General features: G+C 37.9%; 1 protein-coding gene across 2 annotated transcripts; it reads left to right on the forward strand.

The window, feature by feature from the left end:
• Positions 1 to 5,993: 5,993 nt before the first annotated feature.
• Tsp97E (Tetraspanin 97E) lies at positions 5,994 to 47,141 on the forward strand. 2 transcript variants are annotated; one of them, XM_068366339.1, is made up of 7 exons: positions 5,994 to 6,149; positions 20,816 to 20,968; positions 21,201 to 21,314; positions 24,046 to 24,150; positions 24,338 to 24,508; positions 34,234 to 34,355; positions 41,069 to 47,141. In XM_068366339.1, the coding sequence occupies exons 1-6, from the start codon at positions 6,090 to 6,092 to the stop codon at positions 34,306 to 34,308; spliced, it is 678 nt and encodes a 225-aa protein (XP_068222440.1). In that variant the 5' UTR covers positions 5,994 to 6,089; the 3' UTR covers positions 34,309 to 34,355; positions 41,069 to 47,141. The 2 variants fall into 2 exon arrangements, with proteins under 2 accessions (XP_068222440.1, XP_068222439.1); XM_068366338.1 differs by lacking the exon at positions 34,234 to 34,355.
• The last annotated feature ends 4,200 nt before the right edge of the window (positions 47,142 to 51,341 follow it).

Here is a 51,341-nt window from a genome sequence, read left to right on the forward strand (position 1 = left end):
AGTATACTTGTAAATGAGTATTTAACTGATTTAAGACGTTACATATTATCCCTTGGTACATTATCTGAATGAGACTATACAATTTACTTTTGTAATCTGATTCGATATGCTTTCGTAAACAAGTTAATAAGTATTTTCTATGTATGTAAAAGGTCATAGAAAAGTCCGGAGAAAAGCCTATTAAAACGAGCTACGGTCTATTTTATGCAATGTTGCACCAGAAGATTTTAATATCATCACAAAGACGATATCCATCATAGGATAGTACTATAGTGCTTAAGCCTATATCGACAATTGTGAGTTTGGCACCAGCCACCCGTTGAGATACTACCGCTAGAGAGTTACGGGGTCCTTTGACTGGCCAGACAGTACTACATTGCATCCTTCTTTCTGGTTACGGTTCACTTTCCCTTTGTTCACACATGCACCGAATAGTCTGGCATATTCTTTACAGATTCTCCTCTGTCCTCATACACTTGACAACACTGAGATTACCTAACAATTCTTCTTCACCAAAGGGGTTAACTACAGCACTATAATTGTTCAGTGGCTACTTTCCTCTTGGTAAGGGTAGAAGAGACTCTTTAGCTATGGTAAGCAGCTCTTCTACGAGAAACACTCCAAAATCAAACCATTGTTCTCTAGTCTTGGGTAGTGCCATCGCCTCTGCACCAAGGTCTTCCACTGTCTTGAGTTAGAGTTCTCTTGCAAGGGCCCCAACAGAGAAAACTAAGCCAGGGAGAAAAGCAAATAAGTAAATTATATGAGAAGTAATGAATACTGAATATAAAATACCTAAAGATCAATATCAACGTTGAAATAGATGTCATATATAAACTATGAAGAGAGACTTATGTCAGCCTGGTAAACATATTGTAAGGACAGTGAGATAAGCGTCACCAAGATCAACTGATACTGTATTCAAATGTGCACTGTCTGTCTGTCTGTATAGATTGCCTTACCTTGTGTAAGACCCGGGCTCTTGCCTTTGGGCAGCCCGGAAAAGAATGTAATTTGAATTGTAAAGCGTTATATGTGTATAAAAGAACTTGTAACTTGAATAGGGTAAGAGTAATTAATGTTAGAGAAAAGGGATTCAATTAAAAAGTGATTTTATTACTATAAAGTTTAATGGTTTAATCTACGTTAGATTTAGATAGCCGAAGCTAATTGATGTAAGGCCAAAAAGTAGTAGTAGTTTCGACTGAACTGCTTATCCTCATTCAGCAGCCTAGGATTTTGGTTGTTCCTAGGTGGGGGCAAAGGCTATTCACCCAGCATCCCACGGGCTGGAAACTGCAAGCAGATTCCAAGTTAAGGCCCGTATAACTGAATGAGGGACAGGTCCCTCTAGCTACTACTAATCAAAGTAACAAGGGAAAAAGGGAGAGATTGACAGGCATGACAACAGAGAAAAGAAACCTGGTAGGGAGGCTCCTTTTTAGGTCCACGAAAAGGAAAATTAGTGATAGACAGAGTCTATCAAGTGAGAGAGAAAGTGTTAAAGCAGAAAGTCCCAGGGAAGCAATAGGTCGTGGGAAGGAGAGAAAAGTAATGTAGTCAGAGGCAGAAAGATACTTTATTCAAATGTGCACGAAAGTATATTACAAGGTGCGGACGGAAAGGTAGGATGGCGCTGGCGCTAAATCAGATTGAAGTGCCCGCCAAAATATATGTGTTTTCTTACACAAAATGAATTATGGGTTGACAGAAACATGATATGAAATGATACATACATCAAAATGTAGCTCTGGTAGAGCGGAATATATATACATGGGAAACCACAGTGTGGCGAAAAGAGAATTCAAATAAATAAGTCGTTTGTCGATTTTCTGGACGACGAAGGGATCGGTGTCCTTACAATATAATCATTTACAGCAAGTTTGTACTTCTGAACAGACATGGGTGCAAAACCTACTCGTTTCTCAGACACGCTTTTTCCAGTAAACCAGTAAATCTCTTGCATAAATATTCTAATATTTGTAAATGTTCTAAAGAGTCTGTGATCTATACCTAAATTTCTTAACATAGGTTCTCTATCAATTATCATCATCATCATCATTTCCTCCTACGTCTATTGACACAAAGGGCCTCAGTTAGATTTCGCCAGTCGTCTCTATCTTGAGCTTTTAATACTTCTTCATTCATCATCAATTATATCACATGATTTTCCAAGGGTTATGTATACCACATGCAGCTTTTACCCTTTTCTCTCAAAATTTTCACACTATAAATACTTCACTAGCACACATCATTTTCTTGTGTAAACTCTAACTGTTCCTTTACCTTTCTGGATATACTGTCACCTGTATGATAGTTTCAACCAAAATCTTACTAAACACCTTCCATCTTCTTCTACACATTTTCCCACTTCTATGTGGTTAATTTCAATCTGATTATACTCACTGGCCATAGTTGTTTTAGCTAGATTTACACCTTCCATGTTATACTCCATAATTTTATGCCCTGTAATTCTCATAATCTATTCTATCTATCACCTGACATATATAACAGAACAATTATTCCTTCCACCCATTATTTTCGGAACCTTTCCTTCATCCAGACATACCATACTAATACTGTGTAAGAATCCAATTAAGAGATTTAATCCGTAACTGGTTTCCTCTTGATAAGACATCTTTAAGAGAAAGGATACATAGCGGTTCAAATTTGCATTGCATATTCTCAAATGACAATGTAAACGAACATTCAAACTGAAGAAATATCACAAGACAAGTAGAAAAAGATGCCTAATTTGTAGCCAAAGGGGGAGCCTGCTATCATAAGCACTTTCCTACGAGCAGGTCGGCAGTCGGCACACACTTCATCTATTATGACCAGAAAAAAATAAAAACAATTACAATGAGAAATGTAGCCCAGCATAGAAAAAGAGACTGAGAAATCAATAAGCGACTTTTTAAAAGATAAACAACAGGAAAAGATACCAATCTTAACAATAAATAACACGACCTACGTATGGAGACTTAGATAAATATGCTTGACAACAAATTTTTACACCAAGTTTTTACACTTGAAGTTCCACCAATCCAATTATTCTATTAGGAAGATAATTTCACGATTTATTTACAGTCAAAACATAACTTGAAGAATATAGTGCTTTATCATGCCTGGCAAAAAAAAAAAAAAAAAAAAAAAAAAATGTCCTGTCCATGTCCATTTCTTTTTCTTACATGTTGTTAGAATATCCTCTACTTTGAATTTCTCTCGTATCAATGTTGCTCTTTTTTTCTGCCTATTAGTATTAGTCCTATCATTATATTTCCCATAGCTCTTGAGTGGTAACTAGCTTATGTTTTGTAGGCAGTAGGTTGAGATACTACAGCTAGGGAGTTATTGGATCTTTTGACTGGCCAGACAGTACTACATTGCATCCTTCTTTCTGGTTACAGCTCATTTTCCTTTTGCATACACATACACCAAATAGTCTAGCCTATTCTTTACATATTCTCCTCTGTCCTCATATGCCTGACAACACTGAGATTACAAAACAATTCTTCGTCCAATGGGTTAACTACTACACTGCAATTGTTCAGTGGCTACTTTCCTGTTGGTAAGGGTATAAGAGACGCTTTAGCTATGGTAAGCAGCTCTTCTAGAAGGACACTCTAAAATCAAACCGTTGTTCTCTAGCCTTGGGTAGTGCCATAGCCTTTGTATCATGGTCTTCCACTGTCTTGGGTTAGAGTTCTCTTGCTTGAGGGTGCACTCGGGTACACTATTCTATTTTATCTGTCTTACTCTTATTTCGTTAAAATGTTTATAGTTCATATAGGAAATATTTATTCTAATGTTGGTTCTTAAAATATTTTATTTTTTCTGGTTTCCTTTCCTCACTGGGCTATTTTCCCTGTTGGAGCCCCATGGCTTATAATATCCTGCTTTTCCAACTAGGGTTGTAACTTAGCAAGTAAGTAGTAGTAGTAATAATAATAATAATAATAATAATAATAATAATAATAATAATGTTGTCATAAGTCATCAATAATTGTTACGTGTACTACAAATTTGTGTTGATAATCATTGATAATCCTTTAACTCTTTGTGTTAATTTTATCAATATGTGATATAAAAAGTCACGAGTAAGCAAACTACCAGATAATTTAGTATTGAAAAGAGAAATTTGAGAACTCTACGATCAACCTTGCAAGTTTAACATAATACAAGTTTGAGAGCGAGCTAAGGAATCAATACCAACTTATATTTCAGGTTTTACCCTTATGTAAATAATTTTTTCTCCATCGCTCTCTCTCTCTCACTCTCTCTCTCTCTCTCTCTCTCTCTCTCTCTCTCTCTCTCTCTCTCTCTCTCTCTCTCTCTCTCTCCTCTCTCTCTCTCTCTCCATGGAAATTAATTTATGGAACACCTGCGAACCGGCTGGTATATGGTCAAGAACAATCAAGACTGAATAATTCCCAATAGCCTACATGTTAATAATGATAACGATAATTATAATGATGATAAAGACTCGCATTCTATAAAAAAAATACTTTAATTTTTCTTTTATCTTGGGCTAACCAACTTTAAAGACATTAGAGGAGAACTATTGTCATAATTCTTAACTTACCAGTTAGCTTACTGTCACGTGGACACGTTGAGGTACAAATTCGTGTCACCTATGAACGCTGACTCGAGTATGAGTCACCTCACAAATGAGAGTTCAGAACTTCCGGGCAATAACCTGTGCTATTCTGACGTGTGAAATTACTATCATCATCATATAGATTCTTTGATTTAAATCTAGTCGCACGTAAATAAACACACACGAGCAAGCAAACCAAATATAGATAAATTGGATATTGTAATTGTAAAGGAGGAAATGGAGAATGTCTTCTGAGTTCAACCTCGTAGGTCTTTTGCAAAGAGATGGTTGTGAGGCCTTTTATGTGAACCATATTATTATTATTATTATTATTATTATTATTATTATTATTATTATTATTATTATTATTATTATTATTATTATTATTATTATTATTACTAGCTAAGCTACAACCCTGATTGGGAAAGCAAGATGCTGTAAGCGCAAGGGCTCCAATAGAGAAAAATAGCGCAACGAGTAGAGGAAATGAGGAAATAAATAAATGATGAGAACAAATTAACAATAAATCATTCTAAAAACATTAACAACATCAGATTTTATACTTTTATTAATTTGTTTAGCGTAATCATTAAAGGTGAAGATGGTTTAGTAACTGATAACGTGGATGGTAACATTTCTCTACTTCAATACACTATTTAACTGTTTAGATCCAATGTATGCCTCACAATAAGCAATCAGAATATGTCTTCCCATCTCTTAAACTTTCAATAGACGACAGAACTTCAGGTAAACATTGCAGGACAGCCCCAGACAAAAATCAGAACTTCTGTCATGAGCCTTAATCTTATTCGGAATTTTAATAAAAAGTACAATATAGCTCCCAAATCCATTGTATGTTTTTCCCTTCTATTTTATGCTAAATTATATAAACATACGATTTGCATAAAAGCCCAAGACAAAAAATCATGATCCTCTGTTGTGAGACTTAATCTTATTTGGAATATTGTCAAGGCTACTATATAACTCTTTATTCTATTATATGAAATTTTTAATATAAATTTTATACTAAATTAAATAAATAAATGATTTTAATATTTATTTTATTTTGTTTTGTATTTTTGTTACGGAAAATTTACATTTCCTGGATACCTGCGTTTACGGTACGGCCCAAGCAGGTTTACCAGATTATTTCCACTGGATTGTCGTACATGAACCTTAAAATTTTCGTTTTTCAACCAAAATCATCGTACAGAGTTTCAATATAATTATTAAGGAGTTACATAATTGACTTATTTAAAAATATTTTAGTATAATTGTTTAATCAAACACACACACACATATGTATATACCTAAGGTATGTATCGTATATCCACTCAAAATAATTGTACATGTACGATAATTATCGTAAGAATGGCACCCCTGCCCAAGGGTCTAGTGACCTATACAATCGATATCTTTTGAGTTGTGGAGGCTGAGATAACGCAAGTCGAACGTCACCTGTACATTCGTCTGGGAACGACACAGCAAAATGTGTGGTGGATTTACCTGCAGTAAAAATTCCTTGCTGGCCCTCAACATTCTTTATGTTGTAAGTATGGTTATTGTTGACTGACAGTATTACGGATTTTGAATGTCGGCGAAGAAGCCTGTGTTTGTTTACCTTACGGCTTCACAAACTGACAGTTTTGGGATCAAAGTTTGCTCATGTGATTCGGGAATATTCTCGGGTCATCATCGATAGAATTGATTATTTGCTTATGTAATGCGTATATTACTCAATTTCAAGTATACTGGGCAATTAACCTTGTATAAGGGGTCGTAGGCCTCGGTAGTAACAAAGGGTAACGTAATGCTTGTTAAAATTGAAATCTAATTTAGCTATGGACATAGTCTATATTCGAAGAAAGTCACACCAGATATCTTGAGCTAACCAATGGTAATTTTACGAGCCCTAAACTTAACGTAGACCATATGGATGTTATTTTGTGTGGCATTTGCAGACAAAGGCTATCCCTACTCCCTATCCTATCCTTGGCAATGTGAGCTAATGTGATCAAGCTGTACATATCGAATGCATCTTGTAGCCTATGTATAGTAAGTGAGGTCACAACTGGGAAAATTTCTATATGATTTTCTGATTTCTAGCAAAAATTAAAGTCGGTAAATATATGATTGCTTGGCTTTGTGGCATATTTCTCCATGCGACTAATGACGGCTACAACATAATAAATTATATAACAATCGGAACCTTTGTATATCTACGGCCAGTTCCTCATGCATTGATGGAAAATGAACATCAACTAACCTAAACTTTCCCTCCTAACATAACCTACAAGCCTTGTACTTACCTAATGTTACACTGCCATATTCTAAGTCAGACATAGTGGTAAAGTTTTACTGTATTAAAAAAACCTCGAGTTCCCACTGGGGGTCCCCCATTATCGTAGGATTTAGATATATATTTTTCTGAAACTATTCATTTGCGAAGGGAACGAGTATCATTTTCGAAGAGAGCCTAATTTTTCTACAAGTAAAAGTAGTTTTTTTCCTAGGTTACATTGCCCTGTAATACAGTTAAATAATACCAACAACAATACATGCAGATGGCCGCTATCTCACATACGCCCCTAACAATCAACTAAAATGTGAATGGCATTTCATTGTCTAAAGCCATTGTTTACTTCTGGGAGACTGATGATGGGTTACTGGGCATGCGTCGTTTGCATATGCTTTTGACGGCTTTGTTTTGTATGATGCAGTCATTAGCTGACTTTTGGGATTGAGAGCTTCCAAGTATGTACACAAATGCCTGAATGTTTTTTTATAACAGCGCCGCTTCAATTTCAGGATGAGGGGAATATAATTTGTTTGGAAATTTAGTGTAATTTCATCTATTTCAGTAATTGATATTTGAAACGCTCTGCGTTCAGTACATGGCTGTTGTTGCTCATGTGAAAGTAAAAAGTATCACCAAAGTAATGACTCAGGGAAGACGTGCATAACACATCCTTGTAGTGTCCGAGGGGGACATGTTTCATGCTCGGTCAAAGATTTTTCCCACCCTTAGATCTATTCACTTGCTACTTAATGGGTAAAGTAATACCCTATCTTGCCATTACTTTATCAAGTTTAATGGTTAAAGATATCCATGATTAGTAAGGTTATAATGTCCATTGTATATGTCTTAATGTCTTAAGGTATAGTCAGTGCCTGCTTATCTTCAATGTGATAAGACTAGGTTAAAGAACAGGAGTCTAAAGGTCAGAGTAGGCTTTTAAGTAAATCAAACATCTTGAAGTGTTAGGTCATTTAATATTTTGCTCCCTTCTGCCTTGCTCTCTTTGATGGCATATCATATTTTTTACCTGTTTGTAAGAATGGAGGTACAAGGAGGTGATGATTATTTGCGAGTGTAGCAGGCTACGCCGTGATAAAGGCCCTTTGATGGACTTTACGCAAATTACAGGTGATTAGGATACTTTGATAGTGACCTGCGCAGATGGCATGCACAGCATATCATGTATTGCCTGCCAGAATAAAGGAGCAATGAGATAATGTTCAATTGTGAGTGAAGAGAGCCATGACGTAGATTGAACATTTGAAGGGCATGATATAAGTTATAGATAATTATAATACTTTATTTTCATCATTCATACCACTTACATGAACCATGTTTTGCGGCAGGTTATCTTTTTATTATACATTTTTCAATATTAAACTTACCCGATGTTCTTATAGCTGTCAGCTCTGCTGCCCGACAGAAAAACCTACGGGCGGAATACGCCAGCGATCGCTATACAGGTGGGGGTGTACATCAACAGCGCCATCTGTCAAGTAGGTACTCAAGTACTCGATGTCAACACAGAACCAATTTTCTCTCTGTCGTGCCACTGGCAAGACCTACTAAATACGCTGTTACTAACTGGATTTGTTTTCACAACTATTTGGTGAAGTACACCATTCCAGTTTTGAGCTTTCGCTGTGCAGGGGTTTTATCTTCATTTCAAAACTTGAACTCGTTTTGGATAGTTTTAATTATGGTGACAAAGAGAGTATGGACTCTCTTTCACTTTTAAATGGCCGACCCTTCCCTTAGACGGAAGTGTGTTTAGGTTTTTAGTAATTTTGCTTAACACGTTATAGATCTATATTTTATATCTCTCCGCCTTTATTAGGCCTCTTCGATTAACTTTCCTTTTATTATAAACATATAAAAATAAATTTTTATGTTTTGTTTATATGCGACCTTTCCTGATAGTAGGCGGTCCTGACTTGGAACCGAAGTTAATCAACGTTGAGCCCGTTATATCGTATTTAACCTTTAAAGAATTTAAAACTTTTTAAATTTAATGTTTTATGAAAGAATTTCTTTGATAGTCTCGTACTGTTTTCAAAGATGAACTAACGTTTAGTTTTTAGTCTACGCAGTTGTTGGCGTTCAGGACGTTCAACATGCGCTCTATCGTTACGATAGAGAGAGAGTGTATCACGGTTTCACTTTGCAGTAAGAGTAAACCGATTCTAGCGTTTCGTTCATTCTTTCTTAGCTTAAATGGTTTAAATTCTAAATTAAAGGAACTTTTTATTTGGAAAACCTTTCAGTTTTTTTTTCCCGTAGCAAATATCATGTTTTGACGATATATAATTGGGCTCTTCTCTCAGGTGCGAAATCTAGAGAGAAAGAGAGAGATAGAGACGGAGGGAGAGAGAGGAGAAAAAACGTTTCGTTCAAGCGGGTAACGTTGTTCTCGTTTTACTCTCCTCCCTAGTCGCTGTAGGGGAAGAAGGTAAAACGTTTCTAGGGTTTTATTCTTGTTCCCAGGCTATGTGCGGTGAGAGATTGTAAACGTAGTTTATTTGATCTAGTGTTTAGTCTCTTTCCCAGCCACTGATTTCTTTATCTTTATATATGTTTTCTGTTGCATTATACGACTGTTTTCGCAATTACTACCTTTTAATGAAGGGTAGGATTGCGTGTTTCAGGTAGAAATCAGTAAAAGTTTCGATTTCAGTGAAATAAGTGCAAAACAGAAAATCAAAGTGATAAAGTGATATGCGCAGTGTTACAGTGTTGCGTCCGAGGGTTCGTCTGTTCGTGCCTGTCGTTCACCTAGTCCGGGACCTCTAGCAAGCTCCCAAGCCCAGGGGAGAAGTAATGTCGAACGACTTATGGGTTCGTCAGGCCTTGATCAACGAACAGACGTTTTTCCCTCCGTGGTTTCGGGCGTATCTACCCAAGATCGCCCCACCCACACAAAGACGAGAGAGCCCATTTACTTCTCGTCTGCGGAAGAGGTTTCTCGTAAGAAACCTTGGACCAAGGTCTCGCAGCTTATTAAGTGCAAGTCGGTCCCTTCCGCGCAAGTCCAACGGCCCAGGTGTAGCCACTGGGTCAGTTCGGACTCGCTGCAGTCATCCGACGACTGCACACCTCCCAAGAGAGGCAAGGTGGTACCGCAACAGGCAGTAACTCCGTCTGTTGCCGCACCCGCTGTTTTAGACCCTCAGTCACAACGGACAGTAGCTCCGTCTGTTGCCGCTTTTGTAGACCCTAAGTGGTCTTTACTGCAGTCTATGCAGACTCAGTTAGCTGCGGTTATGCAGGAGTTTCGTGCGGAGAAGGTTAACGCTGCACCCGTTAGCCTACAACCTGCCACGGTTGTGCGCCCAGCTCACGCTGAGGCTGCCTGCTCCCACACTCCGACTGCGGAGAAGGTTGACGATGCACCCGTTTGCCTACAACCTGCCACGGTTGTGCGCCCAGCAGACGCTGCGGCTGCCTGCTCCCACACTCTGGCTGTGAGAGCTCCTCCACCCATGCGCAGTCGACCCTGCCAGACGCATGCTGACTCCCACAGACGCACGGAGCACTCCGTTGACGTGCGTGTGCTACCACAACAACAGGAGGGTGGAGTTAAGCTGCCGTGTTTTGACACGGTGCGTCAGCCTCCGCAACCCACTGTGGTTACCGCCACTCGCCCGCAGCAGACTAGTCAGTCAGGAGTTGAGGCTTCCCCACACAGCTTTGGTTGTTGCCAGCTCACAGACTGTCAAGCAGTTACATAACGTTGCCTTCTGGTCTGCTACTTATGCACCAGTGCTGTATGTCCTCTTGTAACTGCTGCTCCTCGTTCGCCTCACGTCAGAACTTACACTAGGCCTAGCTACTTCGAAGCCGTTGTTGTTAAGCTAGTGCTCTCTCGCTCTCCTAGAGAGCGTTACGTCGGCTAGGCGACTGGTTTTTGCACAAGGAGGAGTTTTAGGGATACAGCCTTTTGATTTCCCTTCTTTTTATCTGGCTTATAGAGCGAGAGTCTGATAGGACACGAGAGAAGTTCTCAGCTTGGGAGTTCATGCCTCTGCCCAGGTAGACTTCTCAATTCTGGTAGACTCGGCCAGGCTCATAGCCAGGAGACGCTCCAGTTGTTTACAGGTCAACTTCTCAACTTTTGTCGAGCCTTTGAAGTTTTGCTGTACTATTATGTCACACATAACAAGGCTTCCGGGGATGGTAAATGGCTCCGCTTCAGTCGCTAACCCCGTCTGTTGCCACACCTGCTCCCGTAGACCCTAATGGGCTTTGCTGCAAGACATGCAGTCCAAGCTTGTGTCCTTGATAGAGGACTTAATACGGAGAAGAACCTTCTGGCCAACAACCTTCCTACCGGTTGGTTGTGCGCCCTGTTGACGCTGAGGTATCTTACTCGCGTCCGCCAGTTGAGGTGGTTCCTCCACCGATGCGACCCAGTGTGGGTTGCCAGTCGCACGTTGACGTTAAGCGACGCTCGGAGGTGGTTGTTGACGTTCAGTGTGTCACTAGGAAGACGTTCAACAACCAGCAGAGGTGACTTGTTGTGACGCAGTGCGTCAACCTCAGCAACCCGGTAGGGTGTTGACTGCACAACCCAGACAGTCTAGACAGTTTCGGGTTGACGCTGTACTTCCTCGCGTCCCCATGGTTGACAGTTCACAGACTGTGCAGCAGTACCATGATATTGCGTCCGGCTCCGTCACGCATCCACCAGTGCGACCGGATTCAGCGAGTCAGACGTTGCCCACTCCGTTGCCGTTTCCTCATCAGTTTCGGATGAGGAACCCTCTGATGAAGACGTTGCTGAACAAGACGATCAACCCCCAGCCCTGCTATCCATCCAGAAGATGCTGAAGAAGGAACGCTGCCCTGTCAGGCTGTGGATGAGTCTGGTAAGGACACTGTCATCCGTGGTTCAATTTGTGTCACTAGGAAGACTACACCTCCGTCCTCTTCTATACCATCTAGCTTTTCACTGGAAAAAGGACAAGACGCTAGAAGCGGTCTCGATCCCGGTTTCCGGAAAGATAAAGTCTTGTCTGACTTGGTGAAAGGACTTTTTCAACCTTAGAAAGGGTCTTCCCCTGACTGTTCAGACTCCCAACCACGTTCTCTTCTCGGACGCATCGGACGTAGGCTGGGGTGCGACATTAGACGGTAGGAAATGCTCGGGATTATGGAACTCGAGTCAAAGGACAATGCATTTCAACTGCAAGAAGCTACTGGCAGTACGTCTGACCTGGAAAAGCTTCAGGTCTCTCCTTCAAGGCAAAGTGGTGGAGGTGAACTCGGACAACACACGGCTTTGACGTACATCTCCAAGCAAGGAGGGACCTACTCTCTGACATGGTACGAGATCGCAAGGGACCTCCTCACCTGGTCAACAGGTCTAGACTTTTCACTAGTAACGAGGTTCATCCAAGGCAACTTGAATGTCATAGCAGATTGTCTCAGTCGGAAGGGACAAATAATTCCAACAGAATGGACCCTCCACAAGGATGTATGCAAGAGACTTTGGGCCACCTGGGGCCAGCCAACCATAGATCTCTTCGCAACTTCGATGACCAAGAGGCTCCCAATAGTTTGCTCACCTATCCCGGACCCAGCAGTAGTTCATATAGATGCCTTTCTACTAGATTGGTCACATCTAGATCTATATGCATTCCCTCCGTTCAAGATTGTCAACAAGGTACTGCAGAAGTTCGCCTCTCACGAAGGGACAAGGTTGACGCTAGTTGCTTCCCTCTGGCTCGCGAGAGAATGACTCACCGAGGTACTTCGATGGCTAGTAGACGTTCCCAGAACACTTCCCCTAAGGGTGGACCTTCTACGTCAGCCACGCGTAAAGAAGGTACACCAAGGCCTCCATGCTCTTCGTCTGACTGCCTTCAGACTATCGAAAGACTCTCGAGAGCTAGAGGCTTTTCGAAGGAGGCAACCAGAGCGTTTGCTAGAGCAAGGAGAACATCCACCCTTAGAATCTACCAATCGAAGTGGGAAATCTTCCGAAACTGGTGCAAGTCAGTATCCGTATCCTTGACCAGTACCTCTGTAACTCAAATACCTGACTTTCTCTTATATCTGAGGAAAGAACGATCTCTTTCAGCTCCCACTATCAAGGGTTACAGAAGCATGTTGGCATCAGTCTTCCGTCACAGAGGCTTAGATCTTTCCAACAATAAAGATCTACAGGACCTCCTTAAGTCTTTTGAGACCACGAAGGAGCGTCGTTTGGTTACACCTGGTTGGAATTTAGACGTGGTACTAAGATTCCTTATGTCAGACAGGTTCGAACCGCTTCAATCAGCCTCCCTGAAAGATCTCACCTTTAAGACTCTTTTCCTGATATGCTTAACCACAGCTAAAAGAGTCAGTGAGATTCATGCCTTCAGCAAGAACATCGGATTCTCATCCGAAACGGCTACATGTTCTACAACTTGGTTTTCTAGCCAAACACGAGCTGCCTTCTCGGCCTTGACCAATATCGTTCGATATTCCAAACTTATCGTATGGTTGGAAATGAACTAGAAAGAGTATTATGTCCTGTAAGAGCTCTTAAGTTCTATTTAAAAACCTTTACGAGGCCCGTCTGAAGCTTTATGGTGTTCGGTTAAGAATCCATCTTTGCCTATGTCAGAGAATGCTTTATCCTATTTTATCAGACTGTTAATACGAGAAGCTCATTCCCATCTGAATGAGGAAGACCAAGCTTTGCTGAAGGTAAGGACACACGAAGTTAGAGCTGTCGCAACTTCCGTGGCCTTTAAACAAAATAGATCTCTGCAAAGTATATTCGACGCAACCTATTGGAAAAGCAAATCAGTGTTCGCGTCTTTTATCTTAAGAATGTCCAGTCTCTTTACGAGAACTGCTACACTCTGGGACCATTCGTAGTAACGAGTGCAGTAGTGGTGAGGGCTCGACCACTACAATTCCCTAATTCCATAACCTTTTTAATCTTTCTCTTGAAATGTTTTATTATTGTTTTTGGGTTGTCCGGAAGGCTAAGAAGCCTTTCGCATCCTACTTGATTTGGCGGGTGGTCAAAGTCATTTCTTGAGAAGCGCCTAGATTAGAGGTTTTGATGAGGACCTTTAGTATGGGTTGCAACCCTTCATACTTCAGCTCTTAGGAGTCGCTCAGCATCCTATGAGGATCGCAAGGCTCAGTAAGGAAGACGTACTTAAAAAGGCAGAGTAATTGTTCAAGTCGACTTCCTTACCAGGTACTTATTTATTTTATGTTTGTTATTTTGAATAACTGCTAAAATGAAATACGGAATACTTGGCTCATAATAATGTCAACATGTAATGCTGGTCTCTACCCACCCCCCTGGGTGTGAATCAGCTATATGATCATCGGGTAAGTTTAATATTGAAAAATGTTATTTTCATTAGTAAAATAAATTTTTGAATATACTTACCCGATGATCATAAATTAAAGGACCCACCCGTCCTCCCCAATAGAGACCCAGTGGACAGAGGAGAAAATTGGTTCTGTGTTGACATCGAGTACTTGAGTACCTACTTGACAGATGGCGCTGTTGATGTACACCCCCACCTGTATAGCGATCGCTGGCGTATTCCGCCCGTAGGTTTTTCTGTCGGGCAGCAGAGCTGACAGCTATATGATCATCGGGTAAGTATATTCAAAAATTTATTTTACTAATGAAAATAACATTTTTTACCATTACTACTATTTTAGTGTTTTCCCCACTTAAAAATCCCACTGGGAAAAGTCATAAAACTAGATTGTTTCACCCAATATTCATGGTCTGAAATGAATAAAACACAAGGTAATGAGTAGGATCTTGTATTTAGCTATGAATTAATGTGTCATATGAGACTTTACCCCCGAGCCTCTGTTACCACTGCTTGTATACTTTGACCCATATACTATTTAAAGCTACCTTGAATTAGCTTAATGTTTAAAGGCACTGTTCGATACTGGTTAGGTCGGTTAAAAAGTGGAAGTGTGGGAGGTCCTAGCCTCCCTCACTCATTTACCTAAGAATTTGGTATCCAAGTTTTGCTTAGAGGGAAACATGTTTCATGCTCAGTCAAAGATTTTTCCCACACAGATCTATTCACTTGCCGCTTATATGGGTATACATACACATACATATACCAAGGCACTTACCCCAATTTTGGGGGTTAGCCGACATCAACAAATGAAACAAAAACAAAAAGGGGACCTCTACTCTTTACGTTCCTCCCAGCCTAACAAGGGACTCAACCGAGTTCAGATGGTACTGTATAGTAATACCAAATCTTGTCATTACTTTATCAAGTTTAACCCTTTTACCCCCAAAGGACGTACTGGTACGTTTCACAAAAGCCATCCCTTTACCCCCATGGACGTACCGGTACGTCCTTGCAAAAAAATGCTATAAAATTTTTTTTTTCATATTTTTGATAATTTTTTGAGAAAATTCAGGCATTTTCCAAGAGAATGAGACCAACCTGACCTCTCTATGACAAAAATTAAGCCTGTTAGAGCAATTTAAAACAAGTATACTGCAAAATGTGATGGGATAAAAATAACCCCTTGGGGGTTAAGGGTTGAAAATTTCCAAATAGCCCGGGGGTAAAAGGGTTAATGGTTAAAAATATCCATGATTAGTAAGGATATATTGTCCTTTGTTTATGTCAAGGGGTTGGCAGGGTGAAGCCTGAATCAGTGATGAAGGACTAGGTATTGTAGATTAAATTAACCCTTTTACCCACAATGCTATTTGGAACTTTCCAACCCTCAACCCCAAAGCGTTTTTCTTTTTCAAGCACGTTTTGCAATATTATTTTTTTTTAGATTGCGCTGACAGCCTTAATTTTTGTTATAGAGAGGTCAGGTTGGTCCCATTAATTTGGAAAATGCCTGAAGTTTCTCATAAAGTTATCAAAAATATGCAAAAAAATGTAAATAGCAGTTTTTTGCAAGGACGTACCAGTACGTCCATGGGGGTTAAGGGATGAGTTTTGTGAAACGTACAAGTACGTCCATTGGGGGTAGAAGGGTGAAGTTAGTTTAAGGAGTGTGAAAATTCTAGGTGTTGCAGTATCAAGCCACTGGGACCGGAAAGGGGTCAATCTATATCACCTGTTCTTGTCAGCATCTATTATGGATATGAATTTCTGTCTTGCTTACTGACCTACTGAGAAGTAAAGAACAAGTCTTTCAGTATTGTATCTTAATTCTGTGAAAAGATACTGGATTAGTATGATTTAAAGTATCATTACCTGTAATCAAATGGTCCTTGCTCTGCCATGGCTTGCTTTTCTTGCAAATAAACATTATCTCCTTGCTCATCTGTTCTGGCAAGAATTGTATGGACGTGCTGCACACGCTAACCGTGTGGGTCATTTCAGTGATGTTTTTGACATTCAGATGAGCAACAATAGCTGTACTGTATAATGAACAGAGATTATTTTGAATATTGTTAAATACCAAAATAGGGTAGATTAAGGTAATTTTTAAAATAGATTGATCATCCCTCTGGGATAGATCTTGAGAAGGTAGTTATGCTGGAACTGAAGTAGGAGGAGGAAAACCGATTATAGTTTGTTGTAAAACATTTCGGGATGTTATGCATAAATACTTGGAAGCCTTTAGAATAGTTAAAAAAAGCCAGTGAATGATTGTCAAACAAAAAACATAATAGCTTTCAAAAGCAATCACAGAAATGCATGCGCAGTAATCCACCATCAGTCTCCCAGAACTAAACGATTGGCTAGGGAATGAAATGGTGTTCACAATTTAGTACAGTAAATCAATACACAAGTTATTCCACAGCCCTTGTTATTCATACAGAGAAAAATGTCAAAATAGCCAGCACTCATCTGTTTCTTATAGCAATTCAAATTTCACTAGAAATTAAAGTATCATACTGATCGAACTTGCTATTTATAAAATAACACAATGAATGAAACTACCAGGTATAGTAGTGGAAATCAAAAGGAGCAAAATAGTCATGCGAAGGCTTCATAATCAAAGCAGTGTTATAATCTGCTACATGAATGATACAGGTTGTCTTCCCCCCAATTACTTTCTTCACAGAGATAAAGATCCCATGTTATACAGGGCAAGTTTGTGATTATTTCTATGAATTCTTCCTCTTAATACAACAAGCTATTGACCCTTTTACCCCCAAAGGACGTACTGGTACGTTTCACAAAAGCCATCCCTTTACCCCCCATGGACGTACTGGTACGTCCTTGCAAAAAAATGCTATAAATTTTTTTTTTTTTTATATTTTTGATAATTTTTTGAGAAAATTCAGGCATTTTCCAAGAGAATGAGACCAACCTGACCTCTCTATGACAAAAATTAAGGCTGTTAGAGCAATTTAAAAAAAATATACTGCAAAATGTGCTGGGAAAAAAATAACCCCCTGGGGGTTAAGGGTTGGAAATTTCCAAAGAGCCCGGGGGTAAAAGGGTTAAGTGGAAGTGGTGATCTGACGACCGACAAATAAAAAGTAGACTCCAAAACCTGACCCGTCTGATGAGATGGGATTTAGTCATGCCAGTGACTTTGGCTGAGCCCAGGAAAAGGTATAATCTTTGTCTTATATGTAAGTGATCACAGGCCACTAAAACAATCCTTGTCTTTCCTCTTTTATTGATTTTTTTGGGGGAATACTAATGTCTCTTTTTCTCATCGCAAGTTTTTTCTTTCTGTTTCCAGTTTAAGCTATTAGGCATGTCCACAGCCAATCATTCGCTGTGCTTTTGCCCTAAATGTAAAATTCACTACTGTAAACAGATTACTGTATGTATTCTCAAGTTTGATAGATCCTTATTCGCTTTGTGTACCTTGCCAGGGAACTAAATGGGATTTTTTTTTATGCGTTGCATTAAATGCCTGGATCTTAATATCTTTTAAGGTACAGTCAGTGTCTGCTTATCTCCAATGTGATAAGACTAGGTTAAAGAACAGGAGTCTAAAGGTCAGAGTAGGCTTTTAAGTAAATCAGACATCTTGAAGTGTTAGGTCATTTAGTTTTTGCTTCCATCAGCCTTGCTCTCTTCGATGGCATATCATATATTTTACCTGTTTTACCCATTTGTGATAATTCAATCTTTTTCTTAGAGTGGATAATCTTGGGTAAAATGTATTTAGTTTTAGATTTTATTGGTAGTCTTGTTCAGTCTTTTTCATTTATTATATATGTTTTCGATGTTAGTAATGTTTCTGTGCCTACTTCTGAAAATATTGTTAATCTAGCTAAGTCGTTATCTGGAAATTTTATTCTATCTTTGTTTAATTTCGATCATAGTAATAAAGTAGTTGATATTAATAGGTTTTTCTATTGATGGAAGTATGAATTCGATTAATATGCTCCCTATTTCTTTTTGTCTGAGAGGTTAGCCAGAGGTTTAGAGGTAGCTGAGCATAAGAGAATTTCTTTAGTCCTGAGCCTCTTATGCAGTTTCCTGTACACCTATTGGACTTGAAGTATTAGTATGGTTGAAAGAGCTTCTGTAATTCAATAAAGCAAATTAATGTATTCTGCTGAAGTGTTGATATTGGAAATGTAGAGGGTTGTTTGCCCAGTTGCTACAGAATAATGTTAATTTATTTTTATCTTTCAAGATTTATCTGCATAGCGTCTTTATGGATATAGCCTATGTTTGATTCTGTGTTGGTCTTCAGAACAGCCTACTGGACATACAGTAGTTATATCGTTATTTATTTCTCGTTTCTGGGGGTATTTTTTTATAAGTTTTTTTTTTAATCTGCTTGAAATCTGACTTGGCATCATTCATGCAGATGCAAGTTTTCCCATTATTTCTAATTTTTTCAACACATATTATATATGAATCCTAGTAAGAGATATGGGAGTCCGTGAGGAAGAAGGAGAAGCGCACGCTTTCTTTGCTTGAGGGAAAGCGATCACGCTTGGCTTTGTTCTTCCTGCGTCGCCCGAGTCTCTTCCACTGGGAGTCGGACCACTCCCTATACTCATCACAGGGCGAGCCTTGCTCTCAACGATGCCACCAACAGATAAGACACAGAAGATGGGGTTCGGTCTCAACCAATGACACAAAGGTCCCGCAAGGTAGACCCTTGCGACTAGCACAAGTGCGCGTGGGAGCGTCAATGAAGAGGTGCCGCCGTCATACCTGAAAAGAGAAAGAATGAACGTAAAATGATCGTAAAGCAATAATTTGTCCAATGACTATGACAAAGCCTTGAGGAGGAGAGAGAGGAGACAACCATTCTCTCCCAGCCAAATAGAAAAAGTGACTAGATCACTAATCTGTGGGTATATATATATAGAGGTGGCTGGGTACTTCTGGCCACCCCTTTCCCCAGCGTCTGCGTAGGGTTCCCACCTCGCACCACAATTTTAATAGGCTGCCTTCCAGCTATGCTGAAAGAATATATCCATATATAAATACTGTAACATAAAGTTTGTATTACATAGGAAAAATACGAATTATCCTCAAATTTGTCATTTTTTTCAGCTCATGAATACCACATATATGAATCATATCATTTCTTTAGATAGATGGTTTTAGATTACTTGGTCTTTAGTGATTTAGTAAAATTATAGGATCAGTTAGCCTACAAGTAGTACAATGTGTTTTTGTCAACTGGAGAATGTGTATGTTATTCAAATCAGAAATTTAAAGCTTTTCCTCGTGCCAGTAAAGGTTTACTGTTTTTCTTACTATGAATGTTTGTGTTGTAAAGGGGCAGATGCATAAGCATTAAAGATTTTTTCACCATTTCCATAATGCATGTATAGGTGATTGCTTCATATCAAGCATTCTGTTGAATTAGGCAATCTTATTTTCCTCTAGGTAAGTACGGAAAGAATTGCCATCTTCGCTATTATTGTACTCGGGTCACTACTGTATTATAATTGAAATTGACAAAGGTCATTGTTATGCACGTAGTAAGATTATTTGTGGTACAAAGAAACTATGCTTCAGAGGTAATTTGTGTACTGCTTGATTGCCTATATCTGAATAAGTGGATTACTAGAAGTAACTGCACTCCAGAAAGTATGCAAAATATAGTAATAAATATACAGTAATAAGATACACGCACTTAAATTCTCAGGGTCATCCCTCCTTCTGGCTTTTGCACATCAGAAAAGTACCATACAATACATAATTCCAAAAGACGCACTCGAAAAACTATGACAAAGTAGGAACCCTGCGAACAAAGGAATGACGCCTTCAGTGATGTATGGTGGTACCATGTGGGGAGAGGATATGTAACGGCTCCTCACCTATCCCTCCTCTTAGTTTCCTAGACTGGGTTAAGTCTATTAGGGGTGCAGATATCTATGGTTATCTACGGGTACGTCCCTGATTATACACGATATCTTAAGATAGTCGTTTCGGGGGTTAGAACCCCGTGATACCTGACGGTAATTCTCGCAGAAATATTATACAGTAGGAAGCTGCCGAAGGGACCTTACGGTTATCAAACTGCGTGCTATTAAAGGAGTGACGTCACTGGCGTGGGTTGACTAGTAGCAGTACGATATCGAACGGCACCTCGCTGTTCGGGGATTTTGACAGGAGATATATAAATGGTGCGAGGCCTCTGGTTGTGATTTATCGCGCCCCAGTATTATATCGACACCTTATACAGGTGAGCGAGCTGGGTTCAACCTGGCATTCCCATGCCATTTTTTCTCTGGTAATATATAGCAGTTATATACCTTAGAAATGGTGCTAAAGGAGCATATCACTTGGCGACACGGGTCGGAGCCCAGAAAAATACTTACACTGTAGTATGAATGCGTATTCATTATGGAATATGATATGACTTTGATCTTTAGTTCCCTTATGGTATATGCAGAATCTTTGTTTATGCTGACCTCAGCACATGACTTATACAGAGCTTGGCACCTAGTAATTTAATCTTAAGCAAATGGTATATGCATTGCTCTAGAATGAGTGTATATAACTGTTTTAACTTTTCAGGTGGTGTCCTTCATTTTGATAGGGGTGGCGGCCGCTGCTAAGTTTGCCTCTATCGTCTCGTCCCTGACTCTCGTGTCTGGCATCATAACATGTGGTGTTTTCTTACTTCTCATATCCATAGTTGGGTTAGTGGGTGCCAGCAAACACCATCAGGCAAGTAATAATTTTGTCTTTTTAGCATTTACTGTATACATACATACATAAATTTGTGTAATACTGTAATGTATTTGATAGATAACATTAGCAGGGCCTATAAAAATCAAAGTCTACAGTATAAAGATTGTATTGGTACTTTGCCCATAGTTATGCACAATTTGTTCAGTACTTTCTTTACCATAGTCTTATACTTTTTATTTTATATCTCATTGTTTCATTGTATTTGCAGGTGATGCTTTTCTTCTACATGATTGTCCTCTTCATCATCTTCATAATACAGTTTTCCGTGGCTTGTGCTTGTTTGGCCATGAATACCAACCAGCAGAGAATTCTAGCCGATGAGGTAAGTTGAAAGTTGAGGAGAGGTGAAGAAGGAAGTTTCATTTATGAAGATTTCCTATTTGTTTCAATCCAAAATCATTTGGTAAAATAGCCCTCATTCTTGTGCAGTGAATAGAGTATTCCCAATTTATTTGTCAGAATAAATATTATTTGTTCCAACACGGAGTACTTACCTCGAACTACTTTCTTAGGAGTATCTGGGATCTCCTACCATCCGACCAGAGTTTTGTGTAGTTTCCCCTATTCCCGTTTTCTATGAGGAGTAACCTCAGGCGGAGTGATAAGCGCCCTGAGGATAACCCCGGATTAGAGAGCATGCTTGCTCAGGTCTCGACCTCCAGTAAGTTCTCTGGTCGCGTCGCGATATCTCATTTGGTAAAATAGCCCTCATTCTTGTGCAGTGAATAGAGTATTCCCAATTTATTTGTCAGAATAAATATTATTTTTAATTTGTTGACTCTACTATCCAAATTCATAAGGACGTTTAATACACTAATTTTCACGAAATCTTTTCTGTAGCCCTTTTCTACTCTCTATTGTTATTTATCATATATTTTCAAAGGGTTTTTAGCTCATTAAATTCTTGGTGAATGTCGTATTTGTCAGCAGAGGCCCATAATTTTTTGGATGTGTAAGTGTACATGTCCCCTTTAACAATTGCTGATCCTTATTTATTGTAACAAGTCAATTGTTCATGATGCATGATGTATCAGTGTTTTGGCAAGCATTACTATGATTGTATGACATCTTGAGAGAAGAGTTTGGATAAGGTGTGCAAGTTACCTCGCCTCGTCTTGCCATAGAGGACTTATAACATGATACTGATAATTGTAGCAATGTGCTCATGGGAATTTTATAGTACCAGTTTAGGTAGTTGACCTCTTTAATTTCCAGTCTTTCTTGTTCTTCTACTTTTCTGGTAATTGCTTCATTATAAAGACTGTTTCTGTTATTGATCTCTGGCATTAAGTTGAACCATTGATTTTCAGTTTTGAGAATTTTTCAGCCTTTCATAGAGAACTTTGTATGGCCTTTTTGATAAAAATGATTAAGAATTCCTTAACTTCTGTAATTTCCACACAGCAGTGGGATATCCCTCACCACAGTATACTATTATTGTAAGAATTTTCTCACTCTTTTGGATGTATCTTTTACCCTTTTACCCCCAAAGGACGTACTGGTACGTTTCACAAAAGCCATCCCTTTACCCCCATGGACGCACCGGTACGTCCTTGCAAAAAAATGCTATAAAAATTTGTTTTTCATATTTTTTGATAATATTTTGAGAAAATTCAGGCATTTTCCAAGAGAATGAGACCAACCTGACCTCTCTATGACAAAAATTAAGGCTGTTAGAGCAATTTAAAAAAAAATACTGCAAAATGTGCTGGGAAAAAAAAAAAACCCTGGGGGTTAAGGGTTGGAAATTTCCAAAAACCCCCGGTGGTAAAAGGGTTAATCAGGTTTATTTAAACAGTAAACACATAGATAGGTACTTGGTTGGCCAGGGCACCAGGGGACTAGCCACCCATTGAGATACTACCGCTAAAGAATTATTGGGACCTTTAACTAGCCAGAAAGTACTACATTGGAGCCCTCTATCAAGTTACGGCTCATTTTTCAGTTGCCTACACACACTGAATAGTCTGGCCTATTCTTTCCACATTCTCCTCTGTCTTCATACACCTGACAGCACTGAGATTACCAAACAATTCAATTTGAACTACTGCACTGTTATTGTTTAGTGGTCACTTTACTCTTGCTAAGGGTAGAGGAGACTCCTTAGTTATGGTAAGCAATTGTTCTAGGAATACACTCCAAAACCAAAACATTGTTCTCTAGTCTTGGGTAGTACCATAGCCTCTGCACCAAGGTCTTCCACTCTTTTGGGGTAGGGTTCTCTTGTTTTTTTCAATGCTTTTATGGTTTATATATGAAAGATTTATTTTAATGTTGTTACTGTTCTTAATATATTTTATTTTAATTGTTCATTACTTCTCTTGTAATTTATTTTCCTTATTTCCTTTCCTCAATTTGCTATTTTCCCAAGTTGAAGCCCTTGGGTTTATAGCATCCTGCTTTTTCAACTAGAGTTGTAGCTTAGCTAGTAGTTGTAATAATAATACTAATAATATTAATATGCTTTCAGGTTATTTTTATTAGGTCACTTATTATTTTGTTTGGTTTTGGAGCATTTTAATTTTTTTATCTTCGTAAGGGCTATATTTACCTTTTTCAGCTTTTGTGATCTCTATTGGTCCCTCTATTATCCCAACGCCCTCAATTTTGTGTTCATTGTTTTTTTTTTTTTTTCAGAATACGTTATTTTCAAAATACTCCCTTCATTGTCCCAGTAATGTTTATTACTTACCTGTGATTGCTTCATAATTTGCAGTGCAATTACTCCTCTATGCCAGCCATGGAAATGTCTTGTCTAGAGGTTTTTAAATTTAATTATCCCTTTCGTTCCCAAAGGGCGTACGGGTACGTTCTTGCTAAACACTGTTATTTACATGTTTTTGCATTTTTTTGATAACTATGAGAAACTTCAGGCATTTTCCAAAAGAATGAGACGAACCTGACCTCTCTATTACAAAAATTAAGGCTGTTAAAGCAATTTTGAAAAAATATATAGCAAAATATGCTCAAAATTTAACCTTACCTTGGGGGTAAAAGGGTTAAACCTGTTCTTGCAAAACTACAATTTGTTTTAGCTTTTCATAATCTTCCAGGGATGGAACGTGATTTCTACCGATGACATGAAGGCTGATGCCCAGTCCTTGTTTGGATGCTGTGGATACAAAAATCAGACTGAAAGCCATCCCAGCTGTATGAAGGTCAGAAATTTTACGCGTTCACTCATGGAAATTATTATTCATAAATTTTTTTGTGGTGCATATTTGTATTTTGTATTATTTTAATGTTGATTTACCAAGATGATATTTTATACAGCAAACTTACGCTTATTCATTGTAACTCTTAAAGTAACTTCGTATGAAATTTATGTTTTTAAATTGACTCCAGGTAATGGATAAAAATTCCAACCAATCCTGCTGTCCCGGTGTGTCGAACGACACGCTTTGCTGTCGAGGCGACGCGTGCCAATGCTCTACCTGCGATTTACCAATCCAAGATGCCATGCAAAGAGGGTTCAACTTAGTAGGAGGGGTTGGTCTTTTCTTCTCATTTACAGAGGTTTGTATTAAATCCAACATGAGACAGTCTTTTAGCTTTAAGTCTTGAGGTTTTCATTTTATTGAGAAGCCAAACATACCGAGTTGCATTTTTTTTTTTAAGAGTCATAGTTTTTGGTAGTAAATAACTATATTCTGTTGGTTTAAGTCTTCTTTTCTTTTAGCATTGTGGTTTGGTTTATCCCTCTTCATTAGAAAGTTATGGAAGCTCTTCAATAGAAGATCTTTAGACCAGATTAGGCCGCATTGTTGGAAGAGCCCATGCTAGGCAATGTGAAACTAAAATTCTAAATTTTATTAGATTTATTTGAGGAGTTGGTGCAGGCGAAGGGAGAAATACAAAAGGTAATGGTGCTCCTGAAAGTTATTCTTTACCTGATATCTAACACCTGTTGAATTTCAATTTAAATTATTACTCCTTGAAAATTTTAGGATTCTCATTTTTATTTGGCATTTGTTCCGTAACTGGAATACAAACCACTCTATTTTAAGTGGGTAATTACTTTCGGTGTAGCTAAAAGGACGAGCCATAAAAATTTAATGAGGGATTACTACCCCACCGCTAGTTAGCGGGGGTTAGGGAGGGTAGTTAGCTACCTTCCCCCCCCCCCCCTTGTAAGCTCACTTTGCTTACGACTCGGGTGCTAGTCGGACGTGTCCGCTGTCACCCTCGCCTACACGACAGCCATTAATCATTGCTTTTGCTTTTTATTTTCTAGAGTGTTGTGAAGTTGGCCTCTACAATGCGGAAATGCCCTGGGTTACCTGACCGCCCTTGTGGGACCTTCATGTCTTCTATCGAACTTGTTGGCTAACACTATCCTGAAACGCCGTGATATGGTGTCTGAAAAATTCAACTCGAAGGTCCCCAACACCGAGGTCAGTAAGTTCAGACATTCCTCCCTTTTGGGGAGTAGTCTGTTTGAGCTGAAAGATGTAGAGCAGGCGGCTAAGAGGTGGAGGAAGTCCAACCAGGACTCTCTCCTCCAGAGAGCTTTAACATCAAAGCCCTATAAGCCTCAACAACCTCGCCTTGCAAAGACGACAAAGCTGGCAGTAGCAGCAAAGGCAGCGGTGTCCAAACAGCCCTTTCCCGTCAAGGACAGGAAAGGCAAGAAGTCCTCCAGGGGAGGCAAAAATCCTAGAGGGAGTGGCCGAGGCCGCAAACGCTAGGATTGGCAGTCCCCCCGCATGTCCACCAGTGGGGGGATGCCTCCAAAGTTGCTCGGACAGGTGGCAGCAACTCGGGGCCGATTCCTGTACGATCTCTGTGATCAGCCAAGGATATCGCATCCCGTTCATAACATCTCTTCCTCCCCCGACAGCGAATCCAGTGTCGTTGAGCTCTCTTGCCATGGGATCGGCAAGGGGGCAAGCCCTTTGGGCAGAAGTCGAGACCATGTTGAAGAAGGACGCTCTCCAAGAGGTCATCGACGGGTCCCCAGGCTTCTACAGTCGACTCTTTCCTGTAAAGAAGGCGTCTGGAGGCTGGAGACCAGTCATCGACCTCTCAGCTCTGAACAGGTTTGTCAAGCAGACCCCGTTCAGCATGGAGACGGCAGACACGGTCAGACTCGCAGTGAGAACGCAAGACTTCATGTGCACACTGGATATGAAGGACGCGTACTTCCAGATCCCAATCCATCCGTCTTCAAGGAAGTACCTAAGATTCAGCCTAGACAACTAGATCTACCAGTTCAAGGTGCTGTGTTTCGGTCTCTCAACAGCACCTCAGGTTTTCACCCTGATATCTTCGTGGGCACACAAGATCGGCATCCGTCTCCTCCGTTATCTGGACGACTGGCTGATCTTAGCAGACTCGGAGTCAACCCTTCTTCGACACCGAGACAAACTTCTGGGAATTTGCCAAGATCTAGGAATCATGGTAAATCTCGAGAAGTCTTCTCTACTTCCTACCCAAAGACTGGTATATCTAGGCATGATATTGGACACCAATCTCCACAAAGCCTTCCCATCAGACGAGAGGATAGCAAGGCTGAGGAAGGTCACAAGTCCTTTCCTCAGACGAGACGAACTCCCAGCCCAATCGTGGTTACGTCTCCTCGGCCATCTGTCATCCGTGGTCCGTCTAGTTCCCAACGGTCGTCTCAGAATGAGATCCCCGCAATGGTGACTCAAGTCCCGGTGGAGTCAAGGACACGATTCCCCGGACGTCTTGATCCCTATGGGGCTCACGGAACGGACGGACCTTCAGTGGTGGGTGGCAGACGAGAACCTACGAAAGGGAGTGGATATTCTCGTCCTCCCCCAGGATTTGATGGGGTTTTCGGACGCCTCAAAGAAAGGGTGGTGGGCCCATGTTCTGAACCACAGGACCTCAGGCCTGTGGTCAGAATCAGAAAAGTGCCTCCATATAAATCTGCTAGAATTCAACAGTTCCAACAGCACCTGGCGGGTCACTCCGTGGTGGTGATGAGCAACAACACCGCAGTAGTGGCTTACATCAACAAGCAGGGAGGTACCTTTTCAGAACAGCTATCCCATCTTGCAGTAGAGATACTGAGATGGACCGAAGTCCACTCGATTCCACTTTTGGCTCACTTCATTCCGGGCAAAAGGAATGGGCTCGCCGACAGTCTGAGCAGAGCGTCTCAGATAGTAAGTACCGAGTGTTCTTTGGATCGTCAAGTAGCCAACAAAGTCCTGACTTTGTGGGGTTCCCCGATTGAGGATCTGTTCGCGACAGCGTTGAACTTCAAACTGCTGCTGTACTGCTCCCCAGTCCCGGACCCCAAGGCTCACTGGCAAGATGCTTTCCAACAACGGTGGGACAACATTGACTTATACGCCTTTCCTCCGTTCTGTCTGATGAGGAGGGTACTCATCAAGACCAGACTATCAGTCAACCTCTTGATGACTCTCATAGCTCCACTGTGGCATCACGCGGAATGGTTCCCAGACCTTCTGCAACTCCTTACGGAGCCTCCGAGAGAACTCCCTCCGCGACACGAGCTACTGAAACAACCACATGCCAACATCTTTCACAAAGCCGTAGCTTCGCTTCGGCTTCATGCCTGGAGACTATCCAGCATCTCCTCGCAGAGAGAGGATTTTCGCAACAAGTTACGGAAAGGATGTCTGGACACCTGCGAAAGTCATCCACAGGGGTTTACCAGGCGAAGTGGAGAGTTTTCTGTGGCTGGTGCCGTGGAAGGGATATCTCTCTACTCGATGCCACTATTCCAGCAATAGTGGAGTTCTTCATGTATTTGCGAGAAGAAATGCGCCTTTCAGTCTCGGCAGTGAAAGGCTATCGCTCAGCCTTAAGTCTAGCCTTCGGGCTCAAAGGATTGGACATTTCTTCTTCGCCAGAACTTTTCCTACTCATACGTAGTTATGAACTTACCTGCCCTCAGTCGGAAGTGAGACCTCCTCCATAGAATGTGGCTCGAGTTCTCAGGTCTCTTAACCCTTTTACCCCCAGGCTCTTTGGAAATTTCTAACCCTTAACCCCCAAGGGGTTATTTTTTTCCCAGCACATTTTGCAGTATATTTTTTTTAAATTGCTCTAACAGCCTTAATTTTTGTCATAGAGAGGTTAGGTTGGTCTCATTCTCTTGGAAAATGCCTGAATTTTTTCAGAAAATTATCAAAAATATGAAAAAAAAAATATAGCATTTTTTTGCATGGACGTACCGGTACGTCCATGGGGGCAAAGGGATGTGTTTTGTGAAACGTACCAGTACGTCCTTTGGGGGTAAAAGGGTTAAGAGACCTCCCTACGAACCATTACGCCAGGCTTCAGATCGCCACCTGACTTGGAAGACGGTGTTCCTACTAGCTTTGGCCTCGGCCAAACGAGTCAGTGAACTTTATGGTCTCTCTTATGACATCGCCCATTCAAGGGGATGGGGGAGGTAACGTTCAGATTCGTCCCTGAGTTTGTTGCCAAGACTCAGAATCCGGGAGTGCCGGAGCTTCACTGCGACTTCTTCCGGATTTCGAGTCTTCGTTCCGTAACAGATGACCCAGACCATCTCCTACTGTGCCCAGTAAGGAGTCTGAGGCTATACCTAAAGAGAACAGACGTCCCCAAGTGCGGGCTTTGTTTGTCAGCACTGGGAGATCGAAGAGGAGGGTTACCAAGAACACCATCTCAGCATGGATTCGAAAGGCAAGCCATCTGTCCCTGAATCCTGACCCTCGTCCATCACGTCGTCCTAGAGCTCATGATGTCAAGGGAGTAGCTACCTCCCTGGCCTTCAAGAAAAACTTCTCAGTGACGCAGGTTCTACAAGCAGGGGTGTGGAAGCGTCAAACGACCATCACAGCCCACTACCTGCAAGATGTGACCCACAGGAGGCTCAATACGTTCTCTATCGGCCCTGTGGTGGCTGCACAACAGCTGGTTTAAACCTCAGGCTCCTTAATGGACAAGTAGCAGAAGGTTGAGGGCATTGTTACCCGGTTTTAGTCTGCATGAATGAAAAGGTATGCCTGGCCCTTATTCTTTTCTTCATCCTCCCCTCTCTTGGGGAAAGCAGCATCCTGGGTTCTCTGCACAGCTGACTTCAAACCACTGCAGGTAAACCATGTTCCCTTGTGTTCCTAGTATTAAGTTAATACTGTCGCATCCCTATACCCTGACGAGGTGGTATTGGGAGAGTCCTAGCCTAAAGTTTCCATCTAAAGAACTTCAGGTCAACTTCCTAGGACGAGTCACACTTTTTTCCTTCACACACAGCTTACGTAGACAGCAGCCCTTGCATAGCAAAGTGCGAGCGAGGTGCAGGGACTCTTTATTGTTGAGTGCTGACACACTCAGATAATGAGTCTCCGGGCAAAGCCAAAAGCCAGTAGGCTGGGACTTATTCCACCCTTCCTAAGGGTTAAGTCACCCACTTTAAATAGCATGGTTTGTATTCCAGTTATGGAACAAATGACAAATTCGTAGATAATTTGTATTTTTCCTAACTATACAAACCTTAGCTATTTAATCAAACTTGCCCGCCAGCCTTGTCCCCCATGAAGTCCTACCGCTAAGCAAAGTGAGCTTATAACACAGGTGTGTGAGGGGGCAGGGTAACTAACTACCCTCCCTACCCCCCGCTAAATTTTTATGGCTCGTCCTTTCAGCTACGCTAAAAGTAATTACCCACTTTAAATAGCTAAGGTTTTTATAGTTAGGAAAAATACAAATTATCTACAAATTTGTCATGTTTTCCTAGATACATTATGTGGAATTCCTAGGTGTTGTGTGCTGAAATCACTAAATTTTTCTGTTTACTGGGTTACGGATGTCAGTGTTTTAGTTGATGATATATTGCATGATATCAGAGTTCAGAAAACTTCAAAGGTCCAGATTATGTGGAGATATGGATAAAGTTTGTAGTTTTATGTTTTATAAAGATAGGAAAGTTTAGATAAAAATAGATGTTGGTAAAGAAATATATTGTGTAGTTTAGAGTAGGCATTAGTAAAAAATTTAATAATTTGCTATTGAAATTCCAAAATACATAAAGTAAAACTTATAAAATACCAGTAGAAAAAATAGGAAAGGTGAGGGAATGAGAATCTCTTAGGTCTGGATCTTTTAAGGTTTCCTGTATAGTTGAAAATATTCCATTGGATGGTAAAGTATTCAAGATTAATCAAAGTTATATGTTGATACAAGATCAAAACTTTTAGACCTCCTTATGCTATACTGCCTGGTGAAGTTAAATGTCACTGAAATTAAAGTATTGATAAAAGAAGTCTTAGGTCTTCCCCATTCTCTATTCCAATTATTTCTGATTACCTTTCACCACTTTAGTTTAACTCCTTGTCTATGTGTTTAAGGTTGGACAGGCACACATGTTAGACACCTATTCTTAGGAAACTTGTCCCAATGATGAACTCTAATTGAGGTTTCTTTAGCAGTGTGTGAAACAGTACTAGCCATCTGCTTCCTGTTTTTTAACACTCACTGCCCCCATCTACCAGGAGGGTAATAATAATATTTCAAGTTTGTTACTTGGTACGAACCTCGGTGGATTTCCCCATCTCCTGGAAATTTCCAATTCTCGGACATAGACTGGTAGATGGCTCCTTTGCCCCCAGGTGCTTGTCCAAGATTTAACTCTCACATGTGCATTATTCATGAAAAATGAATGGCTCATCTGGTATTGCAAGTATTCCAAGGTCTGTTAATAAGACAATTAGTATGGCTGCATGGCAATACAGCCATGGTATGATAGGTGAATAGGAAGGGAAGATGATATCCTTTTGCAACTTGGTACGGCAGGTAGACATACGTATATCTAGCTAACAGCTAGACATTAAGTGGAATCCCCCACTCATGCCTTGCCATCTAACCAAGAGAGAAAGAATAGCCTCTTCCTCTGTTTTTAATATAAGCCACCACAGGCATATTGTCACTCATCTTCTGATTGTTCCATCAACTGATCTTAAAGTGCTTAAGAATTCTTTCAGTACTAGAGATGCCACATTCATCTTAAGAACAACTTGCATCCAAGTCATTACTGTTTTTTATAGGCAATAGTACCCTACCATTCCTAAATATTTGGAAGTTCCAATGGGAAAACTGCAACTTATACTGCCAAGTAATCAAGTATGTGTTGGTTACCCCAGGTTTTATGGATGACCCTGTTGGATCCTTGGAATCTTATTCTGTTGCTCTTGAGAGAGAGAGAGAGAGAGAGAGAGAGAGAGAGAGAGAGAGAGAGAGAGAGAGAGAGAGGCATTTCCTGCAGTGCTATTAGCAAGATGCCTGTTATTATTTGTAGATCTACAATAAATATGTACATGAATTGGTCTATCTTCTGTCATCAGTATCTTTTCAAAGCCCCTTTTTCAGCAGATCATGGACATGTTAATCTACCTTCTATATGACAAGCTCTTTCTGCAGTAGAATATCTACTATTTCCCAGGTGTTCTGATTTAAAGCATGGACCTTTGCTTTGGTTAAAGTACCCAAGAATCCATCTAAGAACAACTTCTTCTTTTTTTTCTTCTTCTTCTTCTTCTTCTTCTTCTTCTTCTTCTTCTTCTTCTTCTTCTTCTTCTTCTTCTTCTTCTTCTTCTTCTTCTTCTTTCTTTTTGTCGTCGTCAATTAGTTCATTGTTGATTGAACAGGGAGACAGGTCACTAGTACTGGTCAAGGGCACTGCTCCATTCCTGGTGTTCAGGAGAAAGCTATCTGTGTCATAACTGCTGTTGCCTTTGTGTCTGCTACCTACAGACCACTTTTTATATCTTTTTACCGAAGTGATGTCACTTGCAAGTCCTTGGACAATACCTTACTACCTCAGGTCTCTCATGCTCCAGTGCTGGGCTTTATAGCCCAATTGCATAAATCTAATCCAATCCAGTGAATTGGGAAGGCATTGATGAGAACAATGACTAAAAGAGAATTGAGGTAGAAAGAAGAGACTAGAGAACTGTCATAAGTTTATCCCTGCTGTAGAATTGTGGATACAGGTATAAAAATGTATCGGGCCAGGATATTTAAGTCCAAACCTTACTACATACTTTAGAGAGACTTTTTAAGTAAAATGTGGTCTATGCATTGCATGGAGAACAAGACCTAAATGTTGTTTGGTGCATTTTTCCTAGATTCCATGAGGTGTTAACCAGTAAATGTACATCGCATGGCAGAGTAGATGGAACTTGAGGGCCATAGCACCTTTTTAACTTAAAGCAGCATTGCTTTCTAACTATAATTTCCATTTCATTTGATTTTTTCCCACCCAGTTCCTCAGCTCCTTCAAGTTTCTTTGCTCCAATTCTATATTCTCATAATAGCAAAACCTTTGGGTGAGTTCTGTAAATCTGAAAATCTCAATAAACTACTGTACTTATAATTGAGGATTATACAGTATATGTACCCCACCTGTGGTTCTTTCTGTCTTATTCTTTTCATCCATTCCCTTCAGTTTGTTCCTACATATACCTACATTGTGTCCCCAGTGCCTGGCCTTATAGTTCCAATTCCATACGTCTGAGATTAATAATTCCAAGTTTTTAGCCTTTCTATGCTCCAGTGTTCACCTTTTGAACAAGCATGAATGTCCAGAAATTTGACACATCTGTCTTGTTGGAAACTTGTCCTATTTGCTTTTGATGGTCAATGAGGCAGTGTTTAAAAATATAAGGACTATATGGTCCCCTTTTAAAGAATGGAACACTGGAGTCTTTCTTTTTTGTGTTGTTGACTGTGCTTAGTTAACAAATACTGGGCAGTATAACGTAAGACTGTAAGTTAAATATTGGTTTGTGTTTATGAAATTTTAAGCAAGTTTGAATATATACTCTTATCTCAGGAAGACTGCAGATTTGATTGGAGAATGAAGGTGTAATGAATCAGGTGGTGGCTTTAAATGGTATTAGCCTAGAAATATTCTAATAATTGTGATTACTTCAAGATTGTATATGATAACTTTCTAAGCACAGTAATTCCTCTAGATACGGAATGAATTCATTCCGGAGTGGCTTTCGTATCGTGATTTTTCGCATGATGAGGGTAGTTTTACCTGTAAATCTAATACGTTCCAAGCCCTACAAAAACACCACATTAGATTTTATAATAAAGCTATAACAAAACTGAAATACAATCAAACTACATTTCAGTCGTTCAATTTACCTAACCTAACTGTTAATACCTGTAAATGAAGTAGTTATTAGACCATAATGCAATAACAAATGTAAAATAATACAGTACAGTACAATACTGTACATACTGTATACGAAATATACAGTACTGTACGTACTTTACTTTATTAATGTTACCCTTACTGTAGAGAGGTATGTTTTCTATCATGCATAACCAAACCATTTTCTACAACTCGCGCATATTTTTAACAGTAGCTAATTTATTGTTCAGTAATACAATTAATATTCACTGCTGATGCGTCAATAAATAACCTACCTGATTTTATTTTACATGTATTTTTAAACTATTTTATTGTAATACAAGATTCATTGATGTTAATATGTCCGTGTACTTACTTTGTAGAATGAATAAACTTTTGTTTAGTAAATAGTTTTTTAACTGTTGTTATTTACAAAATGAAAGGAAACTATATCGCTAATGTTTTGATATGTCTAGTATCGTGCGTACATACACACTGTACATACACACAATGTAGTTACTGTATTAACATAAAATTAACTAAAAAAATAATCATGACATTAAAAAGAAAAAAATTTATAATCTGTTATTCGTTTACCGAAAGGAAAGAAAAATATATCACTTGTGTTTGATATGCATACAGTAGTAGCATTGTGTATTCGTACGTACAATACAGTTCTGTTCATTGTGTTTTTTAGTTTAAAATGTAGCTATTGATATAAAATTGATTGTAAATAAGTAATCACGATATTAAAAGGAAAACTCTTATCTTATTTATTTATCAAAATGAAAGAAAATATATCGCTGATGTTTAGATATACGTTGTAGCGTTGTGCATGTGTACATACACACAATACAGTACTGTACTGTTGATTGTATTTTTTTTAACATGAAAATTTATTTATGGATATAAAATAAGAGAGCTGGATCTTACAGCAGTAACAAGCATCAAATGTAGGGAGATAATAATAATCTTTGTATCTTTTTGTATCATAAATTTTTCATTTACAGAAACTTTCGTATCGAGAGGTATTACTGTATGTGCTGTGGTTCTATTTTCACCTCTTTCTCACAGGCAATTTTCATATTGTGTTCATCTAGATGTGCTTAATATATATTGCTTTTGCACCCCTCAGTTCATTGGTGTATGGCTCACAGTGCGATACAGAAACCAGCGGGATCCCAGGGCTAATCCTTCCGCCTTCCTGTAGAGGGAGGTGACATAACTTCACTCCTCTTACATTCACTAACATATCAGGTAGCTTTGGGTTTCTGGTGTGCTTACATTTTGTTTGTGGTTCTTGCTTTGTTGAATTGCTTGTTTTGACAGATGTTTGTGCTTGCTGCATGTTGATTATAAGCTTGAATCACTGAGAAGATATTCTTTTAGTACTGTAAACGTTACTTGTATCACTGAGAAGATATTCTTTTAGTACTGTAAACGTTACTTGTATCACTAAGAAGATATTCTTTTAGTACTGTAAACGTTACTTGTATCACTGAGAAGATATTCTTTTAGTACAGTAAACGTTAATTGTCTTGTAAACGTCCTTGACAAAATGAAGTGAAGTAAGGGATTCATGTCTTGGACAGATTTTTATTAACCCTTTTACCCCCAAAGGACGTACTGGTACGTTTCACAAAACACATCCCTTTACCCCCATGGACATACTGGTACGTCCTTGCAAAAAACTGCTATTTACAATTTTTTTTCGCATATTTTTGATAATATTTTTGAGAAACTTCAGGCATTTTCCAAGAGAATGAGACCAACCTGACCTTTCTATGATAAAAATTAAGGCTGCTAGAGCAATTTACAAAAAATATATGCAAAATGTGCTTGAAAAAAAAATAACCCTTGGGGGTTAAGGGTTGGAAAGTTCCAAATAGCCGGTGGGTAAAAGGGTTAAGTAGTTTGTATTTTCATATAGAATGCTTTCTCATTTTTCAAGTAGCATTGTGGTACCGTTATTTTTCTTGCTTACCCTGTGCCTTAGATTTAATATTAAGTATTTGTTTACAAATGAGTTACAGCTTGTGAAACTGCTTGCTATACTATGAAAGATAACTCTCTTTGTGCATGCTTTTGAGAATTCTGAGGTTTAGTTATGCAAGGTTTATTTTATAGTATCAAAAATTTTCATTAAATTTTAAAGCACTTGTGGCATCAATTATTAGGTAGTAGGTTGGCCTGGGCACCAGCCGCCCGTTGAGATACTACCGCTAGAGAGTTATGGGGTCCTTTGACTGGCCAGACAGTACTACATAGGACCCTTCTCTCTGGTTATGGTTCTTTCCCTTTGCCTACACAGACACCGAATAGTCTGGCCTATTCTTTACAGATTCTCCTCTTTCCTCATACACCTGACTACACTGATTAATAGACAATTCTTATTCACACAAGGGGTTAACTACTGCACTGTAATTGTTCAGTGGCTACTTTCCTCTTGGTAAGGGTAGAAGAGACTCTTTAGCTATGGTAAGCAGCTCTTCTAGGAGAAGGACACTCCAAAATCAAACCATTGTTCTCTATTCTTAGGTAGTGCCATAACCTCTGTACCATGGTCTTACACTGCCTTGGGTTAGAGTTCTCTTGCTTGAGGGTACACTCTGGCACACTTTTCTATTTAGTTTCTCTTCCTTTTGTTCTGTTAAAGTTTTCATAGTTTAAAAAGGATATATTTATTTTAATAATGTTACTATTCCTATAATATTTTATTTTTCCTTATTTCCTTTCCTCACTAGGCTATTTTCCCTGTTGGGGCCCCTGGGCTTATAGCATCCTGCTTTTCCAACTAGGGTTGTAGCTTAGCATATAATTATAATAATAATAATAATAATAATAGAAGTTTGAAGGAAAAGTCCGAACTTTGTTTACTTTGCTGCTCTATTCAACTCTTGCTGGCAGCACTTATCCAATATCTAGTGGCTTTTGTCAGGGAATATTTTACAAAAAAAATCATTATTCATGCTAAAAGAAATCCAAAAACATGAAAATACCTAAAAAAAAAAAACATGAAATTTTCAAGGTATTTTGCTCAAAAACTCATTAGCAAAGATATCTGGATCCCCTATATAGCTTCAAAGTTCTAGTTGGAGTTTTGGCGTTATTGTGCTTGAACAAATTCTTGATTCCCAAATGAGTCCTGCATCATTTCTTAGGGCTTCAGGATAAGTCTTGGAGGATGGTGCATAGTGCTATACTGTAGGGAAGGATATAGGAAGAGGAAATTTAAACGTTCAACAGAACCGGCTGCATCCTGATGGATAACAGTTCAGCAGACACCGGCTTTCAGTGGTATCCTCCGTGGGAATGACTTCTCGGATTTTTTTTTTCTTTCTTTTCTTTTGGTGTGTGTGTGTTCCTTGGACTTGAGTGAAATTCTGATGTATGGACTCATTATTGCAGTGAGCTTAAGGTCTTCTGAGTATTGATGTCATGTAACAAATATAGTATATTTTCATACAATCTGAACGATACTTGACCTCTGTGGTTTTATTCCACATCCAATGTTATTGTAAGGATAACTACTACTAGTCTAGGTGTTCCATAGTCCACATTGTGATAGAGAACTATGTCGTTAATTGAATTCTGGGCTTGTGTAGAAATCATCCATTTTCTTCCCTATTTCTTGTATGATGTTACTGGGATAGCCCTTGATTGTCAACATCTCTCATACATTAACATTCTTTATAGACATTTTCCAAACGACTACATTCAGTAGGAAAAGGCCTTCTTGTTATAAGCACTGATGATGGACCTCTTGTATTAAGCAAAGAGACACTATCCATGCATTGAGGCACTGGCCAACATTCAGGCACTGGCCAACATTCATAGATATCGTGAAGTCTAGTATGGCAAACTGAGTTTGTTGTTTCTCAGCAGTGACATCAAGGAAAGCTAGAGTAATTTTCTTACTGGCTTTATTCGTGAAGTTTAGCATTTTGTTCTTAAGGCACTACCTTTGGGTTATCTGGTATTATGAGGTGAAGATGACATCCACATATCTTGCATAGACTTTAGGCTTCTTGTGACTATACCCAAAGAGTTTATCTAATTTTATATAAGTTCTAAATAGTAACTTATTTTCAATATGTTTTGACTTCCAGCTGAATTCTTTATTATTATTATTATTATTACTTACTAAGCTACAACCCTAGTTGGAAAAGCAGTATGCTATAAGCCCAGGGGCTCCAACAGAGAAAATAGCTCAGTGCGGAAAGGAAAAAAGGAAAATAAAATATTCTAAGAAGAGTAACAACAATAAATATCTCCTATATAAACTATAAAAACTTCAACAAAACAAGAGGAAGAGAAATAAGATAGGAGAGTGTGCTCGAGTGTACCCTCAAGCAAGAGAACTCTAACCCAAGACAGTGAAAGGCCATGGTACAGAGGCTATGGCACTACCCAAGACTAGAGAACAGTGGTTTGATTTTGGAGTGTCCTTCTCCTAGAAGAGCTGCTTACCATAGCTAAAGAGTCTCTTCTACCCTTACCAAGAGGAAAGTGGCACTGAACAATTACAGTGCAGTAACCCCTTGGGTGATGAAGAATTGTTTGGTAATCTGTGTTGTCAGGTGTATGAGGAAAGAGGAGAATATGTAAAGAATATGCCAGACTATTCAGTGTGTATGTAGGCAAAGGGAAAATGAACCGTAACCAGAGAGGAGGATCCAATGTAGTACTGTCTGGCCAGTCAAAAGACCCCATAACTCTCTAGCGGTAGTATCTCAACGGGTGGCTGGTGCCCTGGCCAACCTACTACCTACAATTGAGATTTGGAAAGATTTTACTTCTTAGATAACAATTCATTAGTGCCTTGATTTTTTCCCCCCAAATTTCTGTTGTTTGTATAAAGTACATTAACTATACTCATTTTTTTTTGATGAGGCGCATTTGCACCCACTCGCAGCGGTGCCCTTTTAGCTCGGAAAAGTATCCTGATCGCTGATTGGTTGGACAAGATAATTCTAACCAATCAGCGATCAGGAAACTTTTCTGTGCTAAAAGGACACCGCTGCGAGTCAGTGCAAATGTGCCTCATTAAGAAAAATTGAGTACAGTAATACCTCAGGATGCAAAATTAATTTGTTCTGGAGTGCCTTTCATAACAGGATTTTTTTGTTTAATGAAATAACATGAAATAGAGCCAAATGCATATGAATCCTACAATATACCTAACCTAACAGTTCAAATTTAGTTTCTTATCCTTAGAAATTTTTTGTAAAATTAGGCAATAAATTTTTGTATGTCGTTTCGTATGATGATTTTTTCGTATACAGAAACTTTCATATCCTGAGGTATTACTGTATAGTGTCATCTGTACACACCACATAATACTGTTCGTGAATGTAAGCAAAATAAACAATGCAAGTCGTAACACTCGTCTACATCGTTAATTCCAAATACCAAGTTGTTATTCTGTGGCAATAAGGTAACATAACCTAATACAGTGTTTAGGTTACTTTTCATTACCATGTTGCATTTCTTCATTTATCCATTTCCATTACTGTATATCTCTTGCCTCTCTGGGTGATAGGAGGATAGATGTGAGAGAGGCAAGAGAGCGTGCTAGAAATAGGAATGAATGGCGAGCGATTGTGACGCAGTTCCAGTAGGCCCTGCTGCTTCCTCCGGTGCCTTAGATGACCGCGGAGGTAGCAGCAGTAGGGGAGTCAGCATTATGAAGCTTCATCTGTGGTGGAAATGTGGGAGGTTGGGCTGTGGCACCCTAGCAGTACCAGCTGAACTCGGTTGAGTCCCTGATTAGGCTGAAGGAACATAGAGAGTGGAGGTCCCCTTTTTGTTTTGTTTCATTGTTGGTGTCGGCTACCCCCCAAAATTGGGGGAAGTGCCTTGGTATATGGATGGATGGAGAACTCCTTACCGATTAATGTTTTATTGTGCTCAAGATATTTTAGATGTACAGTACTTTTCTTGCATTCACAAACTATATGCTGTTATCTTTAGTTTTCATTCTTAGATATTTTATTTAAGAATCTGTATATGTTTTCTTAGATTATTCACCTATAATTGGTAACCAAAGAATGCAGTATGGGCTCACTGACACATGTAAACTCAGAAGAGAAGTACTATATGTAGTATTTCAAATCAGTTTGTTTTATTTTTTTAAGTACCGTAGTTTGTTTCTTTTGTAACTATGGAAATTACAGTTTTAGAGAAAAGATAAAAAAACAGTAAGGCTTGCCTTTAAAATAATGACAGTTGAGTGTTGCATGGAATATTGAAAATGATTTGCTTTGAGGTAAAATTTGGCCAAATTACCTTTCTCACTTTGTTTGATTTATTCCTATGCAATGGGCATGAATTTACACATTTATAAAAATGATATATACTTGCCCATTACGTTTTCTTCATTACTAATTGGGTATCATAGACAGAATGTTCTAAACATAGTGATTTGTTTCTAATTTTATAAATGTTTCCCCAAGAATGATTTTTAGGCATGCCTATAGTGTGTTGAGATGCTGTCTTTTCATAGTGTGTTTTATTGTATCTTTTATTGCCAGATCTAATGTACTTGTAAGTGATTTTTTTGTCATCTTTAAAACTAATCATCTTAGTGAATGGCATAAATTGAAAATGGTAACTCATCAATTTAAAGTAAAACATTCAAGCTATATAGAATATTAGAATGGCTGTCGTTATTCCAGAAATTGAATGAACATCTTTCTGAGAATTGGTCACTTGTCTTTTGTTCAATAATTACTTGATAAATAACCCATGTTACTCAACCCAAAGCAATACTAGTAAACATATATGTGATTGTCTAGTATACAGGTTATAATGAATATCAAATATATGAAACAAATCTACCAACAACAGACTATTTTATGCTGCTGTACCGGTATGAGTTAATTCCAATTGAGGTATCTGGCAGTGATGTCAAGAGGATAGGCAATTAGTTTTGACTTTCAGACTTGAATGCCGAGGAATTTACGGTCAAGGTTATTGCCGTAAAACTGTTAAATAGTCTCGGTACTTAACTAGAGTCTCAGGCCTAATGAAAGGAAATAAATGGGAAGGGTTTAGTTTTGGGGTCAATGTTGATATATGCCAGCCCTCAAGAGATAAGTAACATGAACAACAGGTGAGCATAGAGGTAGCAAATTTTATTATGAAATTTCCATCTTTATTTCACTAGATGAAATTTCAATTGAATCCAGTTTAGAAAATTTAATGAATGCTTTTTTTTTAGATTTATTTAATTTTTATAAATTATTTCTGTGCTTTTTGGAATGATATTTGAATTTTTTTTAGGAAGTTTTGAATGTATTTTTGTAGTAATTAATTTCTGCTTGCTTGTGGTATTTTGAGTTCTCTTCATGAAATTGAATTTGAGCTTGCATCTAAAATTTGTTTGTAGTTTGCTTAATGAAATTTTGTTTGGGTTCGTTTGGTGGTATTTTTAGTCCCTTACATGAATTCTTACAAAAGGTATCTGTTTTATTTTTTATGAAATTTTTAATCAACTTTATGAAATTGGTTTTATGAAAGGTAAATTTTATTACTGATCACTTGACCATACTGTATATTCTTCTGAATATCAAAGAGTTTTGATGCCAACTTTTTAACGACTTGATATTTACCCCTCAAAATAACAATGTTCTGATGCGTGAAATATAACTTTAATGTTTATATATACCGCTGGGATATAAGAAGAGAGACACGGGGGAGTACTATTAACCCCTTTTACCCCCATCATAAGGTTAAATTTCGAGCACATTTTACAATATATTTTTTTTAAATTGCTCTAACAGTCTTAATTTTTGTCCTAGAGAGGTCAGGTTGGTCTCATTCTTTTGGAAAATGCCTGAAGTTTCTCATAAAATTATCAAAAATATGTAAAAACATGTAATTAACAGTGTTTTGCAAGAACGTACCAGTACGTCCTTTGGGGTGAAAGGGTTAACATTTTATAAACTAACTCTTGGTTTGTTTTACAGATTGTTGGCTTCTTCATCGCTAAAAGGTACCGTCACCAAATTGATCCTAGGGCCAATATTCATTCTCTGTTACAGTAAGCTCTCTTGATGTGCAGTGATGGTAATGTAGCTGAAACATAAATTGAGTATTTTATTAATAATAACTGATGTTTGTTCACCTATAACTAAACCATTAGGCATTGGAAAAATTGTAGAGCGTAGAAATTTCTGGTGAAAAAAAAATTTATCCTAATGCAGATCTTGTTTATCAAATTTTCTATTATCAGCACTTGTTTGCCATCAACCAATTCTTAAATATCTTGGCAAGAAATTTTCAGATGTGTATTTTTAAGAAATGATTTGAAACGAAGAGCTTGTCTGGACAGTACTTTATCATTTGGTTACTTTGAATTACGGAAACTAAGTTTTGAATTGGCGGAGAGGCATTTTTAGCAAATCGTGATGAGATTGTTGCAATATATCTACTGGTGGTCTGTGAAATACATTTTTTCATATTTGAAAATTTTCTCTTAATGTGTGCGTTTGTCAATAGATTATTCAGATTGGTATTTATATTGAACAACTTTCAAGTTTCGTCCCAAATTTGGATTGTTGGTGGACTTGATGAGCTTTAGTAGTAGTAAAAAATAAATTATGTTCATATAAAGATAAGTAAACCAAGTCGAATACTGCAATTGTGTGTGCCATTGATGTAGATGGTATGAATTTTATTGCTACTGGTGCCATTTTTTTTTTTTTTTGCAGTGCCATTTTGATTTTGAAATAGGTTTGCAGCTGTGTCTAACATAGAGGGATTGTTTTTTCATCTGTGTTAGGCATCTGGTTTGATAGAGGTTGTGTTATTGGACTTAAGTGCAGTATTTGTATTATGCTGGAAAGCTGTAAATGACAAGTAGGGTTATAGATTAGTTACTGTGATTACCAAGGAATAATCTCTTGCACTCTTTCTGGCATTTTAAACTTGAAAGCTAACTCATAATGGATGATGATATGGGTATTTTGTATTTTTCATTTCTGTTCATGAAAGCTGGAAAATATTATATGTAAAAATGGAAGTAGGAAAATGAAAAGAAAGATAATTTCCACAAGAATCCATTGAATTATATTCTGATTTTCACAGACACAGATTACTGTAACTGATATACTTTGAAAAAACTCATGCACTGAAATAAGAAAGGAAGTTCAAGCTCGGATAACTATACCAAGGTGCATGTTAGTTTTTTCAAACAAATTAGGTGTCATACTTAGAAATTCAAATACATAGAAAACTATTAAGTTTAGATAAAAAGTAAACTCTTAATATATATAGAAAACTAATTTTTCACATCAAATATATATTGAATATTGAGAGAGCTGGGTCTTTTCTTTCAAATTGATAGCGAGTCAGGAGATGCGATCATTTGGTAGAGTCTTCTAGCCTTTACGTAACAGTCTTTCAGAATCAGATAGTCACAGTACTTATTTCAGTACTGTATTGTTTGTACTCGACCCCAGTTCCACTTCAGCACTTGGTTTCTGGAAACCCTCGCAGATATTCTCATTTTTGTGCAATATAATGCTGATTTTGCTTCCCTTGAAGTAGTATTAATTATTTGTGAATGCTCTTTTTCTAATAGAACATTTTGTAGGAAAGGTATAAGTTTTAGCCTTTAAGTTTGAGCTGTAAAAATCTGGCATTCATTACAATTCTCTAAATCAAGTTATCATAAAGGATGTTTATATATATATATATTTGTATCTAGAGTTTACGCAAAAATAATAAAACCTGTATATTTTGAACACCTTTCTGGGATAGTAGTTTTGGAAGCGAAGTAAAAATATGTGTAGCCTTTTAAGAAAACCTCCTCAGTCAATAGTTAACATATTTTGTATATAAAGTGTACCTGTTTAACAGATTGTGTTCATCGATAGTTTTTAACATTGTAGGGTTTTAATTTTCCCTTCTACTTTGCAGCATTTGTTATTACCGAGAACACAACTTTGTCATTCCGTACCAATTTTAGTTTTTTTTATTTAGTGGCATTCTTGAACTTTGCTCATTTTTACCCCCAAGTTCTTTCCTGTCCAACACGTATTTTATTCTTTTGAAGTCTTTTTCCAGTGTCTGTTATAAATCTCCATCATTTTCCACTATAGCTATATTAAGATTAGTGACAGAATTTCAGTTTGAATCCCCCTCAAGTGCTTAGTAAGTAATCCCTCTATTCTTTACTGTATCTTTTTCTGGTTCCACTTTTAATTTCAATAAGTGTATCTAACATGATTGCCTGAAGATATATTCTATACTGTTTCCTCTATAATTCAGGCAGTATTATGCAGTACATTTTGGAGGCATTTTCTACACAGATTTTGCATCTTGGAGGCAACCTCTAAACTGATCATGCTTCTTGGAGGCATTCTTTTTCACTGATTTTGCTTCTTGGAGGCATTCTCTGCACAGATTTGAAGGCAATTGCTACACAGATTCTGCTTCCTGGAGGCAATCTCTACACTGAAACTGCTTCTTGGAGGAATTCCCTACACAGAATCTTCTTCTTGAAGGCAATCTCTACCCAGATTCTACTTCTTGGAGGCATTCTCTACACAGATTCTGCTTCTTAGAGGTATTCTCTGCACAGCTTCTGCTTCTTAGAGGTATTCTCTGCACAGAATCTGGTTCTTGGAGGCAATTTCTACACAGATTCTGCTTCCTGGAGGAAATCTCTACACAGATTCTGCTTCTTGGAGGCATTTTCTACACAGATTCTGCTTCTTGGAGGAAATTTCTACACAGATTCTGCTTCTTGGAGGCATTTTCTACACAGATTCTGCTTCTTGGAGGAAATCTCTACACAGATTCTGCTTCTTGGAGGCATTTTCTACACAGATTCTGCTTCTTGGAGGAAATCTCTACACAGATTCTGCTTCTTGGAGGAAATCTCTACACAGATTCTGCTTCTTGAATATCGCTTCGGTGAATATTCCCTTTCAAGCAGCTATGTATGCTGGTTTAATTTCTTCATCTCCATGATTTGTGTTAGCCATTAATAACCCCCTTCAATTCTTTATCCATTGATAATGAAGGGACTTTGGTCCCTCAAATTTTCCCCTCTGGCTTATGTGTTTCCTGAATGAAACATACATACTGGATCAAATTATTGTGCCTGATGTGAGCTTCACATGGATGAAGTAGATTGACATATTCTATTTTTCATCCATTAGGAATTAAAATCTGTGTATTAAGTAGGTGTCAGCCAGTATTTTTGTCAGCATAGGGCCTTGCTAGTTCGGCATTTTTACCAGTGAGGCGAGAGATTCTTTAGGCCACAAGAGCAGGGTTTATCAATATACCTTTTTGAATGGTTTTAAATTTGAATGAGCCTAGATTATATATCAAAGATATAGCTTTATACCAATTACAGTAAAGCTTTATTAAAGTGCTCTGAAATATGTTCGGGTTTATATAGACTTGTTGATGCCTGAAAGTTAGTGCATTGAAGAACTGGCAATGACAATTATGGATTAAATTGAATTTTGTCTTTGGCAAATTTACTCTAGGGACATATATCTCAGTGGGCCTCTTTCTTATGAAAGGGTTTTATTTTTAATAGTATTACATATACTTACGTATATATATGTACTGTATATAAACATATATCAGTAGCTTTGCTAGTAATATTTCTGGTGTTTTAATGAAGAGCATTGTCAAATGCAGAAAAAATACTAAGGCACCTATATTTTAAAAATATTTAGCTAGACAAATCCAGTTAAAGGGAAGGTTGTGTAATTCATATCGGATTAACAGAAACAATCGCTGACTAATACTGTAGATTTTAATTTTTAAAAGTATCCAGCCAACGCAGAAGATGGCAGTATACTTTATTGGTTCTATAATTGTGAGAAAAAGTTAAAAAGCTTCATACTTGTAAGATATTGGCATGTGATATGGTTACCCTGTTGTGGTAATGATGATGCAACTATAATATTTTACATATATGCCTTGATTATCATCATAGTATTCTGAATATCTGTGTTGTTGGCCTTATATCTTCAGAGGTTAGTTTCTTATATGATTACTCTGTAATTCAGAGAGAAAGTAAAACAGACGAAGTCTTATTTTAACTAATCTTTATTTTTCGTTTTCATCTTCGGCTCTTTTTTTTTTTTTTTTTTTTTTTTTTTTTTTTTTTCTCCCTAAAATTTTCAAATGCCTTTGTTTGCTTTTTTAATGTTAAAATTATTCCTTTACAAATAATAGTAAAACAATCTGTTGATAGCATTTTTTGATAGATGGGAGATGGCTTTAGCATGAGTAAGTTATTTTATTAGAGTTGACCAGAAATAGATTTTTCCTTCATCAAAATTCCTAAAATTTTATTGGCAACGTTAAAAGTTAACATATTGATGAAAATTTAATATTTTCAAGCACACCATGAAATGTTTTTCATAATGTTGAAATGCTTTGTGGTTAGTAGAGGTCATATCCTGGACACTTGCTAATTTTATTTTATATTTTAAGATCTTAGGCACTTGTAAAGGGTTAGATGATCATTCACTCTATAAAAAGAATATACGTAAACCACCTTGGTAATCAAACTTCTGGCAATGTTGACCTGTCTGGCTCTGATGGTGCATAGTGGAATGAATAATCAAGGCATCAATGTAAATATTGAAGTATTTCTTGTAGGTAATTTTGGCTTGCAGAAGCTCCATATTCTGCATATTTATTTGACAGATATTAAGTGACAAATCCTGATTTTAGCATCAGGTTGAGGCCTCATTTTCTTGTTCTCTGGAAGTTGAGAGACACCTTTGGATAAACCAAACCAAGTATTGCCTGAAAGTAAACAACTCTTTTGATCTCTGGTATTATGCATATATAACTCAGAAAATAGAAACATAAATGCAATGAATTGTAAGATGTAATTTAGAAGTACATTTAGAATCCAAACATCGGAAAACTTAGTTTCTATTGTGTTTCGACAATAATATATGAAATAATTTTTTTGACTAAGTAAATAACAGGTACTGTAATTTAGAAACCACATCATGTTATTGGGATATTCTCTAAGTATTATTCTGTAGATTTTGATCATTCAGTACTATGTTCCTTTTTCAAGATTTTTCCCGTTTTGCCCACCAAATGATATTCCTTGTTAGTGTACTTCAGTTGTGAAATTCCTGTGCGACTGGATGCTTTGGTTCATTTCCATCAAAGCACGGAGATTGTAATTTCTTCCTTTTAAACATTCCATAAGTGTAAGAATACTTCATGTATATGTAAAGCCCATGATAGATAGACAATCAACTGGTAATGATGTATCACCATTAGAAGAGATATTGATGTTTGATATCTTAATATGGTATAATAGTCTGTTTGCTGCCCAATTAGCTTGCCAAAGCAAACTCATTGCTAAGAACTGGCTGCTTGATGATATTATTTGAGCAACTGCAATAGACTCAAGTAGTGTATTTTGAAATTGGAAGAAATTGTAATGACCTCCCCATTTACATGAAATTTTTGTGGAGGTGTAATGTAGATAATTCAGGAAACAGCATTGAAATGAATGTGTAAGGAGTGAAAATGTAAAATTCAAGTAGCATTTTGTTTTTGGCAAGAGGTTGAAGGGGCGAATGGATCAGAACTGTTAGTTACCTTGATGTATGTGAAGATGTAAGATGAGGCTTCCCAAAAATTATCACTTAAGGATTAATTGTTATTCTTCAAGTTTGGTTTATGGTGCTTCATACTATTTTTTTTTTTTTTCCCCATCTTTATAATCCGATGGAAGTATAGTGCTCGAGTTAAGTTTCTGCTTGCTTTTATGTTTTGTTACGTGCAGTATGCTGTTGTTAGATTTTTAATATGGTTATGAAATAAGGGAGGATATTTTTGTGAATTGGTGGGTAATGTTTTACTCTTAAGTTGCTGTTACTCTTTTGTTAAAATTGAAGTGAAGGCTTTTATTTAATAGAATGAAAATTCTTGCCATGCCCCAATTTATGGGATGGTCCTTTTTAGTGTAATTTTCTCTAGTCAGGATGTCCTTAATATGTTTGGAGCCCATGAACAATTTAATAAAGAAAATATGAAGTGCTTTATTTATTCTCCTATTTAGAATTTAAAGGAATACGAGCCTAGAGATGCAGGAAACATTTCCGCAAATTAAGTGTCTAAAATGACGCAGACAAATGTGTTTTATTACCTATATTGGAGGGCTTGAGGAATATGGTGACTGGCTTGGTTTTCTTTCCTTCTAGGATGTAAATGGCTAACCTGTCGACAGTTTTCGGCTGCATATCCCAAATTTCACAAATGCAATGTTTCCATTTTTGCGCCATGAATTTCTGGGTTAAAAAAGAAAAAAAAGCCTTGATTCTGATTCTGAATCATACATTTTTGTTGATACCCTATCTATAGAACTACCCGTTACAGAGCTTTCGTATTTTCGTTTACAATTTTCATACTTTATGTGGAATACTGGCTCTTGCATTCATACAGATCTATGGTTTAGTCTTATCATACAGCAGCTGCTTTATTTGTAATGTTCACTCTTCGGCACGCTTCGCACAAACGGCTTGAAACCGTGTAGTTTAGAAATCAATGTACATCAATGAGGCCTCACACGCTGCAGAAAATATCTATGCGTCAAGATATCCAGATGGTAGTGATTTACAAACTGCATGCACTGCTAAACCATGCTGTGCCCCTAGAATACTTAAGAGGTTTATGGAATTCGACGAGAGGTTTTTCCCCATGTGGTAGCAATGGTTCATCTGTTTCAGAGAAGAGGTGTTCCTCTTCTGCTGCTCTTTTTCAGTGGTTGATATGAATCATTATTATAATACATTACTAGCAAATGTACATTAAATGAAATAAGATCATGATTATACAAGTGATTTTCTTTTACTTAAGGTAAGATGCTCGATCCAATCTTTTAATAGTGATTGCAAGAGAGCAAGTGAAAGGATCAATCAGTGTTTTGAGATGATCCCTTCATGTTAAAAGAAAGTGGATGATTGTTGCTGAAATAATTATTATTACAGTATATTGATTATTACTATGTTTATTAGGTGGGTCCACCATTTAAGTAGTTGCTTCAAAAACCACTTTCTTCTTGATGTCCTCCATCTCAAACAAACACCAACAGGCTAGTATTCTGTTCCCTGATGCAGACGAACCGCACGGAAAATAACTCTTGTGAAAACATGCTCCTCGTCATGCGAAGATCTGCCTCACATTTTCAAACCGCTCGTGTAAAGCAAGCCTTGATGAGTATGGCAAAAGTTTCCACTGTCATTATTCAGTTTAATAGCCAATGTACTAAAACTTGAATAATTTAAGTTCCCATAAATGTGTTATGTACCATTCAAATAAGTGGGGTTTTGAGTTATTAATGACAATAGTAAACTTAATGATTTTTATGAGGTAGATTTACCTTTAATCTAAACCACACCTAATAGAATTTATTGTAAATAATATAAACTACATTGTAATTAGGAGTAATATGATTTTTGTAAATTGCAGGGTGTAGATGTTTTTCTTTTAAACTGACAGCAGAAGGAAAGAAAACTTTATTTTTCTAGATATAGTACCTCAGTAAAGAGGTATACATCAAAATACCCAACATTAAACATGTTTCTTGCAAAGCCTAGTAGATGCCAGCAGTTTTGCTTAGTTTCTACATGGGTCTGTGAAATCTATGCTTGATACTTGATTTTTACAGACTACTGCAATTGGAAGATGCTAAGTCTTCAACTGTCGTTATCGGTCGGTGTATATTTAATACATTACTTATATGGTCTATTTACATGGAAAGTAGAGTTTATCTATGAAGCATGTTTTTCAGGATTTTAGTCTAGGGGAATGGATTACTAAAATCAACAAACATTATTCTCTGATTTGAGGCTAAGCATTCATGTATGGGACCAGTCTGATAACCATGTGGGTCTCTAGTGTTGGTGACTTTCAATTTATCTTCAGTGGTTATGTCAGGAAAAAGGTATGTTGCTTTTACTGTACTTAGTATATCATGAACACACACAAAGACTGGGTAGTGTATTTTTTTAGCTATTTAATTGATCAATTTTGCCATGAATTATGAATCCATACTGTATACAGTAACATTATTAAAAAATATTTTTGAATCCTTTGATTATTTTTTTTATAAGAGGATGATTATTCTCTTCCGGCTAACGCTGCTTCCTTTCCTTCATACCACAAGTGCAGTGGTTACCTCTTGTGTACATGGCCTCTAAATGTTTTCCCAGTACCTGGACTACTAGATTAAATTTGTAAATCTAATCCAATAGTGCCAAGTTTGCTCATTCATATTTGGCAAGAGGGTAGTTAATTAATAGCAGGAGAGTGAGTGAGAAGCACAGTTTACCATCCTCTCAAATGGCAACCACTTTAAATGCAAAAGAAAGAAGGGTATCATTGTGGTTAAAGACTCCGTTTTATATCTACGATGGATACAAATGATTTTGTAAACTTGTAGTTTGTTCCAATGAGAATAAAAGCCTTTACCTCTAATGGAGAATCACTCCTTGCATGGGAGATTTTGACTATAACGTTACTGGCACTACATTATTCTCAAGATATTGAAATGTGAAGCTATGGACGTCGTCTTTCCCATGCAGTTTGTGCCTATACCAAGAGGTCCCCTGTTACCAAACTAAAATTCTATACAATCTAACATTCAATGTGAGATGTTTAAGCTTGTAAACCCGTCTTGTTACACATAACGGGAAAGTCATAAACATGAAAAGGAGAGGAGTCAGAGAAAGAAAAAAATAGTCTCTAAAGAATAGCTGAATGTGTATTTTTGAGGAAATCTTGCTAGAGTCTATCAAGAGGTCAACAGACCAATTCAAAGAAAAATTGGCTGATGATTTTTCCTTCAATGGTGTGGTTAGACTGCCAAGCAATAAGTATTAGCTGTTAAAGCATGAGAATGTTGAGATAGGGCATCAATTCAACAAATGCAAATCCATGTCTCTTCCTGTACTTTTGAATTTTCTCCTCCCCCGGCCACCGTCCTGTTTTCTAGTTTACATCCAAAAGCCCTAAAATAAATATCTTAGAGTAGTAGGGAGATCTTAACTGAAGAAAAACAAAGTTAGTCGATAATCTTGTCATATAAGAAGAAAACGAAAGAACATCAGTCACCCCAAAGCACACAGTAGTCATCTTTCAAGGTGACCAGACTGATCTGCTCCCTGACAAGCTGATACTAGTATGAGTTAGAAAAGAAAGTATAGCTTGATAGAAACAGAAGAAATGATAATTTTGGTAAGACTTCATTGTTTTCCAAAAATTATTTTTTTTTCTACATAATGGCCCTGTAGCAGATGTTACTATCAGTACCCTCAAGTGGAGTATGGTAGGTGTTGTTTAAGGGTCTCTGCAGCCTCCTTCCGATCCCTATCTACATTCTTCTTTTAGCCTTTTACTTTTCCTCTGTTGTTTATTTTGTTTTGCTTTCCAACTTTTTGTAAAATTTATTTCGTAGTTCACAGTGGGGCTTTAACATCTTCCGCCCCTCTAGTTGTACATGGGTGCTAAATGACTAAAGTGTTGGGCCCTGGGGCCCAAATTCAGAAGCTCAATACAATCCATAATTAACAGGAATCCTCCATTGCAGATCTTCCAAGTCAAACATAAGACTACGATAAATAAGTAAAAGACAATCTTGAGTTTTACCAACTTTAATTGACCACATTTTGTTTTAGATTTTCTTGCAAGGGGTTTGAAACATATCGTTAAATTTCCTAAATCGATGATGGTTTATCATAGTCATGAGATATTACTTATATAGTGTATTGTATTTTACTGAATACATTTTGATGAACTGAGTGGTTGTGAGATATATTAGAATATATAGAATGAAGTGGGAGTTGTATAAACACTTTCCTTTGTATTGGTATCTTAAGGGCAAAATGTCTAAGGCATAGTTATAATGAAAAATACTATGTAAAGTTCTTCTTTAATCCACTATACTGTATAACATGGAAGTAACTCATGTAGATATAGCATTTTTTTTTTTAAATACGTTGCCTCTAACTCAAATTTCTAGTTTTAAACTAGAGTATTATATTTTCCTTACAGCTAAGCTCCCTTCAAGTCTTGCCTACAAAAAATTAAAGTGATTGAAAATAAATTAATTGCAATTGGAGTTCAAGTTCCAATCCATGAATATAATTAGAATGGGTGAGAGGAGGCACGTACATAGGTAAAAGGAAAACCTCAGCGAAGAGAGAAGAAATCTAAAATAATTACTGCAGTCATATG

The sequence above is a fragment of the Palaemon carinicauda genome, chromosome 44 (assembly GCF_036898095.1).
Source record: "Palaemon carinicauda isolate YSFRI2023 chromosome 44, ASM3689809v2, whole genome shotgun sequence".
Lineage (NCBI taxonomy): Eukaryota > Metazoa > Arthropoda > Malacostraca > Decapoda > Palaemonidae > Palaemon > Palaemon carinicauda.

Coding starts and splice junctions, on each gene's coding strand:
- Tsp97E (XM_068366338.1), top strand. CDS start 6,090: ATGTGTGGTGGATTTACCTGCAGTAAAAATTCCTTGCTGGCCCTCAAC. Junction 20,969..21,200: donor GTGCCAGCAAACACCATCAG/GCAAGTAATAAT, acceptor TTGTATTTGCAG/GTGATGCTTTTCTTCTACAT. Junction 24,509..41,068: donor TTTTCTTCTCATTTACAGAG/GTTTGTATTAAA, acceptor TTTGTTTTACAG/ATTGTTGGCTTCTTCATCGC.